A 72,089-nucleotide genomic window follows, 5' to 3' on the forward strand; every position below is an offset into this window, starting at 1 on the left:
CTATCCATTGGAACACTTACTTTCAGCATCTTCAGCTTCAGTTTTTTTAAAAAAATGGAAAGTCCATGCTAAGTCATTCTTGACAGCACTAACTACTTCCAATGGGTAGCCTACATGGAAGATTTACTTAGAAGTAAAGGTCTCTACAGAATAGCCACAAACCAAGAGAAGAAACCAAAAGATGAAGACAAGGCGGCAAAATGGGAAAATAGACAAGATCAAGCACGTGGTTTGATAGGGATGTCTGTTTCTCCTGATCTTAGATTCCACATTGCAGAACTTGAGACTCCTCATGAAGCATTAGAAAAACTTGCTAAAGTTTTTGGGATTAAAAATGAAATTAGAGCCCATCAACTTGAAAATGAGCTGCTTACTTTGGATCCTAATAATTTTTCTTGCATTGAAGATTTCTTGTCTAAATTCAAGACCCTTAGATATCTCTTGGAAGGTGTTAAAGTTAAGAAAGAAGATGGTAACCTTATTTATTCCATCCTTACTAAGTTGGGACCAGCCTACTCTGTATTTGTTTCCACTTTCCATTCTACAAGGGAAGCTTTCATTTGTCAAGGACAAGACTACAAGGCCCCTTCCTTTGACTCCTTTTGTGATTCCTTAATAAGAGAACAAGAAAAACTCTTACACCTTGGTCTTCTTAATCTTGGAAACTCTTCCACGAAAGCGTTAGCCGCCCAGCAGCAACCAAATTCAAAGAATCCTAAGAAGTCATATCCTCAAAAGAATGGTCCTAAACCATCTCAGCCTCAAAATGAAAGATCATTTCAGCAAAATGATAAGACCAATAAAAACAAATGGAAGAAGACTGATAGACATTGTAACTTTTGTAATCGAGATGGCCACTTAGAATCTAAATGCTTTAAGAAGATGGAAGCCTTGGAAGCCGCAATGAAGAAACATAACATCCATGTGGAGCCTACTTCAACTTCAACTTCTGGAATGGCACTTTCTGCATGTCATTATCAATCATCTCAGTCTGGTTATGCATTAAATGTATCTTCTTCTTCTTCTCATTCTCATGAGTGGCTCATTGATTCTGGAGCCTCTTGTCACATGGCCAAAAACCAAGCCATGTTTTCTTCTTTAAATGATTGTAACACCAAAAATATATATATTAGTGATGATAGATCTCTTAATGTTGTAGGGACTGGAACTGTTCATCTAGACAATGGTCAGTTTAATGATGTATTATGTGTTCCAACCTTATCCTGCAACCTTCTATCTGTCTATCAGATAACTCATTCAGGTGAAGGTAAAATTGTTGAATTTTCACCTCATGATGTTGTAATCAAGGATCTAAAAGATCCTAAACAGATTCTAGCTACTGGTCTTGCTGATGATTCCAAAAGGTTGTATAATTTTCACAACTTTGGGTCATCAAATCTTCCCTCAGTATTTGTTGCTCATAATGATGAAGTGAGCAAACTTTGGCATGAGCGATTTGGTCACTTAAACTATCGCTCCCTTCAGCATCTATGTAAAGAAAATATGGTGACAGGTCTTCCTATGGTATCTTGCAGAGATGGTGTTTGTTCCGGATGTGTACTCGGAAAACATCATCGGGACAGTTTTGACAAACGTGCCTCTTGGCACGCCTCAGCCCCTTTACAGCTTGTGCACAGTGATTTATGTGGTCCTCTTCCTGTTGCTTCATTCTCTGGCTGCAAGTACTTCTTAACTTTCATTGATGATTTCTCCAGACGCACTTGGGTATACTTCTTAAAACTCAAGAGCGAAGTATTTAACACTTTTTTGGCCTTCAAAGCCTTTGTTGAAAAACAATCTGGACATCAAATTCTTAAGCTAAGAACTGATAATGGTGGAGAATATGTTAAAAACACATTCATCAACTTTTGCACCGAAAATGGAATTCAAATGAAACATACTGTTCCATACACTCCACAACAAAATGGTGTAGTTGAAAGGAAAAATCACACCTTAAAGGAAATGGCTAATTGTATGCTGCAATCTAAAGGACTCAGTCTTAGTTTTTGGGCCGAAGCAATTAATTGTGCAAATTATATAATCAATCGCACTCCTACTAAGGTTCTAGAGAATATCACTCCAGAAGAAGCTTGGAGTTCCATTAAACCAGATGTAAGTCACTTTCGTGTGTTTGGAAGTGAAGCATGGGCCCATATTCCAGATGAAAAGCATAAAGCTTTAGAACCTAAGAGTGAGAAATTTACTTTTGTTGGATATTCTGAAGATGTAAAAGGTTATAGACTTATTCCATTTAAGTCCAAAAATGTTATCATTAGAAGAGATGTAAAATTTGATGAAACTAAATCGGCCTGCGAGCCTAGTCCGGCGGATGTGCCACCTCTTCCTATCTCTTCTACTTTTGAAAACATTTCTTCTTCAGATGATGAAAGCGAGGATGATAATCCTCCCCCACCTTCTCAGGATCCTCAACTTCCAAGATGGGTCCGTGCTACTCGGGATGTAGCAGGTGATCTTGCCGGTGATCCTACAGATCAACGACGTACACGTTCTCAGTTTGAAAGAGCCTCTTCTTTACTGGCTCAAGCTCCAGTAAATCATGATCCTGACACTTTTGCAGAAGCTTCAGGCCATCCACATTGGGAAGCAGCTATGAATGAAGAATATCATTCATTGATGACAAATGATACATGGGATCTTGTTCCTCTACCAAAGGGACGCAAACTTGTTAGATGTAAATGGGTTTACAGAACCAAGTATGGACCAGATGGGAAAGTTGATAAACATAAAGCTCATCTCGTTGCTAAGGGCTTTTCACAGGTTGAAGGCATTGACTACACTGAAACCTTCTCCCCTGTTGCCAAAATGAACTCTATCCTCCTTGTTCTTTCCCTTGCTGCCTCTTTAAAATGGGAAGTCCATCAGATGGATGTTAAATCTGCCTTCTTGCATGGGGACTTGCAGGAAGAAATCTATATGGAACAACCCATTGGCTTCATACAAACAGACTCCAGCCTTGTTTGTCGACTTAAGAAATCCCTTTATGGCCTCAAGCAAGCTCCTCAGGCTTGGTATGCCAAAATGGATAGCTTTCTTTTAGAATCTGGCTTTTCTAGGTGTCATTCTGACAATACTGTCTACACCAAGAAAGTGGGCAACTCTCTTATCATCCTTGTTCTTTATGTTGATGATCTTATTCTTACTGGTAGTGATCCCAACCTTATAAACCATGTGAAGTCCAGCCTTAAAAAGAAATTTGAAATGACAGACTTAGGACACTTACACTATTTTCTCGGTCTTCAAGTCTTGCAATCCCAAGAGGGTATTTTCCTTTCCCAGTCCAAGTATGCTTGTGATATTCTTCGTCATTTTCACATGGAAGACTGTAAGCCAGCCCCTTCTCCCTTTCAGTCTGGAGTCAAACTTTTAGTCTCTTGTACTTCTCCTGAAGTTGATGCTACCTTATACCGTCAACTTGTCGGAAAACTCTTGTATTTAACCCATACTCGTCCTGATCTTTCCTTTGTTGTTGGCCTTGTTGCTCGTTTTATGCAAAACCCCCGTGAAAGTCATTGGAAAGCAGCTAAAAGAATACTTCGTTATGTTCGAGGTACAGTAGAGTTTGGGATTCATTACAGTGCCAAAGCAACTCCTCTGTTAGTTGGTTTCACTGATTCTGATTGGGCTGGTGACCCTGATGATCGGAAGTCTACTGCCGGTTATGTCTTCACTCTTGGTTCAGGACCTATTACATGGGCTTGTAAGAAACAGGCTGCCATTTCTCTTTCGTCAGCAGAAGTAGAGTATCGTGGTGCCGTGGAAGCTAGTAAGGAAGCCTTGTGGCTTCGTCAGATCCTATCAGAGTTTGGCTTTGAGAAGCAGCATCCAACCACACTTTGGTGTGATAATCAAAGTGCCATTCAGATATGCAAAGATCCAGTCCAGCATCAGCGCATCAAACACATTGAACTACACATGCACTTCATCAGAAAGCTCATTCATGACCATGTTCTTGAAGTGCAATATTGTCCAACAGATGATCAGGTTGCAGACATCTTCACAAAGGCTCTCACAGAGGCGAAGTTCACTAAACTTCGATATATGCTTGGAATTTAGGAAGTTGTCACTAAGGGGGGATAGGCTCTAGTGCCTCCTTCCTTCTCCTATTGTGTCATATTTGTAAATCCTTCAATCCTATCCCAAGTTGTTCTTAAGGGGGGATGTTAGGATATTCCGACACATAGGATATAGTTAAGTTCAACTTGGTCTAGTATAGAGTTAGGTTAGAGTTAGGTAAAGTGTGTTTCTTTACCGTTGTACATTTTGTAACTTACAATCCGACGGTCACGATATGTAGTGATCCGACGGTTCACTCTCACCTCGGTATTACCGACACTTGATCCGTGGCTTGACACCCGATTGGTCCATGAGTTCTATTTAAAGCGCATGGAGGGTCATTGTTCGGGTAATCCGTGCATGAGAGAAGCTTATGTAAATTTTCATTCTTTGATTAATAAATTGCCTGTAGTACCCACGTTGGGACAGGCCGTGGACTGTTTCCCTCCTTGCACTTTGAGGGTTTTAACCACGTCAAAAATACTGGTGTATTGATTTGAGATCTGGTTGTGAGCGGTGTCCTTTTGGTATTCTTTCTGAGGAACTTACCCTGTAAATTCCCACAACAATTGTGATAGAAAATACACCAAAGGTCATAAGTGTTCCGAGAAGAAATTATTTTACATAGATTTTGAAGAGGAGGAAGAAATGGAACAAGAAACATCAAAAGAAGAGGATATACACCAAGAATCAAGCTTAGAGAAAAAATAAATGAATGTTACCATATATTGTAATGCATTGGCAGGAATTACAACTCCTCAAACTCTCAAGATAGAAGGAGATATCAAGAAGAAAAATATAATAGTGTTGATTGATTCGGGTAGTACCCATAGTTTTATTCATTGTAAGATAGCTAAGGAATTTAATTGCTTCCTATATCCACCACCAGAGCGTCAAGTGATGGTTGCAAATGGATGAACTATAAATTTCTCTAGAAAGTGCCATAATATCAATCTAACTATGGAGGAATATGTATTGAATAGTCCAATGCTTTCCATTCCAATGGGTGGTGTTGATGTTGTATTGAATAGTCCAATGGTTACAATATTTGGGTACAATAGCTTTTAATTTTCAGGAACTTTTCTTGAATTTTTTTTGGGAAGGAAAGGAAGTTTAATTAAGGGGTATCACATGGAAACTAGTAAATATAATCAGCTCTAATGGCATGACAAATCTTCTAAAGAAAAAAAGTGGGGCGTAATTGCACAATGATGCTCACTAGAGATTCAAACATCGAAGTCATCTATTTCTCCAGATCTCCAAAAAAATTTGGATAATCATTAGAAGGTATTTGAGACTCCAAGAGGCCTCCCACCTATTCATGATCATGATCATGCTATTCAAGTGATTCTAGGAAGTATTCCTCCAAACATCAGGCCTTACAAATATCCTTATGCCCAAAAGAGTGAAATTGAATGTATGGTTGCAGAAATACTAGAGGCCGTATAATTAAACCTAGTAAAACTTATTTATATGGTCTAATAGTATTGGTGCATAAGAAGGATGGATCATGGTGCATGTGTCCATATTATAGGGAGCTCAACAAGCTCACTATTAAAGACAAATTTCCCATTCCTATCATTGATGAATTGTTGGATGAATTACACGGAGCAATTTACTTCACCAAGTTGGATCTTCATTCAGGATATCATCAAATTAGAATGAAGATTGAAGACATTCTGAAAAAAAAATTTAGAACTCATGAGGGTCAATATGAATTTTTTGTCATGCCTTTTGGCCTTACCAATGCACCTTCTACATTTCAAGGTTTAATGAATTCCATTTTCAAACCCTTCCTTAGAAAATTTTTGTTAGTATTTTTTGATGATATACTAATCTACAACAAGTATTGGAAGGATTATGTTCAACATCTTGATAAGGTTCTCAAACTATTGGAGGAGAAACGATTATATGCATGAACCTCCAAATGTTTCTTTGGAGTACAGGAAGTGGAATATCTAGGTCATATTATATCTCATGAGGGTGTCAAGGTAGAGCCTAACAAAATTAAAACCATTAAGGAATGGAAAGTTCCCACAACCATAAATCATCTTGGAGGATTTATCGAATTGAAAAGGTATTATTGCAATTCTGTTAAGAATTATAGGAGAATAGTAACACCTCTCACAACATTACTGAAGAAAGATGCATTTTCTTAGACCCCAGAAGCAACTAAGGCCTTTGAACATATTAAAGAGGTAATGTGCCAAGCACCGGTCTTAGCTATGCCAAACCTCAAAAAAACCTTTATGGTGGAATGTGATGCGTCATGAAATGGAATCGGTGTTGTTTTAATGCAAGAAGGAAGCCCCATTGCTTTTGAAAGTCGTCCAATCAAAGGAATGTATTTACACAAACCTATTTATGAGAAGGAAATGTTGGCAATACTACATGCACTAAAGAAATGGTGACCTTACCTAATGGGATGTAAGAGCCCTATCCTAGGGTCTTCTAACATATCTATTTCTGATGAATTTAAATGCAATAAGAGGCAATAGTTTACTTTATTACAAGACTTTTAAACAAATAAAATTTTACCATTTACATTCTAATCCTTATAACTTATGGAGAAAATTTCATTTTAATAAATTTACCTGAGTAATCTATAGAGGAATACCTGTACCGGTGGCTGGTGGAGATGCCTTTGAGTTGTTGCTCTTGTTGAACGCTCATCTTGACTGACCCAACTAGATTTACCTTCCAGCCAACTAGGAAATGATTCCTAGCCCAAGAAACCTCCACAAGTTCCCTTGCCCTCCGAGCCCAAGTCCAACCAGATGTAGTGTGTGTGTCCAAGATGAATGATCTATATCAAGATGAACAATATTTCCCTCCTCTCAACAACCCAAGAAACCTCCACAAGTTCCTAAGGTCTCCAAAAAATCACAACAAATCCCTAAATCACAACCAACCCCAAAATCATAAGCAAGGCCCCAAACCCTTTTATCCCTTCCCCCTTCCCTTTTTATACCCTCCCTCTCTTCTCCATCTCAACCACCTCTCATTAATGTCATTAACTTCTCATCCATCTTTACAGTTGACTTCTCTTCTCCCAAGTAAAGTTGGGAGTACATTTGGAAATGTGACATGAATATAAAATTGAGAAATTAATAGGAGAGGACCATGTCTTCTCCCAAGTAAATCTGAAAGTACATTTGGGAATGTGAGATGAATATATATATATATATATACACACACACACACACACATATATATAATTAGTTGGAGAGGACGATGTCTTCTCCCAAGTAAATGTGAGGGTACATTAGAGAATGTGAGATGAATATATATATTGATAATGAAATGGAGAGGACCATGCGTTCTCCCTAGTAAATGTGAGGGTACATTGGGGAATGTGAGATGAATATATATATTATTTGAAATAATGGAAGGAGACCATATCCTACCTAAGATTCAATTTGAGAAGGTAAGTTGGGATTTTGAATAATAGAAACCATGAATTTTATATTAGACCAATATCTCTCAATATTTTTCAGATAATGTAAACATTAATAAAGTTTGCAGGATAAGATTTAAGTGGGGCATTACATGGGAGGAAACTTCAAGGTAAAAACAAATCATGATAGCCTTAAATAATTTTTGGAACAAATATTATCTTCAGAAGAGAAACAAAAATGGGTCACAAAGATGTTGGGTTATGACTTTGAATCAACTACAAAAAAGGGAAGCAAAATGTTGTTGCAAATGCACTCTCAAGAAAAGATGAGGACGTGGAAGGATTTCTTTGTGCCATTTCTACTATCCAACCAGATTGGATAACTGAAGCAAGGAATGAATGGATGGATGATGAAGAAGTGTGGACACTCATTCAATTTTTTTAGAAAGATCCCAGTATATCTGATACATTTAGTTGGAAAAATGATTCATTATGGTACAAAGATGGCTTATATATTTGTAAGAATTTCCAACTCAAACAAAAGATTATTTTGGAATTGCACACCTCTCCCTTAGGAGGGCACTCTGGATTTTTAAAAACTTACCACAGGGTCAAGAAGAATTTTTTTGGGAGGGCCTTAAATCTGATATTCAAAAGTTTGTGGTGGAACGATTGGTTTTCCAACAGAATAAAGTTGAGACAATTAAGACCTCGGGTCTGTTACAATATTTATCCATTCCAAGTCAATATTGGGAGGAGGTTTCAATGGATTTTATCAGAAGTTTACCCAAGTCTGAAGGAAATAGTTTCATCATGTTGTTAGTTGATCAACTTACCAAGTATGCGCATTTTTGTGCATCATATCATCCATTTAAAGTCAACACAATTGCTATGGAATTTATGGAAACAATTCAAAATCTACATGGAAACCCAAATATTATTGTAAGCGACATAAATCCAATTTTCCCTGGAAATTTTTGGACGAAATTATTTTATTGTCTGGGTACTGAATTAGCTCATAGCTCATCTTATCATCCTCAATATGATGGGAAAATGTAGATAGTGAACAAATGTTTGGAAGGATATCTTCGTTTCTTTGTATCTGATAAACAAACACAATGGGTCAATTGGTTACCTCTGGCTGAATGGTGGTAATAACACTTCCTTCCATACAGTAGCAAAAATGACCCCATTTATGGCACTTTATGGATATCATCCACCATCCATCACATCGTCTTTAAGAGAAAATTCTAAGGTTCAAGCAGTGGAAGATCACATCGAGCATCAACAACAAGTTCTCCAACTCTTAAAGGATAACCTCACTTTGGCGCGAAATCGAATGAAACAATAGGAAGATCAATATTTGAGCGAAATTTTTTTTGATGTAGGGAAATGTGTATTTTTATGGCTACAACCATACAAACAAATGTCCCTCAAGCAAGCTAAGAAGGATAATAAATTATCACCAAAGTACTATGGTCCTTACAAGGTGTTGCAAAATATTGGTACTATGGCATATAAATTGGAGCTTCCTTTATATTCTTGAGTGCACCCCGTTTTCTATGGTTCATGCCTAAAGAAGGTTATGGGTGACAAGCTTCTAGTTCAAACACTATTGCATGAACTTGATGAGGAAGGAAAAATCATGTTGGAACCTAAAGCAATCACAGAAACAAGAACCTGACAGCTACGAACTTGATCAATTTCATAGTATCTCATCAAGTGGAAGAACTTACCCGCTCAAGATTTCACTTGGGAAGATGAGAATTTTATACAGAAGCATCCAGAACTATTCAAGCATTGAGGACAACTCTTTTTTGAAATTGAGGGGCATGTTAGGTCACTATACTACTAGTGTAGCCCCTTATTGTTATTGTTGTGCCCATGTAGTCCCCATATTGTTATTATTATGCCACATAGAAGCCCATTATTGTTATTGTTGTGCCCTTAAATTATTATTTTTATGTAGGCTCTGATTATATTATGACCCCTTAGACTCCTATATATAGAAATGAGGCCTTTCCATTTCAATAATTCAAGAATTGTTCATTTATGTGATGTAAAGGAGGTTTCCCCCCTGAAGAGGCTAATTTTGAAGTCATTTATCTATCTCTTTTTTGATTTGGTTACTTAACATTTGGTATGAGAGCTTTGAATTCTAGGATTTTGCTGCTTCAAACAGGTCATCATGGAATTTTCGCTATAATTTTTTTCTATGAAGCTTTAGAAGTTGAAATTGAAACCATGTGGAGCTGAAATCGTGACAAACTTCATGTGTGAATTTCAGAGCTTGTCTCGCTATATTTTCAGAGATATGATTCGAGGAAGTTAGGGTTTTTTCATGCTCCAAAATTCCATCTCAAATAGGGTCGATGGTTGAAACAATGATACGAGGCACTCTATTGAACCAGTCTATAATTAGGCCATCAATGGGAGATTAGGCATAACTCTTTCTTGAAGAACCCAATCTTGGTCTGACTTGTTGGATTGGAAAGAAGACTCAAAGGGATGCTACATGATGAAAGTTAAGATCTTGGAGATTAACAATTACAGAGATATAATAGTTGCAATATCTAGCTCCTAAAAAGCAAGAAAAAAGTATGTATTTTTTTAATTTTGCATAACTTTTGTTTGAAAAATCAATTTGAAGTGATTCAAAGGGCATAATAAAGCATAGATATCATTGTTTGATTTCAAAATGCCTCAAAAAAAAAATGGACACACCCAGTAAACAACCAGAAAGCTCTTATATGACACATAACAACGTAAACTTTGAAACGAGAACTGATATTGTTACCCGTTTCGTAGAGATAGCAAAAAAGTGACCCGATTTTGAAAAGGGGTGATGCAGAACACACATATTTTTTTAGAGCATAGTTTTTAGCAGTTTAAATAACTAATACGATTATCTGTTTTGTAGGGGTAGTAAAAACGTGACCCAATTTTGAAAAGGGGTGATGCATAATAAACTTATTTTTTTCAGAGCATATGTTTGACACTTTAAATTTTCTTATGTATCAAAATATAAATATTTGTTTTTAAATGTTAGTGATTTTCATGCTGATTTTGAAACGTGTTAATGCAACATACCTTTTTTTTAGACTTATTTTTCACACTTCAAAATGTATTATGTCTATTTTTTGTTGAAATTATGATTACTTAACGAATTTTGAAGTTGTTTTATTTTTCTTTTTTTAAATGCTGATTACTTAAAAAACACACACATATATATATATATATATATATATATATATATATATATATATATATATATATATATTAAAAAGACAAATAAATAAATAAATTATCTCATAAACCATAAAAGAATTTGGAAAAAAAAAAAACAAAATTTAATATATATATATATAGAGAAAAAAAATAGAAAAAAAAAAATTAAAAACAAACTAGATTAAAAAAAAAATAGAAAATTAACAAAAAAAAAAAAAAAAATAGTAAAATTAATATTAAAAACATTGAAAAATAAAAATTAAAAAAACAAAAATAAACTCAAATTATATTTAAAAAATAAATAAATAAATATATGAAAATTAAAAAAATAAATATATTTAAAAAAAAAACATTTAAATTTTTAAAAAATATGTATTTGTGATTTTTTTAAAATATTTTTTATTAAACCCTAGATTTTTTATTTAAATACAAAAAAAATTAAAATTAAAAAATTATATTTTTTTTTTTATTTAAAAAAAAATTGACCCCTGCACCACCGTGGGTAGTGGAGCGATGGAGAGGCGATTCCAGGAATCGCCTCTCCATTGCCCGACCTCCCATGGTGGCATGGCCCTGGGCGAAGGGCCTACCGGGAATCATCTCTCTGCCACCCGGTTTCCCGTGGTGGCACAACCCTGGGCGGAGGGGCTACATGGAGGCCCCTCCGTCCAGGGCCGCACCACCATGGGCAACCGGGGTCAATTTTATTTATTTTTTAAATAAAAAAATAAAAATAAAAAGTTTAAAATTTTTTAAATTTTTTTTTTTTTTTTTTTTTTTGTTTTTAAATACGCTTAATAATATATCTATTTTGTTTTGAATAAAAAATATTGTTTTTAAAAAAAAAATTTATATAAAATTTTAGATGTTCTTATTTTTTTAATAAAAAAATTATATTTTGTTTTAAATTTAAAATGTTTTTTGTTTTTTATTTTTGAAAATACATATGTATTTTTTACTTTTTAATTGTTTTTTTGTTTTTTGTTTTTGTTTTTGTTTTTTAGATTTTTTTTTTTTTTAATCTTAATTTTAGTAGTTTTTTTTTTTTTTTTTTCAAATCTAGTTTGTTTTTAATTTTCATTTTTTTTTTAGTTTTTCTATTTTTACCTACTTAATTTTATAGTTTATTTTAAATTTTTTTTTTCCATATTTTTTTTTTTTTTTTTTTTTTTCTTTTGCCAATTTTTTTATGGTTTACAAGATAATTTTTTTTTCCATTTTTATTTTAAATATGTTTTTCTTATTAGTTATTTGTTTATAATTTTTAAGTTTTTTTTTTTTTAATTCTTATATTTTATAGGTTAATTTTGTTTTTTTTTACATTTTTATGATTGATTTTTTTTTGCATATATATATATATATATATATATATATATATATATATATATATGTTTTGATTGTAGTATATATTTCAATTTATGTTTTGTTATTTTTTTTTAACTTTTTTTTGTTTTGTGTTTTTTCATTGTTTTAATTTTTTGTTTTATTTTATGTTTTCATTATTTTCTTGAAATTTTAATGTTTTTCAGGGTCATGATAAAATCTTTTACGCCATTATTTCGAAATGTTTAAATTTATCCTTGAAAAAAAAGTGTTATTCGAGCATCAACACTTTTCGTTTTGAAGTTGTTTTTTGCACAAAATTTACCATTGAAAAAAAAAGTGTTATTCGAACATCAATACTTTTCGTTTTGAAGGTGTTTTTTGGACAAATTTTTCACAAAAAATTGGTTTTCACCACCATTTTTAAAACATGTTGAAAATTTATCCTAGGAAAAAAAAGGTGTTATTCCAGCATCAACACTTCTCGTTTTTAGCATTGTTTTTGACGTTTTTACGGGTTTTTTTGGCCAGAGTTCCTGTTTTGAGTTTATAGTTCCCGTTTCAAAGTTTACATTGTTACATGAAGAAGAGGAATAAATATTGCAACATGATATATGAAAATTATGACACCAAGTGCAACAAATTTCACTCTCGCAAAGAGTAACCAAAAATGAAATGGAAGCTAAGATAAGTCTTCCACAACTCAGAATTCCACAAATCACAAATAGTGGTGTTGCATCTTTTTCTATTTCCTGTCACACAATTTCTTCAGAAGATATAGAAGCCTCCTAGAGACAGCCTCTAGGTTGATAGGAGACCAATGCATATGGCATTCAAGAAGAGTGATTTTGAAGATTATATAAAGGCTTTATGATGCACTCCATATGTGACATAGTTTGAAAGTGATAATTTAGGAGCATGGTTCAAACTGCCTTCATCAAGGTAAACTCAAGAAAACACATAGATCTAAATACTTAGGGGGTAAATATGGCTAATCTCAAAGAGAAATGTCTTGGTTCTGGTGGGCGACACACAAAAATAGGAAGCTTAACATTGTTGTAGTATAGATGAATAAGAGGAAGGAAAGAAGGGGAGTTAATGCAGAGGGTTGGACAAAACATAGAATCCTAAACAACAATACCTAGCAAAAATATGGAAGAGTGAGGAGAAGAAAACATAGAAAGAGTGGAGCCTGGATTAAGGTCTAAAACTCTATGCCTTATGAATACATTTGTCACTCGACAAAAATAAGTAAATATATTCACATATAGGTATTGTAAGCTATTAAATAACACAAGTAAATCTATAATTAACATAGGTACTTATCACTACTTAGCAACATACATAAACCCATGAGAGAGTGAAACTTACAACTTCATTACGAAATTTCAGAAGAGGAAAGACACACATGAAGTGATGTATGAAGGATAAAACATACTGCACATTGCTTTGATTAGTATCAACAAAATAGTTTCATTAACCTTGAATATGGAGTCCAAATCACCAGTCCATTACATTTAGCAATTGCATAGCTCAAGCCCCTCATTAACAAGCAAATAGAACGAATGTGGAACCACAAAATTTGGGCCTCTTTGTTGCAAAATTCTAGAACCTTTGTTAAGTGTTTCTTCCCTATTTTTATAAAGAAAGGGGGAGGCTTGAAAGCAATTACGAAATATCTTAGCTGAGCTCCAGCTATTTGATCGACCAGCTATCTTAGCGTGCAAAGGTTTGCTAACAAAATAATTACAATCAGATTTGATTCCTTTCTTTAAAATGTATAAATTACAGAATATAAGACAAAAGGTAAAACAAATGATGATTGAGGAAAATATCTCCGTGTCATTCATGTGATGGCCTTTGATTAGGCCATGTATCTTCTATGATGCTCTTATTTAGTTATTCGGTTGGTTCACCTATTTCTTTCCCATTAACAACTTGAATTTCCCACTTTCTAGAGCTAGGAATGATTAGTTGTGGTGGCCTTAGTGGTGTTGCGGAATGACAACTGTCGACTTTTCCATTTCATAACTCTCTGTATTACACTATTGGAGCCCAATATGTCTTATAACATCACCATAATGCCACATTGGAGCTCTTCAAACTTTATTTACAAAATTCATTACAAAAATAGCGAGTTCTGATGTCCTTGGCTCCTTTTATTGAGCCCCTTTTTATTTTCCTTCATGGGACCGAGGTTCATGACCTGAACCTTAGCCTTAAGGTGCTAGGGCATTTTTTTCCTATCGGGGGCCATTTTTCCTTTGTAAAGTGCTTTTCCCCCCTTGGTTCTTTAAACTCTTCTTGACCATGTGCTAGTCAAATATCAGAGCTCCCTTGTCAAAAGTTTCCAATTGAAAATTGTTAAAAAGTGTCGACATCCTCAACCTCAGATATGCGATCTCCGATATGACATCATCACTCCACGTGGCACCTTGTGAGTGTTGACACATGTCACCCATATTTTCCACCTTAGGCCCCTTAAAATGCCAAAACTGCTGGCCTTGTGTCCTATCGTATCACCACATCATGATGACATTAGATGCCACTGTAGCTTTATCAGGACCCAATAATATGCTGCAATGTGTCTTTATCGGTGCCAATCATATGCTGCGACATGTAGCTTATCGAAACTAATTATATGTTGCCATGTGTCCTACTAGAGGAGAGAGAAAAAGACCTGTCCATATTTGCTTTTGTGATGAAATGCTTTGTTAATCCTTATCGGTGCTCCTCGACAATTTTTAATGATATCAAAACTTTTAACGATATCGCAAATTTTTAAAGGCTTTCACTTTCAGATGTTCCAATCCTCCAATTGCCAATGTTCCGATCTCCTATGAGCTTCGATAATGCATGCTCTGATTTCCTTGGACCTCTGATGTTGCGATTTTTGATATGCTTGATGATCTGATTGCTGATATGCCTAATGCTATGATATCTGATCATCATATCTCTAGACGTCTGATATTGTGATCTCCGATATTCTGATATGCCTTCCCAAGGCTTCAATCCTTGAAACTTCAGAAGACCATATCTTTTGATCCAGAAGTCCAATTTTGGACTTCCACATATTGTTGGAAACCTTGTTTAGAGAACTTTCTAATGGAGAGGGTACGATGTAGGCTTTGAGTCCTTCTACTGCTTTGAAAATGACTACAAACTTCTCTGCTCATTTACTCTTTGGACAACCGAAAACACATTTTGCAGTAAGTAACAACATTGGCTCCATTGGGGACAATTCCTTGTTGGAAAGGTGCTAAGAACCTGCAGGCTAGTAGCCTTATCAATTTGGTATGGAGTAAAAAAATATATATTGAGCCTATAAAACCAGAAAATCTCCATGGAACTTTATTTTCTGGGAGTCCTTTCCTCATAATACTGAAATACATAAATATAAACTTTAACAACTAGAAATTAAATGCTCAACTAGTGAGCTTATTTTATATAGAACTCCTACTTATGCATATGGCTCAATTCACTCAAGTGAGTTCAACCTTCCAATGGTATGAGCCCAACATCTGAGTACTAGACCTTATGCCATTGTTCTCTTGAAATTCAATAGCTAAAATAAGTATGCACCAGTGCCCCCAAACTGATATTTGATGCTCAGTTATTTTAATCTCCTTCATGAACCTTCTAATTTGGATGTGTTCTTTAGAATCAGTGACTAAAATAGGCATGCACCATTTTAAATATTGAGGTAAAACATTTAATACATACCCCATAATTGAAACCAGTGGCTGACTAAAGAAATATTCCATATAGTCAGCTACTGGATCATGGAACTGATGAGACAAATTTATATCCACCTCTCTCTCTTGAACAATTTCTAGGAATGAATCTTTCTACAAGTGGCAACCACAAACACTGTTGGGTTCTTCAAATTTTGGCTCTTCTTGAAAAAGTTGTTGCTGGAAGTCCTCTCCCCATTTTCTAGTAAGAAAATCCCTTTGAACATCCGCAAAAATTTCATCCTCCTCTGAATCATGGGAATCATAGATTGGAGAAGGTTCTTGAACTTTTTCTCCAGGTGAAGGATGTGAATCATAAACTGGAGCTTCTTTGTTACCCTCATGGTGGGCCTCCTATTTTTGTGCAGCATCCCATGACTGAGACTATTGTGGTTATGCATCTCTCGACTCCCCATTAGAGTCATACACATCATAAGAAGGAGAATCATCAAATTCAGGAAAATACGATCCCTAAGGGTTCTTTTGCAACTTGATAATGTGTCCTTCTTCCCTTTCTTGACTGTTGGGTAGTGCTTCTTGAGGAAAGTATATGTTTTCTTGGAGTTGATCCCCACAAACATCTTCAACAAGATCATTAACCTCATAAATATTTTCAACTTTAAAATGTGCACAATAATCTTCAAACAGAGCACCCAGTGGATATAATCTTTTGCAAAAATGATTGAATGCTATGTGAAATCTCTTTAAGGAAGATATGTTGCCATGAGGTATTGTATTCTACCAAAGTATAGCATCTCCCTCTAAAGAATACATGAACACTATCATTTTCACATCTTACAAAACAATACCTAGTTGTTCCATGCATCCATGAAAATCCTTGAGGTGTTGGTTTGACCTTCTATCAGCGTTTTCACTGAAACTATGGAAGTAGTTATACCATTCATGAACTGAAGGTACATGATGGGGATAACCAACAAAAAATTAAAAATATAGTGGGGTAAATTTGTTGGCCAAGAATGCAGGAATGACCATTTTGAAAACCCATTTAGGTGAGTGATCTAAACTTCAAATGTAAGGGAATCTTTTTGCTGTTTAGCATCAGAGCGAGTAAGAGGCCTCTTGAAAGCCAGGATTCCCAAAGAAGGATATATACAATGTAGTTTCTAGGGCTTTTATAATATGATTGAAATAGTGGAGTCACTAGGGTGTTTATAATAATATTCAAACAATGTAGTCTCTAAGGTGAGAGATCTTAAACTCACACTTCCCTTGCTCACCCCAGAGAGGAAATGTAAAAATTATCGTACCCAGGGAAAAATATGATGATTTGTTCCCCGACAACGTCGCCAGAAAGATGTTGTATCTTTTTCTATCTCCTGTCACACAATTTCTTTAGAAGATATATAAGCTTCCTAGAGACAACCTTTGGGTTTATAGGAGACCAATGCCTAGGGGCTTGGTTCAGGGGCTTGGTTCAAAAGGCCTTCATTAAGGTAAACTCAGAAAACACCTATATTTAAATACTCAGGGGTTAAGTATGGCTAATCTCAAAGAGAAATTTCTTGGTTCTACTGGACGACACACAACAATAGGCAGCTTAACATTGTTGTTGTAGTATAGGTGAACAAGAGGAATGAAAGGAGGAGAATTGATGTAGAGGGCTGGACAGAACACAAAATCCTAAACAAAAATATCCAACAGAAATATGGAAGAGTGAGGAGATGAAAATGCAGAAAGAGTGGAGCACAAATTAAGGTCTCAAACTATATGCCTCATGAATATATTTGTCACCAAACAACAATAAGTAATTCTATGCACATACAGGTATTATAAGTTGTTAAATAAAACAAGTAAATCTGTAGTTAATACGAGTACTTCTCACTACTTAGAAACATACATACACCCATGAGAGAGTGAAACCAGTAGCTTCATTACACAATTTCAGAATAGGAAAGACATACATGAAGTGATGTATAGAGGAGAAAACATATTGCGCATTGCTATGATTGGAATAAACAAAATAGTTTCATTAACCTTTAAGATGGAGTCCAAAAATTGTATAGCTCAAGCCCCTCATGAACAAATAAATTGAACCAATGTGGAACCATAGAATTCAAGCCTCTTGGGTGCATAATTTTGAAACCTTTGTTAAGTGTTTCTTTAGTATTTTTTTTAAGGAGAGGGGGAGCTTTGAAAGTAGTTACAAAATATCTCAACCGAGCTCCAGCTGTCTAATTGAATAGTTGTCTCAGCGTGCAAAGGTCTGTTGCCCAAATCATTACAATCGGATTTGATTCCTTTCTTTAAAATGCAGAAATTACAGAATAAAAGACAAAAGGAAGTTTGAATGATGATTGAGGAAAATATCTCCATGTCATTACTGTGATGGCCTCTGATCAAGCCACGTCTCTTCCATGATGATATTCTTTAGTTATTCGGTTGGTTCTCTTGTTGCTTTCCCCTTAACATCTTGTATTTCCCAGTTTCTAGAGTTAGGAGCGATGAGTTGTGGTGTCCTTAGTGTTGTAGCAGAATCACAGCTGCAAACTCATCCATCTCATATCTCTTGTTATTACACTATCGAAGCCCATTATATCCTATAACATCGTCATAATTCCACTTTGGAGCTTTTCCGTATTGGAAATTTATTTGCAAAAGTCATCATGAAAACACTGAGTTCCGATGTCCTTGCCCCCTTTTCAGGGAAAATTTTAAGAAGCCCCCCTAAATTTACATGTATAATAAATGGGCGAATCTCCATGGTATATAGGAAAAATGGAAGGTGATTTTATCAATAATATGATATGTATATATAATTTTTTGGCGAATCTCTCACCAGGCATGGCGAATATTTTACTCAATTATAAAATCTTGTGTTTATTGAATACACAAATGAAATCATTGCATTTCTTTAAAATATCTTTTGAAATAAAAATTACCGAAATTACATATCGATAACCTAGTAGGTGTAAGATAAAATTCACCCGTGCCATTCACATAAAGCATGAGAAAAAACCTAATACTATATATAAAACCAAGAAAAATTCAAATTCATCACTTCTAGGGAACTCGTAACCACCTTGCCAATACACAAGTATTTTCCTGTTTGCAATTAGAAAAATTACCCAAATTACAATCTGTTTACTCAGCATATGTTGGAAAGTTATAGAAGGATGACTAGTGTAATCAATCCATTCCTTTTAGCTCTGGATTTGTTTCAGTTTAAAACATAAGTATACAAATATACTTGTCCAATGTCTATGCTTTAACCATTCACCTTAAGATGTTTTTACAATATAATTTCCTAAGTCTATTTAATATCTTCATTATCATAAAAACCAACCTATATCCATCTTAACTCCACATCTACCACTCTTAGGGGGATGAAATCTATTTATCCCTCTGAGCACTTGGTAGACCCAGAATTAAGATGGATCTAAGATGATAGAATTTCCCCTTTAAATAGTCTATGCTCACATGAATACCATGGTATTACCATGGGTCAATACCATGGGTTATCATAAACCTGGAGCTTAAAAATTACTATTAGTAATTTATAAAAATTAATAAAATTAATAGTTGATTTTTATTTTATTTTTTATTTTAACCAAGCTAAAATGTTTAACATACATTAAATTACAACATCCATTTTTACTCTTGATCGGATCAAATATTTTTTCACTCTATGCTAGTTTGCATATCACGATATTTGATACCTTTCAGGGGTTAGTAGATCCAGAGTAAAGATGGATCTATGCTGGTTTAATTCCCCATTTAAATAGCTACATTCGAAGTGAATACCATGGGTCAATACCATGTTCCATTTTGGTGAATACCATGGGTCAATACCATGTGCAATTTTTATTTTTATTAATACTAATATTAGGGTTAATAATTTTTTTTTGCATGGTATTAATAACAATCTAGTCCATGGTATTTGTCCCATAGTATTTTTCCCATAGGTTACACCTAAATATAACGCATTTTTTGAGTGTTCGTAAATATAAGGTGACTTATGGAGTAAATATAAAGAAATGTTTTATTTGGTAAATATAAAGAAATGTTTTATTTGTTTACCATACCTCTCGTTTATTTATATTTTTATTAATTTGCCATAGCTCTTTTACAAATATGGTATTTGGCCCATAAGATTCACTTAAATAAAACCTCTTTCTTGAGCCTTCATAAATAGAACGAGGGTTATGGACTAAATATAAAAAGAGGTTTTATTTATTTACCATGTGTCTAGTTTATTTATATTTTTATTTATTTACCATACCTTTTGAGTAAGTATAAAAAAACGTTTTATTTATTTACCATACCTCCACTTTACTTATATTTTTATTTGTTTACACCCTTGCATGTATATAAGGTGACTTATGGAGTAAATATAAAAAATGTTTTATTTATTTACCATACTTCTCATTTATTTATATTTTTATTAATTTACCATACTTCTTTTATAAATATGGTATTTGGGCCTTTGGCCCATAGGATTCACTTAAATAAAACCTATTCTTGAAAATGGGCAAATGGATTCACTTAAATAAAACCTATTCTTGAAAATGGGCGAATGGAAGGTTGTAACTCCTAATTTCAAGGGCTAAATTTACATTTTTTACCCTCTCCCTTAAAAGAAGGTGGGCTATTTGAGGTGATTTGTAAAAGTGGACTATGATACAAAATAATCGCCCACTAAAAATTTAAAACCCCTTAATTTCGCCAAAGGGTGAACATTCGCCCCTAAAATCACCCCTCCCCTTTTGTTTAGCCCCTTTCTATTTTCCTTCATGGGACTGAGGGTCGTGACCTGCTACTTAGCCTTAAGGCACTAGGGAATTTTGTTCCTATTAGGGGCCACTTTTTCTTATAAAGTGCTTTGTGCCTCTTGGTTCTTTAAACTCTTCTCAACAATGTGCTAGTCAAATATCAGAGTCCCCTTATGGAAAGTTTCCAATTTAAAATTGTTATAAAGTGTCGACATCCTCAACCTCTAATATGCGATCTTTGATATGACGTCATCACTCCATGTGGCACATCATGAGTGGTGACACGTGTCACCCAAATTGTCTCCCTTATGCCCCTCAAAATGCCAAAATTGCCTGCCACATGTCCTATTGTACAACCACATTATGCTGACGTCGAATGCCTCTGTAGCTTTATCGCAACCAATGATATGCTGCCATGTGTCTTTATCAGATCTAATCCTATAATTCCATGTGTAGCTTATTAAAACCAATCATATGCTTCCATGTGTCCTGCTAGAGGAGAGATAAAAGGGATCATAAACCTTTGGTTTTGCGATGAAATCCTTTGTTAATCCTTATCAGCACTCCCCGATGGTTTTTAACTCTATCAGAACTTTTAACAATATCACAAATTTTTAAAGGTTTTCACTTTCAGAAGTTCCGATCCTCTAATTGTCGATGTTCCAATCTCCTTCGAGCTCCAATACTGCCTACTCCAATGTCCCTGGACCTTTGATGTTGTGATCGCTGATATCCCTGATGCTCCGATTGTTGATATGCTTGACGCTCCGATATGCGATCGTCGATATCTCTAGACCTCTAATATTGCGATCTCTGCTATTTTGATATGCCTTCCCAAAGCCTCAATCCTTGAAACTTTAGAAGAGCATATTTTTTGATCCAAGAGTCCATTTTGGACTTCCACATATCATTTGAAAGCTTGTTCATAGCACTTTCCAATGGAGAGGGTCTAATGTAGGCTTTGAGTCCTTATTTTGCTTATAAAATGACTGCAAACTTCTCTTCTCATTTACTCTTTGGACAACTAAAAACACATTTTACAATAAGTAACAATAAGTGGGAGGCCTTTGGGAGTCTCAAATACCTTGGAATGATTGTCCAATAATTTTTAGAGATCTAGAGAAATATATGATTGCAATGTTTGAATCTCTAGTGAGCATAATTGTATAATTACGCCCTGTTTTTATTTCTTTAGAAGCTTTTTCATGCCACTAGAGTTGATTATCTTTCTTAGTTTCCTTGCGATACTTCTTAATTCAACTTATTTTCCTTCCCAAAAAAAATTCAAGAAAAGTTCTTGAAAATTAAAAGCTATTGTACTCAAAGAGTGTAACCATTGGACTCTTAGTACAACATCAGCACCACCCATTGGAATGGAAAGCATTGGACTCTTCAATACATATTCTCCCATGGTTAGCTTGATATTATGGCACTTTCTAGAGAAATTTATAGTTCCTCCATTTGCAACCATCACTTGACACTTAGGTGCTGGATATAGGAAGAAATTCAATTCCTTGGCTATTTTACAATGAATAAAATTATGGGTACTACCCGAATCAATCAACACTATTACCTTTTTCTTCTTGATATATCCTTCATCTTGAAAGTTTTAGGAGTGGTAATTCCTGCCAATGCATTACAATATATGGTCAAATTAATTTATTCTTTCTCTAGGGTTTATTCCTGGTTTATATCCTCTTCTTTTAACGTTTCTTGTTCCTTTTCTTCCTCCTCTTCACAATCTATGTAAAATAATTTCTTGTTTGCACACTCATGACCTTTAGTATTATTGTTGTTATAGACATTTTTGGGCACTACAACCCCAAGCATGAAATGTCCATAAACCAAGGGCTCCTAAGTCCCTAAAAGTGTTGTTCTAACCCCTAAAGGAACAAGGTCAACTGATTACATCTTCTCCCAGAAGTTCTCCATGAAAAACTGCTCATAACTGGTCAAAACAGGATCATTTCAGCTGCTCCATAGGAAAAGTGCATTGCATCTCACCTAAATACATTGTGTGGGTGTGTTGCATTTCAAAAAGCCCTTCTATGGGATGCGATGAGCAAGAAGTGATAAATGGTAGTGTCATTCCGCAAGGTGGAGAGGCATGGAAACTTCCAGAAACTTCTCCTGTGACACTTGCCTCTCTGAATTCGACCAAGGATGAGTAAGAGATCATCAATCTCCAAGTGGAAGCAAGAACTATTAGAGGGAAGACACTAATCAAATCACAAGCTGACTCATCTCTCTTACAGATATCTCTATATGGGTCCCTCATCCCAGAGATCCAGAGGCTGGAATTTTCCATATTGTAAGGAATTGTTGTTGGTTTCTTGAGACAACATCATATTGTTGGGTGATCTAAGCTTTGTATGAGGTGAAGAGGGGCGTCTTTGCTGAGAGGATGATGTTGGGTCAGAACAACTGGTTGTAACTCCCTTGGCTCTTTCTTGTTTATCAATAAAAGATATTCAAGTTTTCCTCCATACTCTTGTGTAATTTATGTTTTATGCATTTGTATGGTCAATTTACATCTGATCCTAGATTTTTTATGATTATATATCCATGTTCTTGTATAGTGCTATGCCACTGTGATCTTGCAGGTACTCTGTGAAGTTGGGCGTGCAAGGGAACAAGTAGCGAAAGACTATCAAGAGAGAGAGGAATCGAACTAGGAGATTAGCGCAAGATAGAGGTTGGTCTTCTTTGTTCTTCTCTCATCTACACTTCATAAAGGAAAAACGAAAGTAGCTTTACTTTGTTTGTTTCTAAGGTAGCTATCACACCTTAGTGGGATAAGCAGTTCTGTGTAGACACTTTTCCCTGTAACAAAATGGCAACTCCGCTGGGGATGAATTAGTTTGTTTGTTTATCTTCCTTGTTGTCTATTTTATAAACTTACAGACGGAGCCTGAAGTCGAGCCAGGTAGCTTTCGAATTGCGATAAATGCCGCTTCAGTCAATCTCCAGGATTTGTTTTTAAATTAAACAACTGATTTACAAACTCTCTGATTGCCCTTTGTGATAGCTCTTAGATCCTCCTTAGATCTACCCTTGATTGTTGTATTACTGATTACCATTTGCTCGACCAAAACCCATGAACTGAACTGCAAACTGTGACCCGGAACCCAAGCAAAGTCTCGTCTCTGGCCCAACGCAAGTACTGTTCTGTGAATCTGAAATTCATCGCACTTCTCGAGTGTAGTAGGTGCACTGCATTTCAAATTCCCTGTGTTACAAGTGTGCTGATCAGACTAGGCATTGTTCAGTTTTGGTTTCTGTGATTCATTCCTTCCAGTTCTATTCATGAATTTTGCTGCCTGTGATCAGTATATCTCTGTTTGAAACCCCTTTTCCTTGCTGTTATTCCGCCTCCTTTGTACAAAAGAACTGTAAATGTTTTTGTGTATTTGTTGAGTCATTTTCAGTTCTCCTTTGCAAAAGTAATGTAATCGTACTGTTGTCCTTTGGTTTGAAAGCATTGCAAGTGTCGTTTTCAGTCATAGGAAAGAGTTTGGTTGCTGTAGATAGTTGATTATCCTATTACTATTATATTTGGTCTGAATTTGTAATTTTTCTAGTGTCGAAAGCAAGTATTCGTTTCCAAATCGTAAAGTGTTGTGATTGTCTCCATTTTTTATTTCGAAAAGAAACTTGTTGGTAATTGTCGCTTAAAAAGTAATTCAAATTTGTGAATTAGCTTTCTTTTCTCCATTCACAGTATTCTAAAATTCATCTAATTCGGAAACATACTTCCCCTTTATTTTTAGTTAATCGAGTAATCCGCAATCGTGGAAGAAAGTCAATTGAAACCCCGTCGTTCACGGAGGCTTACGAGTCAACCATCTTTGTCTCCGGAATCGAAGCTAGTACGGACAAAGCGAACTCGTTTAACCAGTTCCAAATCTCCTGTTAAAGTTAGAACAACTGTTCTAACAACATCAGAGATTCCGGTTACTCCAAACATTTCTGGTATCCCTGCCTTTACAGAAGAAGTTCAACAGCCACAGAAGGATAGTGGTACTGATCCTAGTCTAAGGGTAAACACTTGTATCACTGAACCAGTTCCATCTACAATTGGTTCGGAGAGTGTTGCTCCCCAAACATCTGTCACTGTAGATTCCATACCTTCTTCGGCACCAGAAATATTCTACTGACCTGAAGGTCTACCCCTTCCACCTGGTCTGATTGCTATAGAAGAGATTGTGGAAGATCCTCCATCTAGTACTCCATTGCAATTTGGAGTCAGGATCACTCTGTATCCTTCTTCATCAGAAGTTAGTCTACCGCCAGCAGAAGCTCCTGTAGAAACTCTAGGTAATCTTTTGGATATACTAGAAATGTCTGAACAACCGTCAACATCTAGGACTATGTCGTCTGACACAGTGACGGCAGAACTCCCTGCTATCACTCCAACAATGTTCACCAGTATACCATCTATCCCAAATAGCTCTCAATCGCTATAAGGAACCCACTCAGGGGCCATTTCGACGGTATGGCCTGTTCTTGTTTGTTCATCCGGAATAATATCCGGAAACTCTTATGTTGAGTCTCAACAAATTGATCCATTTGGAGGTCAATTTGGGCAGTCCGGCCCTCAAGGGAAACCATTCCCTTAAGTACCGGATTACCACCATATGGGGGGCAGTATACCCTTTCACTATCCCCTCCGGGAGGAGAGCCATACGAGAGTTCACAACAAAATTTGGGTTATGCTGGAATTACTTCAAGCGGTTGGGTACCAATACTACCTCAACAACCAAGAGTTGTATATTCGATGCAACAATGCTTACCTATGTCAAGTATACCAACTACGCCAGCTATTTTGACGGTGTCGCAAGTTCAAGCGTTGCCTGTTGTATGCCAACCTCAGGTTTCTCGAGTTGTAATGAAACAGCCCCTTGACCCTGCAACTCAACCACAATCATTGACTGGTGGAATGACACAGGTTCAAACGGGTACAATTACCCCTCATCTTGGTCAAACAGTTAGTATCGGGCAACAACACCTGGCTTCACAACCATGGCTAGTGCAATACCAACAATCGCAGTTCCAAAAAGTATATGAAGGTTCTGAACAACAAATCTTTGCGAATAGTGGGCAACCATATATTCAAAACGGTCAAAATCAACCATTTTACAATGGTCATGCCCACCAACCTTACCAAAGTTACCAGCATCAAATGCATTATGCTGGTATGCAAAGACCAACTGCTCAGGCAATCTCATCTTATCCTGGGTATGCTTCACCTAACCTGAATCAACAATTACCCTTCGTGGCAACTTTAGAGTTACATGATTTAAATCGGTTAACAAACGATCCAATCGCTTATGCCCCTTGGTGGCCAGCGATTCCACATAAACTTCCATCAGATATTCCTAAATTTAATGGAAACCCGGGCAAAGATCCGTAGAATCATGTGATGACCTTTCATCTGTGGTGTTCATCAAACACCCTAAATGATGATTCGATTAGGCTTCGCCTTTTTCAGAGGACGTTAACTGGTCCGGCAACAAAATGGTATATCGAATTGCCTAGAGCTTCATTTGACAACTTCAGTACCCTAGCCACATCCTTTTTAACCCATTTTCAGTTATCGATAAGGTACGAAACGGGAACGGAACTTCTTACCAACTTCAAACAAACGACGGCCACTCACATATCTGATCATATACATGAGTGGCGACGTCGTCGTAGAATGGTGAAAACGTATGTTCCCGATCAGGTCTTAACTGAATGGTTTATCAAGTCATTACTGCCTTCCATCACGGAAGATGTGGCAAAAGGGGGAGTCGTCACTGAAGAGCAGGTTATCGCTTGTGCGTAATATTTGGACTTGATTTACACTCAGTCTGGCACGCTCTATGATAAAATACTTGACGCTCCTAGACCGGAATTTTCAGTTCCTCCTCCTCCTAAATCAAACAATGACTCTCATGTCGACGATGGCGTGATTGGTGCAACAGACACGAAATCGACAAAGGCTACGTCTAAAAAGGCCCATAAGATTTCCGGTCCAAATGCAAATGAGGAACTTCTTGCCTCAGAATTAAATGTCGTATCGACAGATAAAGGCAAAGAAACCAAGCAACCAGGGGGCAAGAAGAAAGGCAAAGGGAAGAAGAAGAAGAAACAGGAAGAATCATCACCTGAAAAATCTTCTACAAACCCTCCTGGAAATAGGAAACCAAAAAATTCATGCTTTATATGCGATGAGGATCATCGAACCACAGATTGTCCACACAGAGCTGAGCTTAAAAAATTCTTCAAGAATTCAAAAACCTCGGCAATATTAACTGATCCGTTTCCAAATCCAGGGACAAATCTGGTTGACAGTGGAAATGCTTCCCCGTCTCAAGTTCTAATGTTGTCGGTTTCCAAACAGCAAAATGATGCTTTGATATCGACAAGAAACAAAGATTATGGGAATCCACAGCTGTCGAACAACAAGGATAAAGATCAACCTAGTAGTTCGACGACAACTTCGACAGAAGTTGCGCCACCCATCATTCTCGAGTTGACAATAAAACCGCCAAAGGGAGTAGTACACAAGTCGACATTTAATCCACGCGCTAGAGCGGCACAACATTATAATATAGTGGAAGATTTGGCCTAATCGCCATCCGCTATGTCGACTCTTGAGGTACTACAAAATTGCCCATCCCAAAAGCAAGCTTTATTATCAACCATTGGTGGGATAGACCCAAAGGATTCCAATCTTGTATCCTTCGATCATAAAGGATACGATCCTCAGTTACCAGATCAACTAGCTTTCCTCGTTCAAGTGAAAGCCCTCAACAAAACTGTTCATCGAACAATTATTGATGAGGGGGCGTCTACATGTATTATGTCGATGAGTTGCTGGAAAACTTTAGGATCTCCAACCTTGTCGCGATCTTCGACGACATTAAAAGCATTTGACGGACGAACATATACCCCATATGGTATTATAAGTAACTTGAAGGTTGAACTAGGAGGGAAAACAGTAGAAATAGATGTTGAGGTAATCGACGGAAATCTCGATTACAACATCCTACTAGGAAGACCATGGATATATGCTATGGCTGTTGTTGTGTCGACCTATTTTAGGAAGATTGCATTTCCTTTTCAAGGAGGGATTACAATCGTCGATCAACAAAACTTCCTCCCCAATGGTTCTCAAGTTACGGGAAGCATTCCAATGATCCATGGAAGCCCCCATTCGCTTCAAAATATCGGAGTAGGACTACTAAAAGATCCTATATTAATGGGAAATTTTGCCCTTCCACCTCCACTCAATTTGGCAGAAGTAGTGTCGGTAGGAACCTGCAACACGATAGCTTCTAAAAAGATCTCAGAAAACGATATCGACGGGGATAATGCGCAAGTTTTGCCTCCAAGCCCAATAGAAATATTGTAGCAATCAATGTTCCTAGCATGGGAGGCAAACCCAAATCAACGCTCATTAAGCGTTTGGATAGATATGTCTGAGGAATATGGTACCCCTTCAGATCCTTGGTCGTGAGTGCATGTCACCAACGAAGGAATTGTTCAATCAATGGTAGTTGAAGGGGCACCATGGGATGATTACCACCATCGTTCCCTTCTTCCAGATTGTGAAGAAAATACTCCTGATGACCTTTATCATCCTTTAGTTTTTCATTTCCTATCAAATACTGTAAACACGATGGATTCCGAGCGAAACTTGTCCAATATTGAAGAGACTATTGCCATAAATATCTCGACCAAAAAAGACGATGTAGAGAATATTTATGTTGGCAAATGTTGTTCTCCTTCATAACTAGAAATATATAATGCTCTTTTCCGCAAATTTAGAGATGTCTTTGCTTGGTTATATAGTGAAATGCCAGGCATTGACTCCAGTATCATTGAACACGAAATCAAGATGTATCTAGATGTCAAACCAGTACGACAACAGCTACGGTAGGTGCACCCCAAGAAAGCCGCTGCCATTAAGGTAGAAGTTGAAAAACTTCTCCATGCTGGTTTCATTTACCCGGTTTCTCTAACCGATTGGGTATCAAATATTGTCCCTGTTATGAAAAAACAAGGAACAATTAGAGTGTGTGTCGATTATAGGGATGTAAATCAAGCTTGTCCAAAAGACAACTACCCTACACCCTTCATCGACCAGATAATTGATGAATGCGACAGATGCGAAATCTTTTCATTCATGGATGGATTCTCCGATTATAATCAAATAAATATCCACCCACAGGACCAGTCAAAGACTGCATTTATTTGTCTGTGGGGCACATTTTCATATCGAAAATTACCCTTTGGTTTAAAGAACGCAGGGGCAACTTTTCAGAGGGCAATGAATTATGCCTTCCATGACATCAAAAACATCGTTCAACCATACCTCGACGACCTACCGGCTCATTTGCGAAAGCGGACTGATCATCCGCAGAATCTAAGAGCGATATTTCTACGTTGCCGACACTACAAAATACGACTCAATCCACACAAATGTGTATTTTGTGTCAGTTCTGGTCGTTTACTTGGCTTTGTAGTCTCGAAAGACAGGATCCGTCTCGACCCATGTAAGGTTCAGGCAATCATAAATTTGCCTCCACCTTCAAATTTTCTTTAGATTCAAAAACTCCAAGGGAAAGAAAACTTTCTGAGGAGGTTCATTCCAAATTACGCCGAACTTGCTAAAGGTTATATGCGTCTTTTGAGAAAGGAAGTACCCTTTGTCTGGGATCAGGTTGCACAAGCTTCCTTTGATGCTTTAAGAGAATCCCTAATGAAAGCATCATTAATGTATGCTCTTGATTATCAAAAAGACTTTAACCTGTATCTGGCTGCAGCGGATACAACCATCGCAATGGTTTTAGTTCAAGAAGACAATGGAATTGAACATCCTATATATTATTTAAGTAAGAACTTAAACGATACAGAAAGCAGATATTCTTATGTTGAAAAACTAGCGCTCGCAGCTGTTCAAGCGATACAGAGATTTCGTCACTATGTCCTCTTTCGAAAAACTATCATTCTGTCAAATTGCAACCCCATGACTTATATATTGTCGCGACAGTTGCTAGGGGGCAAATATTCGAAATGGATAGCAATTCTACAAGAGTTTGATCTGGAATTTGTAAAATCCAAGTCAAAGAAAGCTCTGGTTTTCGCGGAATTATTATGCGATCTCCCATCGTCGTCCAACGATGAAACATCCGAAGAAACAATCGTGGACGAAAATTTGTTTCTGATATCTTCAAGCAATCTGTGGTATGGGGATATAATCATTTATCTCCAAACCCAAAAATATAGGCCAAATACCTCTCGCTCCGAACAAAAACGTATTCGATACCAAGAAAAAGACTACATGATCATCGGTGATACACTTTACCGTCGTGGTATGGATACAGTTCTGAGAAGGCGCCTCACCCATGAGGAGGCCGAAAAAGTCCTAAATGATTTCCATTCAGGCGCGTGTGGGGGGCATCAATCCGGTTATGCTACAACGCAAAATTTTTACGAGCAGGATACTTCTGGCCAACAATGTTCAAAGATTGCATAACCGCAGTTAGAAGTTGCCATGCTTGTCAAATTTTCAATAGAAAAATAAGAAGACCACCCGCACCTCTGCAGCCAATAGTTGTTGTCAGGCCATTTGCCAAATGGGGCATCGATTTCATGACATGTAACCCCACCTCGACCGGGGGGCATGGGTATATCATAGTCGCAGTTGACTATTTTACCAAATGGGCCGAGGCGATGCCTACATTAGACAATACTGGTGAAACAACTGCCCTCTTCTTTTTCAATCATGTAGTCGCCAGATTCGGCGTCCCACAAGCTATAGTCACAGATCATGGATCACATTTTCACAATCACATGATGGTCGAATTAGCTGCCAAACTAGGGTTGTCTCACGACAGCTCTACTCCATATTACCCCCAAGCCAACGGACAAGTTGAAGCAATCACCAAGGTCCTGAAGCGCATGCTGCAAAGGATGATTAAAGTTCACAAAAGAAGTTGGCACCTAATCCTGTACTTAGCCTTGTGGGCTTATCGAACATCGGTAAGGAATGCGACTGGGTTTACACCTTTCTAACTGGTATATGGCCTGGAAGTAGTCTTACCAATCCAGTGTGAAATCTCGTCTCTCAAACTCGCAATTGACCTTCTCCCCGGAACTTCAGAAGAGGAGGCTCGTTTCTTGGAACTAATCCAATTGGATGAAACTTGTCGTGATGCCGCTTTGGCTAACGAAGCCCATAAGAAACGAGTCAAAGCGCAGTTCGAAAAGAATGTAAAACCTCATGTCTTCTCAGAAGGTGACTTGGTCTTGCTTTATGACCAAGAATCCGACAAATTGGGGGCAGGTAAATTCAAGTCTTTATGGATGGGCCCCTATATTGTTAAGCGAGTGTTAGCAAAAGGATCCTACGAGTTAATGGATTATGACGGAATTCCACTGGCACAACCTCGTAACGGGTTGTACCCAAGCGTTACTATGCGTGATTCAGTATAGTAACCTGTATGTTTTTGTTTTCGCTAAAGTGTTTGTTTTGGTCAAGTAATCCATTTTTTACATTCATTGCAGATGTCAAAACTATTGGAGTCATGTGTTGGATATGCCGACGGAGCGAGTCGTAGTTCGCGGAACCTATCTTCCGCGGCCTGGGCCATTTTTGATCCAAGCGGCGAGTTAGTAAGTTTCAGAGGGGTATGTATTGGTCGATCAACGAATAACATCGTTGAATATAGCGCGTTGATAGAACTTCTCTCTGATGCCATCACACATGGTATACGCCGACTGATTGTCAGGCTAGACTCACAACTCGTCATACTACAACTCACTGGTATCTACTCTGTCCGAAATCCAGCTATTTATCGCATGTTCCTAAGGGTTAAGATTTTGGAAAGACAATTTGATTTTATTCAATATCAGCATATTTCCAGAACCTTAAACACATTAACTGACTCATTGGCAAATTATCTGTTAGATAAACATTTGCAGCATTTATAAAAAGAAGCATACCATCAATATTTGCATTTGGATCATGTAACTTAACCAAAATAAAGCTTCGAAAATAAAAAATATATATATAACTGTTTATGGTTTACACATAATGTTCTGTAACCAAGACAAAATTGGTCAAATGACCAAAAACTCAAAACGATAGGGGGCACCCTAGTCTAATGATTCTCGTGATAGCAAGTCACAGCCTGTGTGATCATGCATAAGAGCCAAGTCCATCGTCTTGGCACACCAGTGGTATGCCGCTACAACCTCAAGGGCAGCTCGTCAGTCCTCACATCTGGAATACCAAGAGTGAGGCCCTCAACCTGTTCCTGTAATGTTGTGAGAGTCTCGGCCACATCAAGGTCATGAAGGATAGCCCTTCCAACAGCCTCTCCTGCAGGGGCGGCATCTAGCACTCTCAGGCGCACTACTGGCCGAACGGGACCAACGTCTGCATGAACACATGAGTTTGGTTAAGTCTTGACAGAATAAAGCACAAGGACATTATAAAAGAAAAACGATAAATAGGGATATGGTCAAAGAATTTACCAATGGTGCCCCACTGTTCGCCAGCTAGCAGTACTAAATCTGGATCACCCCGGAAGTCCATACCGTCATATGGATACTCGGAATAAACCATCGCCTGGTGATCAAACCACTCGAATAAGGTATCAGAAAAGGAAATCTGAGACTGACCAGCATGCCTAGACATATGGTCGACCCATCTCTGCAATATACTGCGGCTGTATCATTGGTATCTTTTCCAAGGCAAAGGCAGTCAATATAGAACCATAACCAAAGTTCTTCAACCTCCCACTCTTCACCTTGGTCAACTGTTCTTTCATCACAAGAAGTACTGCGTCACACCAGTTGAACACCTTCGATTGGAGACATTCCAAGGCATACTGCATATAAGATTGGTTGGCTACATGAAGAGCCGTACCACCAGCCATCCTACCAAAAGTGAATAGAATAGTCCTGAGAGACCTGTCAGTGACATCATGGATGATGATCTTGCCGTCCTTACTCGGCTGAGATCCCTCTCTGCAATACCAGCGAACATAATCTCTCACAGATTCACCTCCTCGGGCCGAACCTGATAAAGAGATGGGGGCACCCCGCCTCGACAAGCCAGTCAAGAAATATATGTCCACTACAGTCAAGGGGATGGATTTGCCCCTAATCTGGAACACCTGGTTGGTAGGATCCCAAGCATCGAGCAAATACTGCAGCAAGTTGATCTGTTGTCTCATGCTAGAAATGCGGAAAAACTTCAGCAAGCCACAGTTCCACAGTGCGTTTACTGTAACCGAATCATGTAAAGCAAGCATGTCCTCTTCTTCATGCTCATGTTCTCGCCATGTAATAGTCATATTGCTCCAAAGATCTCTGAAAACAAACAAGAGAAGAGTTAGATCCTGATTTTGGTAAGAAACAGGCAAAAATTCCATCAAAAACTGTGCATAAAATTTCTTCCTTGCGCCCATCGCACCTACAGTAGTGCTCTCGGTGCGTTGCATGTCAGATGGCCAGTAGACAGGCCAACATCCAATTCACCTTTCGATACACAAAGGGTGCGTTGAAGCCAGGGCAAGTTTTTCAAACCCTAGAGGCTCAGAAAAACCAGGAATCAAGCTCAGAATGCAAAATGGAAAGCATGAAATGAAAGAGCTCAAGTTTAGCTCCTACCTAGTCTAGACGGCGCCGAGAATCGTCCACAGAATCTTCTAAAATCAGCTGATGAAAATCAAGGGGGGAAGCACCTCCAAAGCTCCAACAAACCGAAGTTCAAATGAAATGGTAAAATGAGAGGTAAAAGCACTTTTACATTACTTTTTACCTAGTTCGAAGTAAAATATTAGTGTTCTAACTCATTTTTCAAACATATATTGTTCATTTCTGACTAGTTTGATGAAGCAATTGAAAACGCAGTACAATCTTTGAAAGAACAAAGCTATTTATGGTAAATTCAAGAAGTGACCGTTGTATCGAGCAGTTTTAGTGCATAGTTCAAGCTCGTTAAAAAATAAACATAAGCCATGAGCAAATGTTTCCCCCTGCATTTAAGCTCATTAAAAAATGAACTATTTCCCAGTAAATAACCATCTTGAATGTAGTACTTCAGCCTTTAAAAGCCTTGGTCGTGTTCTCATCATCACCTCCACTCTGTATTGGCCGATCATTCACCTCCATTTGATTGTTTACCCCTTTTTAGGAACAGCTGCGGAGAGTGATCTCACTAGCCATCCTTGTAACACTGCCGTGATTAGAACATTCCAAACCTTACCTGGAATCAACGACTACCCAATTTTATCACTCGTTCCTCAGAAGACGAGTCTCCTTTAAGCTCTTTTCAACTGACTCGTAAAATATGAAAAGATTGCTGAGCCATTGGCCTCTCCAGCTCGTTAAAGGGACCGGAAGTGCTATCCCTCCTCTAAATTTTAATCTTTTTGGACCTGAGGGATTATTACACAAAAAGATCGAGCGCTTGTTTTGTTCGACTCGTTAAAAGTATCGAAAATTCATCCCTTCTGTATTGTTTTATACTTTTTCGGACTTAAAGGATTAGATGACGAAAAAAGAATTTTGGAGTTTCCTTTACGTTCCTTTTCAAACTCTCTAAAATTGAAAAGGACCGAGTTATCTTTGTCGTTAAACTCGTTAAAACTTAATAGCGACAAACTTGTCCATAGCAGACAAGAACGAGTTTCACTATCGCTAGGCTCGTTAAAACATAGCGATGGGTTTGCCCGAAGGGAAAATTATAGAACAAGCATATGTTATCCTCCTCAAGCTTGACAAAAATAAAGAGTTACTGGTCAGCAATGACTGGGGAAAATTGGGAAGAAAACTTGAAGAAAATTTTGGTAGCATGTCGCTCTTGAACATGACACTTTCACTCCGCATCCAAGTCGGGTTGGGTTGTTTCATTCATTGGTCACATCACCATGGTCCCATCACACCATCCATATTTGGGGTAATGCTACTAATCCATCATGTCAGTGTCGTCGATATGTTCAAGAGAATTCATTCAGAGAATTCACCTGTGTCTCACCCACTACAATACATTTACACTCCATTCTTTCATGACCGCCACCCTAAACTGTATGTCATCAGATCGTTTTCACCTCCATTAAAATCATTTTCTCAGTTCCGTGTCATTGATGTGGGATTCATTAAGGCCCTCCTGTGACGGATCGCTTCTTGTCGACATCAGCTCATTATCCAAGAAGTCGATCTAGGAACACCTCGTTCAGTACTTTGAAGCTTGCATGCCTCAATGGCAAGTTTCTCACTTCCGGCGACAGGTTTACATCAATGGCCTTCAACCGAAAGATTTTGCGTGGTGTTTGATGCCAAGTCCTTCATTCACACCACGTGAATTGTATTGCAGTACCTTGAGGGTCATTATCATTATCGGTGATTCCTCTCGCGCATGTTAACAACTTACATCATTGGCTGGTAATCAGGCGATGTCTTTCCATGTTCCACTCCAAAACATCTCTCACATGGATAAACTTGTACTTCGAGTGAAGATCGAACGAGATTGAAGACCCCGGATCTAGTTTCATCCATCCGGGCTGCGATGCATATTCAAGGAAATAAAGAAATCAAATGTACATCTTTGCTGCACAGATAATCATCCAATCAAAGGGATGATGACTCTACCAGAATCATCAGTCTACACTCAGACGATTGTCTGTCCTATGTACATGAAAATTAATTTATAAAGCTGAGCATGGGAATGCCCACCTCAGCTAGATCATGAAAATATTATGAAGATAATGTATTGTATTGTATCTTATTACAGGTCTCCTCCCAGCTTGAAAGAACTTCGGATCCTCATAATAAAGCATTTCACCCGACATCAAAGGATTAACAACCTCATGCTTTAGGGGGCAATTGTTATAGACATTTTTGGGCACTACAACCCCAAGCATGAAATGTCCATAAACCAAGGGCTCCTAAGTCCCTAAAAGTGTTGTTCTAACCCCTAAAGAAACAAGGTCAACTGATTACAGCTTCTCCCAGAAGTTCTCCATGAAAAACTGCTCAGAACTGGTCAAAATAGGATCATTTCAGCTGCTCCATAGGCAAAGTGCATTGCATCTCACCTAAATACACTGTGTGGGTGCGTTGCATTTCAAAAAGCCCTTCTATGGGGTGCGATGAGCGAGAAGTGACAAATGGCAGTGTCATTCCGCGAGGTGGAGAGGCATGGAAACTTCCAGAAACTTCTCCTGTGACACTTGCCTCTCTGAATTCGACCAAGGATGAGTAAGAGATCATCAATATCCAAGTGGAAGCAAGAACTATCAGAGGGAAGACACTAATCAAATCACAAGCTGACTCATCTCCCTTACAGATATCTATATATGGATCCCTCATCCCAGAGATCCAGAGGCTGGAATTTTTCATATTGTAAGGAATTGCTGTTGGTTTCTTGAGACAACATCAGATTGTTGGGTGATCTAAGCTTTGTATGAGGTGAAGAGGGGCTTCTTTGCTGAGAGGATGGTGCTGGGTCAGAACAACTGGTTGTAACTCCCTTGGCTCTTTCTTGTTTATCAATAAAAGCTATTCAAGTTTTCCTCCATACTCTTGTGTAATTTATGTTTTATGCATTTGTATGGTCAATTTACATCTGATCCTAGATTGTTTATGATTATAGATCCATGTTCTTGTATAGTGCTATGCTACTATGATCTTATAGGTACTCTGTGATGCTGGGCGTGCAAGGGAACAAGTAGTGAAAGACTATCAAGAGAGAGAGGAATCGAACTAGGATATTAGCGCAAGACAGAGGTTGGTCTTCTTTGTTCTTCTCTCATCTATACTTCATAAAGGAAAAACGAAAGTAGCTTTACTTTGTTTGTTTCTAAGGTAGCTATCACACCTTAGTGGGATAAGCAGTTCTGTGTAGACACTTTTCCCTGTAACAATTTCTATCATAACTGTAACAAAGCCCTTTTGCTCTTTTGTCTTCTAATTTTTGTGGTGTCATCCTTGTAGGTTATCAAAGGCTAGGAGAAGCAACACTTCCATCTTTATAGTTGTGAGTGGTAGACTTCCTTATTGCCATAATTTTTCTTTCTACTTTTCATGCCACCCTAAATGCCTTCTCCAATGAATCAGGTTCCTGAAGGCAAACTTCATGTTGGACTTTATCCTTTAAAGTCCCTATGAAGACATAAATCCTATGTTCCTCTTAACTACCATTTACCCCTATATTCATTTGTTGTAAGTCCTCAATGTGCTTCATCATTGAACCATTTTGTTTGAGATTTATCAATTAACTAATGAAGGTGTTTCTCTTTGCATCCTCATAATGTGTTATCATTTCCTTTGCAAAAATTAACCAAGTGACAATGGGTTTACAAAAAAAAAGCCATTGATACCATAAAAAATAATTAGGTTCTAAATATAAAGTTTCAAGGTGTACCTTTTGTGTGTGTTGCAAATCATGGAGACCAAAATATTGCTACATCTATAGTATCCATGTTACTAGATCCTTGCCATAAAACTTCCTCATATTGATCTTTGGAATAGGGTGGTCTTCAACCCAACGTTAGAGTCTATGAAATCATGATTAACATTTATTTTGTTATTGATTTGAGGCTTCTACGATTTGTGTTTTGTGTGGTTTTATCTTCCGGAGTCATCACATTCATATTTTTGGAATCGACGTTTTGAACCATCCTTTGTGGTTCATCATCAGGATAGATCCATGAGTGAATAAGTTAGAAATCAATAGTGCCAATAAATAAAGGTGAGGGCTATGATGGGGATGAATGGAAGCCAACAAGTTCTAAAGGAAGGAGTGTGAATTAATAATTTAATTTAGATTTAATTTGATAATGATTTTTAATTTAGTATTAGTTTTAATTTTCTAGTTTTCTTTTAAGTAATAATAAAAAAAATTCAAAAGATTTATACAAGCTTAATTGTTGATAAATAATTTTTTGTTAATTGATAATTCATGATGTTTAATAATTGATTGTAGTAACTAATGTTTAATCATAGTATTTTGTAGGTTGTCTAAATTATTAATATTTTTATAATGAATGATTAAAATGAAATGATAATTAATGACTAATATTTATTTGACAATAATGAACTAAACTTATTATTCCTTTCTATTATTAATTACTTTTTATTATTGATTAAAAATTTAAAATTGTTTGAAATTAAAAATTCTTTTTTGACTTTAATGTTTTTGAAATTTAAATAAACTCTCATTGTGTTAGAATTTAATTTTTAATTTTAATTAATAATATCTACTAACTAATATTAATGAATTTTCAAAATATAAACAATTGTAAAATTAAATTGGACCAAAAGTTTTAGTAAAATTACATTAACTTGAAAATAATTATAAAATCTTTATTTTTGTTTACTTATTTATTTATTATTATTAATTATTACTTTTTATTAAAATATTATATATATATATATATATATATATATATATATATGGCTGGTAAAAATAAATACTATAAGGAAGACATTGAAAGGTCACATATGGTGATAAGAAGGAAGGGAGATGGCTAGGAGAAGGTGGAGTCAGAGATTAGAGTGGGAATTCAATCATCAGTTATTTTCCAACCATCGCAGTTAAGGTTGTTGGGGTGTTTTCCTATTTCAATAGCTTCTCTAAATTTCCAATGGTGATAATGATGAATTTTGGCTACTACATAAGAGTTTTCAATGCAAATATGATGATTGGTTTTACTGGAGTGCTCAGCCAAAGCTGAGATTTTGGAACGGTTATGCTTAATGTCAGCGACATGCTCTTGAATCCTAGTTAAGATTGATCGACTGGTTTCACCAATATATATTTTTCCACAAGAGAAAGGAACCGAATAAACCTCTTTGTGACATTTAGGATCAATGGGATCTTTTACCAATTTTAGGCATCTGCTAATGGTGTTCATAGGTTTGAAGGTGGTTTTTATATTGTTATTTTTTAAAATATAAGCAATGTTATCAGTGGTGCCTAATATGTAGGGGACGTGAAACTTACCAGCATGGTCATCGATTGGTTGTTTGTTTTTAGGATTCTCCTCATTCTTGAAAGCTTTGATTCCTTGGTGTCTTTTATATCCATTGTTTTCAAAAACATCCATGAGATGGTTCTTTTCTTGTTCAAAATGATCATGATTAGAAACGTGGACAACCCTAGTTGCTAGAGTGTTGAGAGCCCCAAGTTTTTGAGCGGGATGATGGTGAGAGTTGGTATGAAGCTAATGTTCTGTGTGGGTTTTCTTACGATAGACCTAGTGAGATATGGAACCATCTTGGTTTATTTTGATTAGGATGTCAATAAAGGGAATACTTCCATTCTCTTCCACTTCCATTTTAAACTTGATAGAATTAGGATTGTTAAGGTGTTTCAGGAAAATATCTAATTTTTCTTTTCCATGAGGCCAAATAATATAAGTGTCATCGAAAAATATTTTCCAAAGTTTAGGTTTTAATGGGGAGGACTCAATGCATTTAGTTTCAAAATATTCCATAAATAGATTGGAAATGATGGGAGACATAGGTGACCCCATAGCTACACCACAAGTTTGTTCATATATATCATCTTTAAAACTAAAAAAGGTTGAATTTAAACAAATTTCAACTAATTTGGTTGTCAGGATCAATGATTTTACAGACAACTTCCATGGCTTCATATATGGGAATGTTTGTATAGAGAGATTTTACATTAAAACTAACCAAGATGTCATTCTGGTCTAGTTTTATCTATTTTATCTCATTGATGAAGTGATTGGAATCTTTGTCAAAGGAACTGGTGTTTCCCACCATGGTTTTGAGTTTCTTAACAAGATATTTTGCGAAATGGTAAGTAGGACCTCCAATGATGTTGACAATGGGTCTAATGGGGATACCTTCTTTGTGTATTTTAGGGGCTCCATAAATACTGGGGGTGTAGGGATTGGTTTCAATAAGATTTTTAATGTTGTGTTCTTTGCTAGATTTGATAAAGTTATTAACATTCCTAGAGATTTGTCTTATGGAATTATTTTTTAATTTAATGTAATAGTCGGTGTTGGTCAAGTGGTCCAACATCTTATCATTATAATCTTTTGTTTTCATTATAACAATCGCACCACCTTTGTTAGCCTTCAAGACCACAATATTAGGGTTTTGGTTTAGGGTTTTGACAGTAAGATATTCTTGTTTGGAAATGTTTCTTCTTGGTGGTTGGTATTTTCTGAGGATGATGGAACAATCCTATCTAACAATTTCTTTAATGTTATCCAGTAGATCCTTAATCCCAAACTCAATATTACACATAATGTCTTCTTTAGGGATGGTACGAGGGGAAATGACAAAATTTAAGCCTCTTTCAAGGAGACCTAGCATGACATGGTCAATCTGGGTGTTGGAGAGATTCACGATATGTTTTCCTTTCCTAACAATCGATCTCGGTGTCCCATTCTCAAAAACGTTGATTTTTGTGGATGCAACCTCATTTTGATGTGATGTTTTTCCATCTTCCCTAAGCTCATTTGTGGAAACACATTCATTTATGGAAGAAGCATTCTCATGGGTGCTATTGTTGAATGTTGTTGTCCCATTCCCATGGACATGCTATCTGCTACATAATGTTCCGTTGAGAATTCAACTCTAACCTCTTTTTCCCTCAAATTATTTTTGGTAACCCATTTGTCAAATTCGTTGATTTATGTAGATGCAACCCCATCTTGATGCGATGCTTTACCATCTTCCCTGAGCTCATTTGTGGTAATTCATTCATTTCTGGAAACAAATTCACTTGAAGTATTATCGTGGGTGTTGTTGTTCAACGTTGCTATCCCATTCCCCATGGACACATTGTCTACTACAGACTGTGTCATTGACCATTCAACCCTAACATCTTGTGTCATTTATTTTTTTCTCATCATTAGTTTCATCTAATATATTTTGGATTTCTTGTAGAAACTTTGTCAAACCTTCTTTCAAACCTTCCATTTCTGCTTTTAAACCATCCTTCAAACCTTCCATGTCTAATTTTAAACTATTCTTCAAACCATCCATCTTAGCTTAGCTAAGTGAAGATGAAGTATCCTGGAACTCAAACAAAAGGAAACAATTAAAATATTTGGAGGAATTAACTAAGACAAAATATTCAATTAATTGATCTCTTTTAATAATTATAAATTTGTAGGGGCTTTTAAGGGGATTGATATTAAATCTAACCTTTCCCAAACTTCTATGTTACCTTGAACATGTGCAGAAGTAAATTTGAAAAACATAATTGATAACAAGGAAAACTCACATATATACACAAGTTGTTCAGAATAAATATAGAATCCTTCAATTACCTTCAGAAATAGATTTGAGCATCAAAATGATGTCACTGGTTCATTACAAGGGTTCAACCCTAACTTCTTCAAATTACCCTATACTTATATAATCTAATTCCAAAACATCTTAGATCTAAACTAAAATTTATTACAAAATGAGATAACATCTCAATTTTTTTTGGGTTTACAAAAATAACTAGAAATTAGCTATTTTAAATTGATTCAAATAATCAACACATAATTTAAGGGTGTTTCTTGTTGATTGTTACCTTTAACAAAATTTATGCTTTCTGCTCCTCCTTTTCAGCTTCCTACTCCTTCTTTTCCTATGACTGGTAACTAAATTCCTTGCATTATGTTTTACTCGATGAGTTTGAGTAACTTATCGCATATTTTATCATCTAGGATAGAAAATTTTATCACTTTCCTATATGCTTCATCGACTTCTGTGTATTTTTCAAAAGTTGGCCTAGTGATGAACAAATGGTTAACTTCATGCTAAATGAAAAGATCATACTCTAGGCCTTATAGGAATGGCTTCTCATAGAGTATCCATTTGGATTTGGAAATTTGATTATGTCTATTGCTAGCTGGTGCAATTTGTATTGAGAATATTCTAGTGGAATCAATTGACCAGTAGAATATCATAGAGCTGGAAGTCCCTTTTGATGCAGAATATTAACTTTTTTTGTGAAACTTTTTAATCTATGCTTCCAAGTTTCGACACTTGTTCTCTAGCTATAACATTAAATTTATTTTTGTCAAAACTCTTCTTACCTCTAAGAAATTATCAATTTTGTCCTCAATTCCAAATTCTTCTAGTTCTTCTTTAGTTTCAGAATTAAGTACTTTAATTATTTTATTAGCTTCTTGAGGCATGTGCTCCAAATCTTCTTTGATTCCTATGATGACTGCTTTTGATCTTTGCACTAACTCCTCTTGTTCGAAAATAATTTGAATATATGTCCAAATTTCAATCATGGTAGAATTTATATCAAACCATACCTTCTCCTTTGCCTCGGCTAATGTCTGTGCAATCAATGGCTCATTGTCATATTTGTCTATTTATCTAGTTAATCTGAATTTTTTCTGAAATTCAGCCAAATATGCATTATCATCCCTTATCTTGTCATTTTGACTTTTCTCCAGTTGAGTTATGATTTTTTCAATTTAAATATATTTTAATGACAAGTCTCCCATAGATTTTAATAGCTGCTTTGTGTTAGCCTCATAATTTTCTCTCTTTTTGCCATTCTCCCCTTCCTAAATCATAACCATTTACCATTGTTTTACCTATTTTATACACCCTCATCTTGCACCAGTCCAAGCAGGTGACATATTTCATATAAACTTTATTTTTCATACTTTTAATTTAACTTAGCATTAATTAATCATTTATTACATGATTTCTTACTTTTAATCACTCTTTGTAACTTATCGATATCTCCAATGTTTATTTGGTAGTTAGAGTACTTACCGTGACCGCTGATCCTAGTGCAAGATCAAATCTTGCACTGTTGCCAGCATATCAAATCCTTGTAGAAAATCTGAACCTCCTTGATCACTGCCTCATTTTGAGTAGCTTTAACCACGACAGCAAGATTGATCCAAAGGCAGCCGAGATCGAATCTATGAAGGGCGAAATCTGGAGATTGGCTATGGCTACTTTTGCTAACTGTCTAATTTTGAAGGCCGAAAAGATAAATTCTGCATTTGGTTATGTAATCAGTTGAATGATCTATTTTGGCCTTTGGCCAAAGGTCTATATAATGTAGAATGTAAATAGGACTAAGGAGAATTTTTTTATAGTAGAAGAGAATAGAGACAAAGCCAGAGAGGCGGTAACAAGTTGTTGTATTTTGTTATTGCCTGAATCTGGGCTGGACGATGTATTAATGTATGTGCTTGCCTCAGTGAATTAATAAAAGGGAGCTCTGCCTCATGTTTCACAAATTGTGTTTCTGTATTTGAGATGATGAATTGATTAAGGTACTGAGCAACGTTTTTATTTAAATGGGAAACCCGTTGGTTGGCTAGGGCCCAGCCAACCTAGCACATTTACTCCATTTCCTGTTTTCTTATAATTTGTGTTTACATTGTCAAGTGTGATTTAATTTTGAGTACATGCATTCCTATCTAAGTGAAAGTGGATTTGTTGTGTGAAGTAGATAAATTCTCTTTCTTGCACTTGATTTCAGATTGGTTTTCCTCCCGGTGGTCCAAGCAGGAGAAATAACCCTGCACCAGTGCACGTTGGTGTGATATCTCCTTTTCTGCAATTTTGTTTGATTGGTTTTCCCCGCCTGGTCCAAGCAGGAGAAATGAACCTGCACTAGTGCACATTGGTGTGATGCAACAAGCCTTCTTAGTCTACTTCCCGCATCCTTCTTTCTTTCATTAAATGCTTATGACAGGATGAATGTATATTGATTGTTTATTTATTCCTACACTTTGTTAAGATCAGAAACATTCACTTTTTATGTGTGCAGTTTGATTTAACAGTATAATAGAACTTGCAATAATTAAGCACTCATTTTAAGAATTAAATGCTAAGTGCAGGAAGCTCTAATCTGGTGCAAGAACTAGTTTCTTTTCACAGGATTTGAGTGCTTTGAACCTGGAAAAGTTCAAGCCCTTGCAAGAAGTAAAAAGACTTTAGTAAAGACACCATTTATACCTTCTACATAAATCTATGTTCCTGCACTAGTGCAAGCAGACTGTGATAGTACAGGACAAATTAGTGCAAGAAGGAAATGTCTAAAGGAGCAGGTTTAAGGGCCCATCTAATGAGACTGCTAAGTGTCTCTGCTAAAGAAAAACACACACCCAATAGTTAAACAATAATTAGCTAGAGTGATTTCCCTTTATCTTTAATTCCCTCTTACAAATGCATTCTTCCTTGTTCTAGCCTTATATTATTTTGATGGTTCAAGTTGCCTTTTTCTCTTTTTAATTTGATTATGAAATTTTTCCTTTAAAGAAAGTAGGGATTTATATTAGGAAGATTCGTACCATCTCTGGCATTTCCTGTGCTTCATCTCTAAGTTTACGGATCCCCTGGGTTGACAAATTAAGTGTTGAGGAGTTTGCTTAAGTGTAATTCCTGCACTCAACATTTTGGTGCTGTTGCCGGGGAGGCGATTTGATTTGGTAAGAATTTTATGATTATACAATAGAGGTAATTTTTCCTTTATTTTTGCAATATTTTTTGGAAAAGCCTCTTTGAAGGAATTTTACTGGTGTTAATTGATTTCTGACAGCATTTTTTATTAGAAGTTGTTTGTTATTTTTTTTTCTTTTTTTGAAATGAATGCCTAGAAAAGGTAAGGGTTCGAAGTCCACTAAGGGCCAAAAGAATTCTGAAAACAATTCTCAAATTGGGTCTCCTTCTATAAGCAGGAAGCCTAATTCAATTCAAACCCATCATGCAGGAACAATCCACCTGGATTCTGGTGACAACAGCTCAGGTGTGGTTCAGCCTGTTGAGAGTGGTTCAAGTAAAAGGGAAACAATGGCGGACCATGAAGATCATTTGGAAGGGATTGGTGAAAACTAGGTAAGTGGAGAACAATCCACTTTTGTGTTTCCAATTGTGGATCCTGATACTGTGGCACAAATGAAGAATATTCCACCATCATCTCTCCCTCATTTCCATGGTAAAGTTCATGAAGATCTTGACTCTTTTCTATTCGAGTTTGATATTCTGTGTAGAAGTTATGATTATTCAACTGACACTCAGAAGTTAAGATTATTTCATGTTACTCTCAAGGACTCAGATCAACGCTAGTTTATGGGGTTAGGAGGAAACACTATAACCTCTTGGGATCAGATGAAGAGAGTGTTTTTGTCTAAATATCAAGAATATTGCAATACTTGGGACATGCAGGATGAGATTTTTACAATCATACAGGATGATGATGAAACTCTTGAAGATTACCTAGAAATATTTATGTATACTTTACAAAGGTCGAAACTTAAGTTTGATCCCAATACTACTAGAACCTTGTTCTTAAGAGGAATTACTGATAATGCTAGAAATAATTTAAATCTATTAGGACAATGTGATATTTCTCAGCAAAATTTTGAACAAATTTGTGAATTATGCAGGAAATTTTCAAGAAATCAGTATAGATCCAGTAGAGGAACTCGAAATAGAAATAGAAAAACTGAATCTACTGATGCTATGATTATTGGACTAGAAAATAAAATGGAAAACATGAAAATTTATATAATGAATAATGTTACCAAACAGTTGGACTCTTTAAAATTTTAGCAAAAGCTTATGAAGGAACAAGATTCATTATGTATTTTTTGTCCTAAATGTAGAGACAAGCATCCTCCTAAAGAGTGTCCTCTTAATTTGAAAGAAACTAATAAGTGTGTTATTTGTGTAGAAGACTATGTCACAGAAAAATGTCCCTCTATGCCAGGACTTAAAGTTGTATGTACAGGGGGACAACCTAAAGTTGAATACTTGTATGCTATGGGAGCAAGAAGGAATTGGCCTCAGGTAGGTGCAGGTATGGCTCTTGAATTTTCTCCACACTATTTTAGTTATAATTCACATGCATATTCTTATCCTAACACTAATCAGAAGTGGCAGTATGGGAATAAATATTAGCATGGGCAACCTTCTCAACCTTGGTTGGAGAGGGCCAACTCATTCTCCATATTCCTACCAGCCACCTATGCAGTCATATCCATCTACGCATACACCTTATTCAATGCCTCAACTTCTGAGTCAGTCTACTCCACCATTGCCTTTACCTCCACCTTTTCGACCTCCTCAGTTTCCTACTCAACCTATGTCCAATCCTAACAATAATAAATCAGTGCAAATGATATATGTAACAAACCCACCTTTACCATTCGAGTAAGGATTGTAACATCAGAAAATTAGAAACGACCTATAGTGATTGTTGGAAAGAAAGGAGAAGAGGAAATTCTTAACAATTCTCCAAAAACTGTCACTAAGCAACCCTTACCCTCTGAATCCTTGCCATATTCTTGCAACCAGCCTCCCTTCCCAGAGAGGCTAGTAACGGAATGAAGTGAGCCTATTTCTGAGACTAGCTTAGCATCAGAGCTTTGGAATCTTTTCATTAAGATACCTTTGCTTCAAGCCATCAAAGAGATCCCCATTTGTACCAAGATTATTAAGGAACTTTGTCTCAAGAAACCAGGGAGGAAGAGATTGGAACCCCAAACCATTCAATTTATTGGTAGGGCAGCAAAGTTGATGATGGGATGTGTGTCTATGGAAAAATATATTGATCCCGGAAACCCTGTTGTCTCAGTTCAGATTGGTAATGTCCTTGTCTCTAATGTTCTTATAGACCTAAGGGCAGCCATTAATGTCATGACTAAGCAAACCATGGATCAACTTCAGTTATCTCATCTTCACCCTACTCCCACTATGCTTGAATTATCAGATAGATCTAAAATTAAGCCAGAAGGAGTATTTTATGATGTGAACATCTCATTAGATTCTTGCGAATATCCTGTTGATTTGATTGTGCTTCAGCCAAAGAACCCAATTGGAGGACATCCCTTGATCTTGGGTCGACCATGGCTTGCTACGACCAATGCATATATTGGATGTCGTCCTGGTGATATGTATATTTCGCATGGAGATTCTAGGAAGAAAGTTACCTTATACCCCCTGCCAGATCCATTCAGGACCTTCGAGATACTTTATGGTTGGATCAAAGCAGTGATGAGGAGACTCAGCCCATTTCCCTTATCCATCATTATACTGGGTCTTCACAAGAAGATGAGATTCAAGATTTCTTGAATAATCTAGACACTATGCCTAATTTTGAGCCATTGAGCCAGATTTTCAGCCTAGATTTTCAAGATAATCATTATTCTCATTCTTCTATACCGCTGCATTGGACCACTCCCTTGAGTAATCCTGAGCCTGATACTACTCTTTTTGAGATTAGCCCTAGTAAATCCTTGCATATTAGTTCAAATTTGGACTCATCTTAGCAAGAGCAGCTTGTGAATTTGTTGCAAAACCATCTTAGTGCCTTTGCTTGGGGCTATGAAGATATGAAGGGTATTCCTCATGTAACTTGTACACATCATATCTATATTCAGGAAGGAACCAGACCTATCCGACAACCCCAAAGGTGAATGAATCCAGCTCTAAGAGATAATGTGAAGGAAGAAGTACAGAAACTCTTTGATTTCAGTTTTATCTATCCTATTTCCGATAGTTAGTGGGTCTCTCTATTAGTTCTAGTACCTAAGAAAGATGGAATATGGAATATTTTTTTTTATTATCGAGAATTAAACAAATCCACCCTCAAATATTATTTCCCTCTCCCTTTCATTGACCAGGTGCTTGATACCCTTGCAGGAAAGAAATATTTTTCCTTTTTGGATGGCTGCAGTGGCTATAACCAGATATAGATTGCACCCGAAGATCAGGATAAAACTATTTTTACATTTCCATGGGGTACATTTGCTTATAAAGTGCTTCCCTTTGGTTTATGTAATACCCTGGCTACCTTTCAAAGGGCAGTCCTGGCCATTTTTGCTTATCTAGAATTTGTAGAAATTTATATCGATGACTTTTCTGTGTTTGGTGATTCTTTTCAGGAAGCTCTCAAAAATCTAGAGAAAGTACTTCTTCGTTGTCGGGAAGTCCATCTCGCCTTGAGTGACAGGAAATGTAGATTAATGTGCAAAGTGGGAGTGGTACTTGGCCATTTGATTTCTAGTAAAGGCATCCAAGTTGATCCAGCAAAGATTGGAATCATTCTACATCTTCCTACACCCACAACTCAAAGGGAAGTAAGAGGTTTTTTAGGACATGCTGGTTACTATAGAAGATCCATTGAAAAATTTTCTAAGATAGCTACCCCTCTTTTCTGAATTCTAGCTAAGGATAGTGAATTTTCTTGGACCACAACTTGCCAACAATCTTTTGAAACATCAAAGGAAAAGTTAGTACAGGCACCAGTTTTGAGAGGTCCTAACTGGTCCCCGCCTTTTCACATTTCCTATGATGCTTCAAATTTGGCTATTGGTGCAACTTTGGGACAAGAGGAAAATAAGCAATCCTATGCTATTTATTATATTAGTAAGAATTTTTCTTCTGCTAAATTAAATTATACAGTTTTTAGCTGTAATTTTTGCAATTAATAAGTTCAGGCACTATATTGCAAGATATGAAGTATTTGTACATACTGATCATTCCACGATTAAATATTTGATGAAAAAACCATTGACTAGCGGTAAAGTGACTAGGTGGTTACTATTGTTGCAGGAATTTAATATTACTATTATTGATAGACCAGGAAAATCTAATGTTGTAGTAGATTTTCTTTCTAGATTAGATAACCCCGGTGAAGCAACTCCTGTTAATGATGATTTTCCAGATGAACATCTTTTTTCTATGTGAACAGATTATCCATGATTTCCTGACATTTCTAATTACTTGGTTACTGCGAAAACACCACCCCACTTCTCTGCTCATGAAAAGCGAAATATTATTCAGAAAAGTGATGCATACTCCTGGATTCAAGGAGATCTCTTTTACACTGGTCCATACCTGATTATCCGTAGGTGTGTAAGAGAGGAGGACGTGTTTGACATATTGAAATCTGTTCATGATGAACCTTGTGGAGGCCACTTTGTTGATAAGCAGACTGCATATAAAGTATTGCGTGCTAGTTACTTTTGTCCTTCCTTGTTTAAGGATGCCAAATAGTATGTCAAGCAATGTGATAGTTGTCAACGAGTGGGCCAGCCTAATCAAACCAATGAAATGCTTTTACACCCCCAAGTTATGATTGAGCCGTTTGAAAAATGAGCTATTGATTATATAGGTCCAATAAATCCAACGTCATTAAGTAAAAAACATATTTTGGTTTATACAGATTTTGCTACAAAATGGGTAGAAGCTAAAGCTATTTCCTTTGCTACAGAAAAAGTTGTTGTTGATTTTCTTTTTACTGAAATCTTTACTAGATTTGATCTGCCTAGAGAAATTTTTTCTGACAATGGTTCGTAGTTTATTTCTAATCTGGTACAGGGTGTGATGGAGCAATATAAGATCCGGCACAGGAAATCCATGCCGTATCACCTGCAAGCAAATGGCCAGGTGGAATCCACAAACAAAGTGATCGAGTCCATTCTTACAAAGATAGTAAATATGTATCGGAAAGATTGGGCTGAAATATTACCAGAAGCCTTGTGGGCATATAGAACCACTTGGAAAAATAGCACGGCACATACACCATATGAGCTGGTATATGGCAAACAAGTTCTCTTACCAATTAAATTTCAAATCAAAACTTTCACAACTGCAGTTTAGTTAGGACTAGATCTCTTTGAGGCACAACAACAACATCTTCTCCAATTAAATGAGTTAGATGAATTTCGTAGGGATGTTGTTCAGTAGAACATACTAATTCAGCAGCAATGCAAAAGGTGGCATGACAAGTCTATTCAGAGAAAGCAATTCCAACCAGGTGATTGGGTACTCCTTTATGATTCTAGATTTAAAATTTTTAAAGGGAAATTCCATACACATTGGATGGGACCTTATGAAGTGATCCAAGTATTAGAGAATGGAGAAGTAGAAGTTAAAACTATTGATGGACAAAATTCGATATTCTTGATAAATGGACACAGATTAAAGAAGTATTTTCAGCCACTTGCCAGGAAATATTTTACAAAGCAAGTCCAACAACAATTCGGGATGGTAGTGGTGAATGGTAATACCAACCTTTTGAAAACATGAATTCTTCTTCTTCTTTAAAAAAAAATAATACAAAATAAATTAAAAATTAAATAATTTTTTTCCTGTAATTAAGAAAATCAGTTCGCTGACATGATTGCAGAAGGATCAACCTAAAAACCAGCTTGTTGGCAGGAAGATCAAAAATTTCTAATAAAAAGAGAATTTTGCTTGATCTTTAGATATGCTAGAGACCACCAAGTAAAATCAGGTTCAACAGAACCAACCTTTATACAATTGGGGTAATTAGCATGGATAATTTTATTCAAGTAACACATAATTTTCGCTGCAGTTATTTTTCTTGCACTAGTGCAGACAGACCTTCCAGAATTTTTTTTTCCTTTCTTCATGTTCCACGTTCATAATATTCCCTCAATTTTCTTCTTCAATCCTAGAATGATTAACCTTCCCATATTCTTTTGAATTTACCTTGTCCATTTCGTAAAAACCCCACTTTACCCTTGAATTTTTTTCCTATCCCACTTCTATTTATCCCCTCTTGTGGTACTATTCCTAGAATCCCTGTAACAAAATTCCTTCCAATTCTAAAGTTTCCCTTTTCCCACTTCTTTGTTCCCTCATGAATTCATTGCAGGATCGGCACACAAAGAGCAAAAGGATATGATCTGAAGCATCAAGAAAGGGCGAAGAAAATTTCCATTATAAGTTGATGAAGCCATGTTGGAAGTCCAACCTATATTTTACTTAAATTCCCTATTCTTTTTTTTAGATATTATGCTTGCACTAGTGCAAACATGTTGTCCTATATAATAATGCAAGTAGAATGGTACCAGCAGAATAGCATAGTTTAAGTGATGCAAGCAGACCAGTGCAAGCATGCACCCTGTCAAAAACATAGTACAATTTGTTCTTTTCATAGCATACGTCATAGGAAAGTGGCCATCATGAAATTTTATAAGAAGTCCTTTCACTTAGTTGATGAGTACTTGTGCTATCATATTAACTAGGAGAAAATTATTTAAAGTACAAGGTGTTTTTAAGTTAAGAATAATGATCATTTTGTAATGAATGCTAAGTTCATTTTTTGAATTATGAAGGAGTGTGGAAGTGTTTAACTGCTGCTTGGATATAATTTCCCCTTTACACCATAATCCTAGATGTCCTTCACTCGTAATGATTACCTCACATAGCCGTTAAAACGTCGTCGCAAGTACCAGTTCAGCACGATCTCAAAGATGTCACGCATCCACGGCTATTTCAGTGGAATGAATGGGTGATAAGATGGAAGGGATGGTGGACAGTTGGATCCCTATCTATAAGAACCAATTTTCCAGGTGTTGCATGTAAAGTCTTGACTGGTCATAACCATTAAGCAGTGATGTCGCCTATTCAAAGCAAACCTTCGTCTCTCAGTGGGGTAGAACAGACTGCTGAGTATCACAATAGTCTTGCACTATTGCGAGACTCGGGCTTTCTTCAATTCTTGCAAAAGTTTGATGGGCACAATAGTGAAGTGGCCTTAGAGTTTGCCAGAAGTTTCAAAAATGGCCGAGTAAAAATTGGGCCTCTAAAATTTGAGGTTGTGGAAGAATTTATAGTAGCAGCGACAGGCTTGGAAAACACTGGTGAGCAGCGCTTTAAAAATAAAAAACTAGAAAGGAAGTGATGGCAGCGTTTCGTCGTCGACAAGAAGATGAAGGTAGATTAGAAGAAAGGAATTCCGTGCAGTGCCCTACTGGGACAGTGGCGAGACCTCCTTTTCATCCTATAGAAATTCTTAACCTGTGAGGGAAGGTACTCCCTCACTTTTGTGTACCATTTTAGGATGATGCATCATTTCGAAGCCGCCCGGCATGCCTAGTGGAGGATTAATTTCCCCCATTTTTTGCTTAATATCTTAGAAAAAATGGCCAAGGGTGTGCAGGACGGACGGGCAGACCCGGCTGACAAGAAGTTATATCACCATGTTCTGATAAATATTTTGGTCCAGAAACAATTAGAAGTTAAAGGCATGACCTGGGAGGTGCTGTTAAAACAGCTACATAAAAAGACAGCTGCTAGAAAGGAGACAGAGGACCCCGCCAGCACAAGCAAGGGTCCGAGTAAGAATGTAAAGGGGAGTCCTTCTTTCACTAGTGAAAAAAGGAAATGACCTAAAAAATCAATAGAAGAAAGGGCCCCATCTCCAAATAAGAAGACAACTAGTGCACCTATTGAAGAGACTCCTACGCCACTAGTACATGCACAGATCCCTGAAGAAGACAACCTGTTAGTCCTTGCGGATGCAACAAAATTTGTAGAGGTCAAAGATGACACTCTGTTGGCCGAGTTCATTAAAAGGCCCTGAAAAAAGAATGAAGAATCTGGTGCAAGCAAAGAACCACAGTCCCCATAGGATGTTGAATCCCCTTCTGCACCAATGCAAGAAGAAGAACTAGCAAAAGAAGAATTTCTTAATGTAACCATGAGGGATAATAAGGTCCTTGAGGAAGACACTGCCCATATCGAGACAGAAGAAGAAGAAGATTTGGTAACTCCTACTTCTCGGATAGTTGAACTAAAGCTTTAAGTGCGGAACTTAGAACAGCTCATAGCTAAAGTGCAGGAGGATAAAGAACATAGTAAAGAAGAACTAACTGCGGAGATCGAGAAAAAGAAAGGAGAAGTTTGAGTTTGGAAGTACTGAGTTGCATGATGTTTCAAGTGACTTAAAAAGGTGACAAAGAAACTAAAGAACATTAGAAAGAAGAAGTCTGAAACATTGCAGGCTGATGTCAGTATGTCAGAGCAGGATTGAGCTAGAATGCTCAAAGTTTTGAAGGTTTTTTGCAAAGGTAAAGAGTTGTGTCAGGACACACAATAGCTTAGAGATGGGAGGATGGGAGGATGTTAGCCCCCTAATTTTCTCTCTTTTTTCCATTTTCCCCTTCCTAAATCATAACCATTTACCGCTATTTTACCTCTATTATACACCCTCATCTTGCACTAGTCCAAGCACAGTGACATATTTCATATAAAGTTTATTTTTCATACTTTTAATTTAACTTAGCATTAATTAATCATTTATTACATGATTTCTTACTTTTAATCACTCTTTGTAACTTATCAATATCTCCAATGTTTATTTGGTAGTTAGAGTACTTACCGTGACTGCTGATCCTAGTGCAGGATCGGATCTTGCACCGTTGCTAGCACAACAAATCCTTGCAGCAGATCCGAACCTCCTTGATCACCGCCTCATTTTGAGCAGCTTCAACCACGACAACAAGATCGATCCAAAGGCAACCGAGATCGAATCTGTGAAGGGCGAAAGTTGGAGATTGGCTACGGCCAGTTTTGCTAGCTGTCTAATTTTGAAGGCTGAAAAGCTAAATTTTGTGTTTCATTGTGTAATCAATTGAATGATCTATTTTGGCCTTTGGCCAAAGATCTATATAATGTAGAATGTAAATAGGACTAAGGAGACTTTTTTGATAGTAAAAGAGAACAGAGACATAGCCAGAGAGGCGGTAACAGGTTGTCATATTTTGTTATCGCCCGAATCTGGGCTAGACAATGTATTAATGTATGTACTTGCCTCAGTGAATTAATAAAAGGGAGCTCTACCTCATGTTTCATAAATTTCCTTTATGTATTTGAGCCGATGAATTGATTAAGGCACTGAGCATCATTTTTATTTAAAGGGGAAACGTGTTGGTTGGCTAGGGCCCAACCAACCCAACACGTTTACCCCATTTCCCTTTTTCCTATAATTTGTGTTTACATTGTCAAGTGTGATTTAATTTTAAGCACATGCATTCCTACCTAAGTGAAATCGGATCCGTTGTGTGAAGTAGATAAATTCCCTTTCCTGCACTTAATTTCAGATTGGTTTTCCTCCGCCTAGTCCAAGCAATAGAAATAACCCTGCACCAATGCACGTTGGTGTGATATCTCCTTTTCTGCAATTCTGTTTGATTGGTTTTCCCCACCTGCTCCAAGCAGGAGAAATGAACCTGCACCAGTGCACATTGGTGTGATGCAGCAAGCCTTCTTAGTCTACTTCTTGCAATTTTCTTTCTTTCATTAAATGCTCATGACAGGATGAATGTATATTGATTGTTTCTTTATTCCTGCACTCTGTTAAGATCAGAAACATTCACTTTTTATGTGTGCAATTTGATTTAACAATATAATAGCACTTGCAATAATTAAGTACTCATTTTAAGAATTAAATTCTAAGTGCATGAAGCTCTGATCCGGTGCAAGAACTAGTTTCTTGCCATGAGATCTGAGTGCTTTGAACCTAGAAAAGTTCAAGCCTTTGCAGGAAGTAAAAATCCCTTAGTAAATACACCATTTATACCTTCTGCATAAATCTATGTTCCTACACTAGTGCAAACAAACTACGATAGTACAAGATAGATTAGTGCAAGAAGGAAATCTCTAAAGGAGCAGGTTTAAGGGCCCATCTGATGAGACTACTAAGAGTCTCTGCTAAAGAAAAACACACACTCAGTAGTTAAATAATTATTAGCTAGAATGATTGCCCTTTATCTTTAATTCCCTCTTGCAAATGCATTCTTCCTTGTTCCAGTCTTAGATTATTTTGATGGTTCAAGTTGCCTTTTTCTCTTTTTATTTTGATTCTGCAATCTTTGCTTTAAAGAAAGTAGGGATTTATATTAGGAAGATTCATACCATCTCTAGCATTCCCTGTGCTTCGTCTCTAAGTTTATGGATCCCCCAGGTTGACAAATTAAGTGTTGAGGAGTTTGCTTAAGTGTAATCCTGCACTCAACACTTTGTTGAATTTTGTTCAGTGTGCTTTGTCTTTGTTGTAGACACTGCTACTTTAGAAATTCTTGTTGTTGAAGTCACTATTGTAGAAGTTGCTACTCCAGTACTGAGTTGTAGCTCTCTTTCGTTGATTAAATTCTCCATTTATGCTTCCATCTTCTGTATTTGTATGTTCTTCTTGAAAATCATTTGAAGCATGTTCTCTTTCTCCTTCTCTAACTGACTAACTTCTTGAGCCTGCGGATGTTTAGTTGTTGGAAGCCTCAACTGTTTCCTCAACACTTGAATATTAACATTTATTCTTTTTATTATTTCCTTATATGCCTTTATATCTTTAGGATCTAATCCTAACTTAATAACTAAAACTTCAATCCGTTTGATTTTAGTGTCTTTTGATAGGGATGACATATTTTCCAATTTTAATTGGGAACACATGTTATTCACAGAAGCTTGTAGCTTAGAAGTTGCCATGGCAGAACTTGTCAAAGATGAATATATCATTTCTCTTGCTTTCTTATGAAGTTCAATATGATCAATAGGATGTATTTTCTTAGTGTTAAATGAAAACACAATAGTTTTATAATCTTCATCACTTTTAGGAACACAAACCTTTGGTTCCAAAAATGCTAATTGGAACTGACCTTTTTCAATGTCAAGGGTAGAAAGTAATATAGTCTGAGTTGTGGAAGACTTCTTCAAGAACTTTGCATATGTGGAAGTCCTTAGGGCCTCATTTTTCTTCTTCATTTCTAAGGGTTTTGCAAAAATACTTTGTTGTTTTGGAGAAGAAGGAGAATTCAATGTGGCTTCAAGAATTTGTTGTAATGAAAAAGGAGATTGTGATGATAGTACAACTGTAGTAAGCTCTTCATAAGTTTGAGTTTCTGAATATTCTTCATCAAGATTTATATGTTTCCTCCTTTTGAATACTGTAAATGTTAATTTGTGTAACTCTGACCCTGCTGGAGATATACTTTCTCTTGGGATCTTTAGCTCTTTTTCTTTAATCCTTGGAGTTTCCAATGTTGTTTGGATGGAAAATGGCTCCTCAATCTCCTGCAATGTATTCTCTGCCCATTCTTCCTTGTTGGAATATTGCTCAATTTCAAGTTTTTCCACATGCATATATGGTGCATATTTCTGAGCAATTATCATTGATGAGATTACTCCTAATGGATCATAGGACCAACTAAAACTCAAATTAAACTTCATCTGTCTCAGTAAGGCATTGACTTCTTTTTCTACAACTCTAGTGGTAACTGTGAATGGACAAACCTGTGCTTTCAATTTAAACTGAGTTTTTTGTTTTCTGGAAAAAAAATGAACCTCATCCATGCAGTTCATCATATGTCTAATATACTCGAGTGAAAAAATCCTCATGATGAGGAACACTGACAATTTATATGGTTGAATATCGTAGACATAAATCCTGAGTTCAGTGAAATTCTGGTATAAATACTAGTATCCAACCTTAGTCTACTCATTCAGATGCAAAATTATCTTGATCTCAATTGAAACCCCAAGGACTACATGGATGTTTAACAAACAAGTAGCTATATACAAAAATTGATTAACAAAATCACTAAAAGAAAACTCTTAAGAGTTTTTTCTCACTAAAAATGTCCAATGGATCACTGACCGAGGTTTAACTTCAACATCCAACTTTTGTAAAGGAAATTTGAATCTTTCTGACCAATGATATAAGAACAAGTAAACCAAGACTGGCTGATGCTTAAATGATCCTTTAACATTGAACTTTAAAAATTGATCATGAATTACATCGGAAAGAAACGGACTATAGTTGAACACAATTGAAGTTTTTTTACCAGAAGAGAACATTGATAGAAAGTCCAAAATGACTTCATAAATCCACTGATCACTAGGATATCCCAGTAGACAATACACTAAGGAGATAACCTGCCTAGACATTTTAGGAAACATTGCAGAGGGATAAGGTCGGTTTGTTCTGGGTATTTTTGATTTTTCTGGTAAAAATGACTCAAATATGTGAGCTCTTTGTGAGAAAGAAAGTTTATGATACATTTCCATTAGAGGATCAGAAGAAAAAGGGTTTAAAGGGTTTAAAGGGTCTTGAGGATCTAGCTAGAGGGCTTGGAAAATTGACTCAGTTGTTATATGAAAAGACATTCATTGTTCAAAGTGATTACAACTCTTTGGCTAGGAAGATATCAAGCTCCACATGAGGTGACAAATTCTAGAAAATGATGTGTTTGAGGAAAACAAAAGTGGTGCAGTAGGGATTCCCAAAAACATAATTAATCAATGGCATCTTCGTACTTTTGAAATTCCCAATTGTGAAGTTAGTACAAATCGAATTCACAATTAGTCTCTATAATTTTAAACTGAGTATCAACTAGTGGGAGTTCATCCAAGTTAATGACACGAGGCAAAAAAGGATTACTTATGGGAACTTTCAATTTTCCTTTATGTGAACCCATTAGGAAAAACAAAATTACTGAGGAAATTTATAGAGAGTTACCCAGAAATGATGTCGGTTGGAGGTCGTTGTTTGCTAGGATTATGCTTGCAGTGTCGTTCTGAGAATTGTAGTGACAGGAAGAATTGGAAAATGATCGATTTGATGAGGATAAACATGTTTATTAAGAACTATCAACAGTTTTTTTGTTAACTTGACCATTATTGGCGTGCAGGATTAAATGCAGATGAACGTTGGTGGGAGATAAGATTGAATAATGATCATTTGTTAGTTTTATCGGGAGGGATAACAATGGCTACAAATGTTTACGGGTGGTAAAAGTAGTAGGAAGTATGAATGGCGAGAGATATGAATGGTGGGAGAGTAGTTTGCACAAGGAGTGGAGATGGTAAGCTGTATTGAGCAGAGGGGGGCCGCAATTGTTACGAGGCTACCACGTACGGAAAGTAGATTATATGGAATCTGCTTTGTGGACCCCCCCGGCCTCATTCATTATCGTTCAGGAATGCAGGGAATCCTGCTATTCACCTTGAGCCATTGATCTCAGCACATGAGATGTTGTTAAATAGGGATTCCATACAGGTGAAGATGGTTTTAGATAGAGGAGGAATGACCTGTTGAAGAGTTTTGTGAACTGAACATTTCGGACTGCCAAGTGAGTCCATCATCAGGGGACGCGACAATAGATAATCTTTAATCAATGATGTATCCATGAGCTGGGATTAGGGTATATATATCTAGGTATTTACAGATGGCAAATTTAGGGATGACCTTGTTATCTCTGCATTTTTTAAGAAAATTCAGATTAGAAATGAGTTTAGCTCTGGACAATCTTAATTTTTCGAAATCTGAAGCGCTATCCATCATATCCCTTCCATGGTAGGATTTGATGTTGTTAAATAGGGAGTCCATACAGGTGAAGATGGTTTTAGATAGAGGAGTAATGACCTGTTGAAGAGTTTTGTGAACCCAACGTTTCGCACTGCCAAGTGAGTCCATCATCAGGGGACGCGACAATAGATAATCTTTAATCAATGATGTATCCATGAGCTGGGATTAGGGTATATATATCTAGGTATTTACAGATGGCAAATTTAGGGATGACCTTGTTATCTCTGCATTTTTTAAGAAAATTCAGATTAGAAATGAGTTTAGCTCTGGACAATCTTAATTTTTCGAAATCTGAAGCGCTATCCATCATATCCTTTCCATGGTAGGATTTGATGTTGTTAAATAGGGAGTCCATACAGGTGAAGATGGTTTTAGATAGAGGAGGAATGACCTGTTGAAGAGTTTTGTGAACCCAACGTTTCGGACTGCCAAGTGAGTCCATCATCAGGGGACGCGACAATAGATAATCTTTAATCAATGATGTATCCATGAGCTGGGATTAGGGTATATATATCTAGGTATTTACGAAAAGCATTGGGCCTTTGTTATGCTATACGAAAAACACATCAAATCAAACTATTGCATAAAATCAATCCTTTTAAAATGTTGAGGATTATTTAAAATAAAATAATAAAATAAAATTGTCGTGGCATTTAGATGTGCACACTCTTACTGGGGTATTTTTATTTTTTATTTTTATCCCTTTTTATTCTTTCTTTATTTTAACCATTTTCTTATTCTATTTTATTTTCATTATTTAACTTATTTTTCTATTTTTCTTCTTTTTGTATTTTTACTTTTAATTTTGTACATAAAGGAAAAACTACAAAATATTAATAGGGTAAAAATAAGTTACAACATCAAATCCATCTAGGGACTGATTCCCCCCTGTGGAATGCAGAGAACTTGCATATCTATGTGCCTTATTGTTACACAGTAATTTGTCACTGCCTTCATCCCAATCTTCCTACTATGTCATGAGTCCAAAATCATTCATGCTCATGCTCTCTGATGTTGCCAAATAACCCACTTTTACAAAGGTTATCCCAGTCTTCCTACTGTGTCATGAGTCTGAAATCATTCATGCTCATGCTCTCTGATGTTGCCAAATGACCCACTTTTCCAAAGGTTATCCTAGTCTTCCTACTGTGTCATGAGTCCAAAATCATTCATGCTTATGCTCTCTGATGTTGCCAAACGACCCACTTTTCCAAAGGTTTCTGCATCATCGCATCTATTGGCCAAATAAACATGCTAAAGGGCGCTCCAAAACAGTCTAGAAGCATTGCCATCACAGAAGTACACGTGATTCCCGCGATGGTCGAATTTCATGTGCCAGCGCCACTGTCGCTTGTGGTTTCCAGCAATGACCTGGCTATCTCCGTTATGCAATAGCGATGTCAGCGCAGAAGACCAGTTATGTTCCTGCGATGATCCAGTTTGGGTGTGTCACACGGAATGAGTCGATCTTGCGGACAATATAAACCTTCCTAGAATCTAAAGAAAACCTAGTGACAAGCAAGCCAATCACAAACTATCTTTCTCTAAATATGCATTTATAAACAAAGGCAAACAAGTGTTTTAGGCCTACCTTGGGTCCAACGCAAGTTTGTGGAAGCCTCGCTCCTCTGATCCAAAAGAGCTCCCTTGTCGCGACTCTACAAACACAAACAAGCAAACAAATTAAATAGCACCTGAAAAGCCAATATCATAAAACATATTTAACATGAAATCCAAGGAATTCATGAAACAAATGACATAAGACAATTTGTTGAGAAAAATGAATCTGATTGTATTAATTCAAATCAAAGAAGAACTTTACAACTTGTGCCTTGACGCTGTACAAGCTCCTCCTAGGGTCCAGCAAGAAGTCTCCTCTACTTTGACAAGTTTCACTCTCTTCCCAATGAAGCCAAAAAGGTATGTGATCTCTCCTCTCAAGCTTAAATAGGAAGTCTTACTTCCACCAGCATTTACCCTCAAAAATGTTAAGCTTCTAACCTCCCTAGCAACCAGCCCAATGCCTTAATTTATAGTGCAATGGAGGGAAGTTACTAGGTCCCCCTTCAAAGGGATAAAGCCCTCCTTCAAAGGGATAGCTCCTCTCATCAAGGGATTAGCTCCTTCTCTTTTGGGATGCATGAACCACCTAAGAGTGGCCAATCCACGTCAAAATTCCTTCTAGAATCATCTAGAATTAACCCAAAGTGAGTTTTTTAGAATAAACTTGCGCCTTTTTGACTTTCACAGGGGTCTGCACCCACACCTTTAGGGACAGAGCGGGCAGGTCCGCAGTTTTTGTAAACAAAAGGTGCGGGACCACAGGCAACAGTGAGAGAAAGTGCAGAACCAGTGCTTTTTTTATTTTCAATGTCTTTCTCTCATTTTCAAAGCTTGACTTGAAGAGCTGAGGTCTGAGACTTGCTTAGGAGGACAGTACAAGTGATGATAGACCCATACTGATTGCAAATAATCATGGTGACGATATTTTTGTGTAACAGATTGCCCCCTAAAATGCGAAGTCTATAGTAGATGAGGATTTCATTTATCATTTAGGAAGAGTGAAGTACTTTATCATTTCGAGGATCATCTTGTGGAGAGCCCGGTTGGAACCTGTAAAAACATTCAATGCAAGATATATATATGAGATCATATCATCGCTGAGGTAGGCATTCCCATACTCAGATCAAAACTGACTTAGAAAACTAACTACTACTCTGATACAGGAATGATCTTGTAAGACATCACAAGTATAGACTCATGTGGACACAGTATGGACGCAGCCATCTGTTTATGAATAGTCCATTATATAATGAATACAAAATTCCTCGCAGCCTAGATTGTGGAAACTAGATTCAGGGTCTTCATTTTTACTTCCCGAAACAGTACGATTCTATCCATGCGAATTAATGTGTTGAAGTCGAACATGGTAGAAACCACTTGATTACCAGTCACTGATGTAAACTGTTAACAAGTGTGAGAGAAACCACCAGTGATGTCAATGGCTCTCAAAGTACCTAGTACAATCCATGAGATGCGAATAAATGTGTTGATGTCGAACATGTCACGGAATCCTTTGATCGAAGGTCAATGATGCAACCTGTCGTCAAAGGCGAGAAACCTACCATTGAGGCATGCAGATCCCAAGGTACTGACGATTTCTAGATCATCTTTCTAGATAATGAGCTGAAGTCGATAGAAAGCGATCCGTCGTAGGCAAGCCCACAACACAAAATCATAGATCAAGTTGAAGAAATTTAGTTGCAAGGACTGACTCAGGGATGGTCAAGATGGATGACAGATATGTTGCAGATGAATGGCTTATTGGCAGTGACCTCTTGAACACATAACGACACAACAAATGGCTTGGTGACAATTGACCCAAAGTTAATACCCAAAAACCGGCTGAAGACTTTCAATGTGGTTTGATCAACTGTTAGGCAAAGGGTTTCCCAACCCAGGTGAATAAAAGTGTCATGTTCAAGAGTGGTTACAAAGTATGACAAACAGACTCATTTTCCTCTCTTTTCCCCCACCATTTCTGGCAAGTACCTCTTTATTTTTGACAAGCTTGAGGAGGATAACATTTGCTTGATTATAAGCTCATCCTTCGTATGAGTCCAACTTAGTTTAAATTCAAACCCTAAGAAGGAGTGGTTCGTTCCTGTTTGTAATTGAACAGGTCCTTTACTGTGAAATTTTAACGAGTCTAGTATAGGAGAAACTCAGCGGTTTTTAATTTTAGAGAGTCTGAAAAAACTTAAGAAGACTCCAGGGTTGACCTTTTTCATAAATTTGTGTCTCCCAAGCCCGAAAAAGTATAAAATAATACTTGAGAGAATCGCTCGATCTTTACGACCAAGGAGTACTTTTCGTAATTAGTGCCCTTGATCCGAAAAAGTAAAAAAGCGATCAATGACAAGTCGTTTTATAACCAATATCGAATTTGAAACGACAAAAATCCAGCAATCTTTTCATGTTTTTACAGTCAGAAAAGAGCTATAAGTGGACTGTCTTTTAGTTCCGTTTTAATGAGTTTAAAATAAAAACTTAGCGATCTTTTCATGTTTTAGGAGTCAGAAAAGAGCTTAAAGGTGACTCTAAATGTTTTTTCGTTGAAAATGATAGATTTTTCCTGAATAATCCGTTATCCTAAACAAAAACGCAAACATTACTCATACCTGTTTGAAATGGATAAAAATGCTGCAAAAATTACTTTTCCAAAGTGAAACATAAACAAATTTTCAATTTATTTACTCAAAAAACTTATAAAAAGGGCTTTCGTCAATTCATTTTTACCGTTTGAGATTTGGGTGAGAAAATAGTGCTTTTGTTCAGAAAACTTCCCGTGAAGATTGTGGAAAATCCAACCATCAGAATCGAACGCCGTCTTCTCCAGGTAATCCACATCATCCTACTCTTCATTTTTAACCGTTTCATTTTTTGTTTTAGGCTTTCATTTCATTTTTTGGAGGGTTTTTAGGCTTAAAACCCGCGCGCGGGGGCCCCCAGGTGTAACACTCGCAGCCTGTGGACCTCGACTTTTTCTCAATGGGGAAAACGTCAGGGGTCCGCACCTTCCATGTAGGCAAGGTATAGACCCACGCACTGTCTCTAATACAGAGGGTGCGTTCCTCGCAGCAAGGGTTTTTAGCCCAAAAATTCTCAAATTTGACCCAAACAAATTAATTTCTAGCATTCTAATTTGTCTTTTTATTGGATGCAGAGAGTACATCATGCTAGATTGGCGTGAACGAGAGCATGAGGATGCGGATCTTGCCATGTTGAATCACCAACCTTCGATTGATGCATTGAAGGCATGCGGCTTGTACAAATTCTGGGCCATTCCTGGCATGAGGGCCCAGGTGGATTTCTTACAGTGGCTGGTTGATAGATGGAGCATACAGGACTAGTGCTTCTTCATTGGTGGCAACCAACTCGAAATCGAGCCGGCAGACATATATTTCTTGACCGGTTTGCCTAAGAGAGGCGAAGACTTAACTCTATTCAGGACTAGGCCAGGTGGCCAGTCTGTCAATAGCCTCTGGCTAGAGTTCTGCAACAGCCAGGCTAGAGACAAAGGGATAGAAATTAAAACCATATCCCTTCCTGAACTCATGATGATTGCGTTTACTATCACCAGACTTTGCGAGAGTGCCGTATTACATATTGCCACTGGATCCTAGATGCGGATGGCAGTTGACTGCTTTCGAGGCACCATATTCAACTGGTGCGATGCTGTGTTGGCCAATGTGAAAGGCCAACTGACCAGAGCCAAGAACAGACAACTGAAGACCTTTGGTTATGGGGCTTTGGTTGTGAGATTTGGTCTGGAGAGGGTTCCCATGTTGATCCCACAACACCTTACTGTTGGAGCTGGGCTTCCTCGAGAGCCCAAACTGATGTGATGGGTCGCAGTTATGGCCCGTCATCCGGACGAGGGGACAGAGGTTGTTCGATTCAAACCTAAGTATTTCCAATGGTTGTAAAACCAAGTTTTTTCTATTCAGGACTTCCCTTACGCTGGGGTAGATTTTCGTGGTGACCCAGACATGGCTCTTCCACCAGGAGAGCAATGGGATGACTCAGGTAAAATCATTTTCAACATTTTCCTATTTTAATTTTTTTTATTACTTTTCTATCGTCCCAAAATTGATAGTAAAAGTTTCAAATGCAGATGTGGGTCCACAGCGACCAGCCGCTCTCTAGCCTTACGAGAGAAAACAACCAGTTGCAGCCGCGCCAGCCCCAGAGGACGAATCAGCAGAGGTTTTGGCCGAGTTGGAGAGTCATCTAGAGCACTTGACAAGAGATATTCCGGAGACCATCATAAATGACATTCCTCGTTGACTTCAGCGCTATGTGATTGGGGTCCTAGGACCTTTTAGGAGGTTCCTTTGCAAGGTGGCCCGTGCAGTGGTTTCTTATCGAGATCATCACCAGTGATAGGATGATTGCCTATTGTAGGCACATATGACTTTTTTGCTTTTTGTACTTATCATTTTTGCTGATCATAAGGTGTTTTTTCAACCTATGATCGAGGACGATGTATTTTTTGACACACTCCTATATATATATATATATATATATATATCACTATTACCGGCTCATCTTGTAAATCATGTTATGAAATGGTTTTAAATTTACATGTATAATTATTGCAAATGTCTACTTAACATTCGAGAAGCAATTGCATCTACTAATGTATTTAAAGATCTTGGAATATGCTGATATTCAATATAATCAAACTCACGTTCCAAGAGATGCACTCTTAAAAATAATCTCAATAACACTGGATTTCTATTGGCATACACTCTATTAAGCTGTAATACAATGAGTTCAGAAGCTAACCTCACTATCAAACTCCGAATCCCAAATGAAATAGATTCAGATAATAACTGAATCACTGCACTATACTCGGTAATGTTGTTTGTTGTTTGACCGAGGCTTACCCCATGCATAGATACCAACTCGTCAGAGGGCGAATAGATAACCCAAGCTGCGGAAGAAATGTTCTGTGTATTATGACAAGCACCATCAGCGAAACCAATGTATGTTTGGAGAGGCATCAACATCTACAATACCAAGAGTAAAACCAAGATAAGCAGGAATAATGACGAAAAACACTCTCTAAGCTAAGCACACCTTTTAACTAAAACACACCAACTAGAAAGAAAAGTTATCCTAACTAAAAAAATCTCCATACCCATTCTTTAAGCATAATACCTCTTCAGGTAAAGACCATTTCTTTTACCCAAAGAGTCCCCGTCAAAGTCTACCAATTCATAGGCCCCTTTTGCTAGCTTTCGCTTGAAAACATAGGGACCATGCCACATAGGAACGAATTTTCCAGTGCCTAATTTATCATTAGCTTGATCGTAAACTAAGACTAGATCTCCTTCCGAAAAATTATGAGGGGTCACATTTCGATCATACTGAGCTTTCATACGTTTTGCGTGAGTCTCGATCGCCAATGCAGCATCACGTCGATTCTCATCTAATTGAGCCAAGTATAACAAACATTTTTCCTCTTCGGAAGTGGCTGGAAGTAACTCGATGGCCATTTGCAATGACGGGATTTCGCATTCAATGGGTAACACAGCTTCCAGACCATAAACTAGTTGGAAAGGAGTGAACCCTGTTGATGTTTTTACTAAGGTTCGATATGCCCAAAGCGCTGAAAATAGCATGTTATGCCAATTTGACCGATGAATCCCAATGATTCGTCGGATCATAATGACTAAAACTTTGTTGATGGATTCCACCAGACCATTAGCTTGTGGATAATAAGGAGTTGAACTATCATGACGCAAACCAAGCTTGCCTGTAAGTTCGGTCATCATAACGTTTCAAAAATGACGCCCATGATCAGTGATAATCGCTTGTGGGACACCAAACCTAGCAATTATATGATTGAACACGAAAATTGCAGCTGTCTTGCTGTCTGCCTCAAATGTAGGCATCGCCTCGGCCCACTTGGTAAAATAATCTACCGCAAGGATGATATACGCATGCCCCCCGGCCGAGTGAGGGTTACATGTAATAAAATCGATACCCCATTTGGCAAAAGGACCAACGACAATTATAGGGTAGAGAGGATCAGGTGGAGCGTGCATCTTTCGATCAAAAATTTGGCAGTTGTGGCATTTTCAGACCGCGTTAATACAATCTTTAAACAAAGACGGCGAGAAGTAGCCAGTGCGCAATATCTTTTGGGTTGTGGCATGCCCAGACATATGACTGCCACATGCTCCAGAGTGACAGTCATTTAGAACCCTTTCAGCTTCCTTGTGAGTTAAACAACGTCGAAAAACAGAGTCCGCCCCACGACGATAAAGAGTATCTCCAATAATCCTGAATTGTTGGGACTGGAATCGCATTTTCCGAAGTTCTGACCTTGAAATTTCTGGCCGAAAGGATTGGGGCTGGAGATAAATGATGACATCCCCATACCATGGATCTAAAGTGTTGATTAGAAACAAGGATTTGTCCGCAATGGGCTCCTCCACCACAATTTCCATGTCAGCACGCGGGAAGTCACACATTAACTCCGCAAAAACTAAAGATTTCTTAGACTTAGATTTTTCAAATTCCAAGTTGAACTCTTGCAGGATAACAATCCATTTAGAGTACTTGCCCCCTAGCAATTTCTTGGTCAAAATGTAGATCATAGGGTTGCAATCAGAAATTACTGTAGTTTTACGTAGTAAAATGTAGTGACGAAAACGTTGGATGGATTGAATAGCTGCCAATGCCAATTTCTCCACATGTGAGTATTTTAGCTTAGTTGGATTTAAAGTTCGACTAAGGTAATATATCACATGTTCATTACCGAATTCATCTTCCTAAACTAAGACCATTCCAATGGTGGAATGAGAAGCAGCGAGATACAAGAAGTAGTCTTGGTTGTAGTTGGGAGGATGCAATAACGATGCATGGGTCAACGCGTGTTTTAGTGAATCAAAAGATTTCTGAGCTATCTCATCCCAATATAATAGAGTATTCTGTTTCAAAAATCGGGTAAAACCCTTTGTAACCTCGGCGTAGTTAGGAATGAATCGTCGTAAAAAGTTCGCTTTCCCTTGCAAACTTTGGAGTTGGCGAAGACTCGAAGGAGGAGGCAATTTGACAATAGCTTCGACCTTCGAGGGATCGACGCGAATGCCAGCTTTTGAAACAACATACCCTAGCAATCGACCCATTTCTATACAGAAAAAACACTTGTGTGGATTCAACCGAATCCGATAATGCCTACACCTCATAAAGATTGCTCGTACATGGATGAGGATATCAGCTCGATGTAATGAATGAGCAGGCAAATCATCAAGATAGGGTTGCACAATGTGCTTGATGTCATGAAACGCATAAGACATGGCCCGTTGAAAAGTTGTGCCAGCATTATTGAGCCCAAAAGGTAATTTGCAATAAGCAAATGTCCCCCATGGACAAATGAAAGCTGTTTTTGGTTGATCGGCAGGTAGAATGTTGATTTGATTGTATCTGGAAAAACCATCCATGAAGGAGAATATTTCGCTGCCGGCACAATCATCAATGATTTGATCGATATAGGGAGTGGGGTAATTGTCCTTTGGACAGGCTCGATTAATATCCCTATAATCGATACATTTTCTTATTGTCCCCTTCTTTTTGTTAACCGGAACAATATTTGATACCCAATCCGTTAATGGGATCGGATAAATGAAACCTACTTTGAGTAATTTTTCAACTTCTGCTTTAATAGCAGCAACTTTTCTTGGGTGAATCTGACGCAAACGTTGCCGGATGGGTTTAGCGTCCGGGTAAGTCTTGATTTCATGAATGACAATCACGGGATCAATTCCTAGCATTTCCTCATAGGACTAGGCAAACACGTCGCGGAATTCTTGAAATAGGGCCTTATATATTTGAATTTCGTTTTCTGTACATGAGGCACCTATATGAATGTTCTCAACAATTCCAGGCTTAACCGAAATGTCAATAAGAATAGTTCGAGAGATGTTTCCCAAATTTAACTCTGAGTCAGGATGTTTCATTGGATTTTGAGGTTCCTTAACATATTCAGTCGTAATGAAAAATCATTTTCAAAACGATCATTCTCGGGTAAGAACGAAGATCTGTGATGGAGATCTTCCCATGGTAAATCATCTACACATAGGATTTCACGAATTTTCTCATCAGAGTGAACAAGTTCAGAAAACGTGATTGAATCTGAGCTTGATGTGAAAAGTGATTCTTCACAGACCACATTCATTAAGTCAATTTTGGTTGAAGATGGGTCGGTAAACGATTGCACGGCCTCATACACAATTTCATATGGACTCAAAGGCATGACATCACCAAATGAGTCTATCTCAGATTCAGAAGGAAAGATCTAAGGATCATCATAAACAATGGTGTCTGACGAAATCACATGAATGGTTGCAAATGAAGACAATGCGTTGATCGGAGGAAAAGGAAAAGTTCCTAGTAAACTGGCATCTTTAACTAGTCCTACTCCAACATTCTTATACGGGATAGTCGTTTTACCGACATGCTGAATACTTTCAGAAGAGGCTGGGTTGGATGAAAAGTAAGCCAACTGGTCTATTGTTACGATCTTTCCATTATGAGGAAACTTTATAACCCGAAATACCGATGAAACGACAACTGTCATAGCGTAAGACCAACTATGACCCAAGAGAAGGTTGTAATCTAGAGGGGCATCAACCACCTCCACATCTAGATTAACGGTTTTTCCTTCAACCCCTATAGGCAAATCCTGTAGAATGCCAACAGGATGAAACCCAGGGCCACCAAAGGCCTTTAGAATCGTCGGGGATTGATTTAGTGAAGGAGAACCAAGCGATCTCCAACAATGTATCGACATAATACACGTTGAGGCTCCCTCATCAATCACAGTCCGATGAATAGTCTTGTTTTTTACTATCACTGGAATCTGGAAAGCCATTTGATGAGGTAAGCGTGGTGTACTATTTTTTAGATCGAAAATTATTAGGTTCGAGTCCTGAATATCAATAGCTCCTATAGCCGACAAAAGTAATTTACGCTGTGCTAGACATGATTGCAGCACTTCCAAATCCGACATTGCTGAGGGTGAAACAGCTAATCCTCAACAATGTTATAGTTCTGAGCCGCTCTCACATGTGGATTGAAAGCTGACATTCGAAGTATACCCTTGGCGGGCAGTTTGATTACCAAGTCTAGATTAGGTTTCTCGATCTGTAGTGGATCGAAACCGGGAGCTGAGGTTGATGGGTTAGAATGAGAAGATTCTGCTTCTTTACCATCAACAGGACTTTTACTACCATAATCATGCGATCGAGTCACAATCCTAACATGGGACATCATCAGTATGGGTTCTTCATTGGCACTCGAGGAAGAACCTATCATCTTACTGTCTTGACTTGGAAAAGGATCCTTCAAAATAGCAGGCATTTGGGAACCTTTGACAATCTTCGCAACCTCTGCATGATGAGGGCAGTCTCTTGTATAATGTTCTTCGTCACAAATGAGACAAGGATAACGAGGTTTGTGTTTTTCATCATTTGATTCCAATTTTTCAGGTTTATCTTTTGAATTTTTGTCTGTTTTATTCTTTTTCTTCCCTTTCTTCTTGCCACCGGATTTTTATTTGGCTATAGATGACTCTACAACGTGAATATCGGCGGAAATCTCTGCGGAAGAATCTCCTGTTGGGGAATTAGGCAAGGTTATGATAGGAGAAGAATTCTTGGAAGACTTCTTCTTACTCTTAGTGTTAACCATACCAATCATACCATCAGCGGCATGAGACCCTGAAGGAGCTGCAGCGATTTGATTTTTCTTGGGAAGATCGGGGATTTTCTCATGTAACGTACCTGACTGAGTATAGACCAAGTCAAGGTATTGTGCTTGAGCAATTACTTGCTCCTCAGTTACGACTCCGACCTTAGCTACATCTTCAGTGATCTTTGGAAACAAAGATTTTACAAACCATTCAGCCAAGATCTGATCCGAAATAAAAACCTTCACTAAACGTCGTCGACGTCTCCATTCATGAATGTGATCTGAAATATAAGTGGACGTCGATTGCTTTAACGAAGTTAGTAATTCCGTGCCATTGTCGTATCTGACTGGCAACTGAAAATGAGTTAAAAAAGAGGTAGCTAACTGACTAAAATTATAAAAAGTGCCTTGTGGTAACTCAATGTACCACTTGGCCGCGAGACCAATTAGAGTGTGCTAGAAAAGCCTTAGACGGATTGAATCATCTAAAATGGAATTAGACGCACACCAGAGGTGATAAGTCATCACATGTTTCGACGGGTCCTCTCTTGATTTGCCTTTGAACTTAGGAATATCACTAGGCAACTTATTCGGCATTGGCGGCCAAAACGGAAGCTAATTAATGGGATCGTTCGTTAGGCGGGATAAGTTAGGCAAGTCCGAAGTTGGGATAAATGGTAACTGACGATTAGGGTCCCTAAAACTCTGGGTCATGAGACCAGCCCCAGGAGGAGGATATCCAGGATAACTAGGAATAGGAATTGCATTTGGGATATTGTATCCTCCCGGAAAACCAGGATTAACTGGACCGTACTGGGGTTGTTGAGGTTGTTGATATGTGTACCCAGGGTACGGTTGATACTGATAGACTGGCTGTTGCACAGTAGGACCGAATTGGTACTGTCCCTGGTACGGTTGATAAGTAAATTTTGGTTGACTTGTGACAACCGTACTTGAACCAAGTTGTCCTACAGGCATCTGAACCGAAGTTTGAATCGTGGATCCAGATGGAGGTAAAGATGTCTGAGGAGTAGATACAGGAACAGTAGAAACTGGAGCTGTCGATACTCCAGAAGTAGGTGGGGTAAATTGAATAGATGTTGCAGCAGTTGCAGCAGTCGTTTGAGGCGGAGTACGAGGTGTACTAGGCCCAGGCTGAGAAACTACCGAAGGTACAGAAGTTTGAATAGAAGACTGGACAGGTTGCTGGGGTGTACCAGAAACTAAGGGTTGTCCAGTTTGAGATGACAACTATACATTCAGCTGCAACACCTATTGAGTTTGCGATGGATCCCACACTAAATTCATTCCGAGGTACGGATCCATAACAGGTTGAGAATATTGAGGACCATAACCGGGTTGAGGGTAGGATTGATAATTCAAAGGTGCATTTCCCATTCCTTGAGCATATGATTGACCGGAGGGTGGTTGGAAACCTTGGTTCAAGTACTGACCTTGGGGTTGATACCCTTGAGGCACATACTGATACTAGGGTTGACCTTGAGGTACATATTGATACTGGGGTTGACCTTGGGGTACATATTGAGTCTGGGGTTGACCTTGAGGAAGGTATTGTCCCGTAGGTATGTACTGTCCTTGAGGTTGCCCCCCAGGCGCAAATTGGATACCTTGAGGTTGCCCCCCAGGCGATAATTAAGGATTTTGAGGCTGCCCCCCAGGCGGTAACTGGCCACCTTGAGGTTGAGGATTGGGAATAGTACCTGACATCATGAGAATATCTTCTACACTCAACATCTTAGTACCATTGTTTCAAGTTAATAACCCTTGTTCAATGGGTTGAAGAGATGCTCCCGAAAAAATACCAGAAAGTGACTGATACCCAGAGGGAACAGAAGGACCACCGTACAAAAAGGATTCTGGCGATTGAATAAACATGGACGACTGTCTTGACATATTTAACGGAGGATAATAACCTCTAGGTGTTGGGTGATAAGGAACACGAGGTGGTGAAAAAATTAACCCTGGGTTTTCTAAGAAATTAGTCAAAGAAAGATACCAAGCACTGCTCCTAGGTGGATTGTAAAAAATTGATTCACGCTCCCTTAGTTCAATAGCAAGTTGATTTTCAGGGATAGGGATGCCTACTTCTTCTTTCCGAGTAGCAAGTTCTTTGATAGCTATAAGTCCAGAAGGAAGATTTTGGGTAATTATTCTTTCTACCCTAGGTGAACCAGGACCACTAGAAGCTGGAGAAGCAAACCACGATGTCGAAGTAGCAGCAAATTCACTTTCAGGTTTGGATATTTCAGGTTCCTCACCTATATCACTAGTAGATGAAAAGCTACCAGTAACTTCGGAAACAAACACTGATTGTGGATTATAATCTGCTACTAAAGCTTGAAAATCAGGATGTACCACCAAAGAAGACTCTCCTTCTTCAGGTGACCCAACTCTACTGTCTCTAGGAGTTACGAGGACTCTTAATCCTTCAGGCCGGCTTGGTGAAAGCTCAGGAGGTTGGCCCCGAAGTCTATGGGACTTCCTCGATAATTCAGCCATGATTAAAAATTTTAACTACTTCACATGCAAACAAAGTAAAATCTCAATGAAAACCACCTAAAGCCTGTAAAGAACCAAACAAATTTGAATCACACACCTAAATAATCTAGGAGATCAAACACACACAAACAGTAACTTTCCGTACTGAAAACACTAGTTGGTGATGAAATCCAACGTCGCAGAGTTCAATACGGAAATGGCGGTTGGAACAGTTACCCCGGCAACCTGCTTAATGAATATACTGGCACAAGTTCCTCCACTTAACCGTCTCGAGTGAAGAGAACCCCCCAGAAAATCTAAGTGAGTCTAGCCGACGTCTGCTCCAGGTACAGTGGGATCTTCCCACCACTGTCACCTTAGGAAGAATCCTAAAGAATATGGTCACTAAGGTTACCAACTGAAACAAATATACCTGGGGGGAACAGTCTACGATCCGATATGCACGCAAGGGCAGAGTAGCAAGCTCAATCCCCTTGAAGGCTCCTTGACATAATCCAAGGTTTACCAACAAGTGACCCCGGGCTCCTCGACAATGGTTAATCCTAGGTTTACCGTTTTTAATACATGAATATCTGGCATCGTTCCCAATGAGGAAGGATTGATTCCCACACTGGTACGGACATGATTTCGTGCTTCTCCTTCAAGAGGATCTTTCCCAGAGGATAAACGCAACAATT

Source organism: Pinus tabuliformis, chromosome 1_2, assembly GCF_031772625.1.
Source record: "Pinus tabuliformis cultivar Carrire ecotype Pingquan chromosome 1_2, CPIR1, whole genome shotgun sequence".
NCBI lineage: Eukaryota > Viridiplantae > Streptophyta > Pinopsida > Pinales > Pinaceae > Pinus > Pinus tabuliformis.